Raw genomic sequence first — 72,089 nt, 5'->3', positions numbered from 1 at the left:
TAATTATCTTTGCAACAATGCAAACAATAGTAAACGGTTGTTAATGGCTGGTCATTTTAACCTTCCGCATGTTAACTGGGAAACCTTGTCTACTGGTACTAGTGAAATTTCAAGCGGAGATAAATTATTAAAAATATTGTTGTCCCCCAATCTTACGCGAATCGTGAAGGAATCGTGAAGGAATCGTGAAGGAATGCTGGATTTGTGTTCTTATCAAGCCAGTTGGATGTCTACATGGTATCAGGGAAAGAGCGCATATCAGACCATGGGCTTTTTGTTGTCAACATTACCACAAAGAAAAATGCTCGTCCTAAGTTGCCGGTGTAAAAGTTAAACATTTTGCAGGAGCGGATTACACTTCTATTTGGGATTTCTTAGAAGTCGCCTTCAATAAGTATCAGTCCACTTCAGAATGCGAGTCTGTTGAGACATTGCGGAATCGATTAAGGCAATTGTGGACACCTGTGTACACATATTCATACCGTCTCGTCTTCAAAAGGTAAAACAACGCAGCCTACTGATAACCGGGGGTATAATTCACATGAAAATAATAATTAAAATACTATGGAAAAAAGGAAAGAACCGTACCGAATTATCTTATGCCGGTAAAAGTTTAAAAGACTCCTTGTCCAAATCGAAGAATAAGTTTTTTTAAACACACCCTTGCAGGATTTCTGAAGAGTGAGCCTCAAAAAATCTGGCTTCATATGAGCGGCCGAAAGGAAAAAATTGAAGAGATCTTTGCCGGATCAAGAACAGTGACGCAATTCATTGAGATAGTCGACGCGTTTAACAGGTTTTTTCAGTCAGGTTCGCAGTGCCGTCAGATGTGTGCTGTGGTAGGAGCTTGCATTATTCATGCTCATGTTTTATGGAAGCCCTATTATTTTATCATGAAGGTGTTTTTCGCGGTTGCTAAATCTAAATGCGAAGAAGGCTGCAATAACTCTGAATAACTTTAAAGTCGTGAAATAGGCTAGCGGCCCAGACAAAGTACGAAGTGCATTTCTGAAAAGATACGCAGAATGGGCATCGTTCTTTCTTCGGAAGAGTTGAAGCTTGAGCCGGTTTCATTACTTTCAGAGTAGAGGGCAGCGGAATGAACGGGACGAAGCAAAGACGTGACAAACACAAGCGCTTCTGCTTGTCTCATCTTCGCTTCGTCCCGTTCATTGCGCTGCCCTCTACTCTGAACGTTCATTCTTGCCAATAGGTTTGCAAAATCTTTAAAAACTCACTCTATCCCGGAGAACTAACTATGCACAATAGTCATACCTTAAGGCCGAAGGTCTCTTTCTAGTAGCTCGTGGACAGCAGTGCACAACAAAGAACATACCGGTTGACAAACACACCCTTTGATATAAACAAGGCGAGAGAGGAGGCTGCTAGAGAACAGATTGCAGAACAGCGTTATGCCACATTGGAATTTTTTTCAGCACAGGGTATCCTCTTTCTCGTAACAGTAATTATTTAAGAACTGACCATGTCCTCCTGGGGCCCAAATCTCGAGGAAAGGGCCGTCGTTTTGAAACGATGCGGTAGCGCTGTGCAAATGCATGTGTTCTCGGGTTGGGGCGCCGCTTTGAAGGCCGGTGACAGAGCAAACACCTTTGACGGGAGCCGTGTAACAAGGGTGCAAGCCGACCTGCGGCACTGTAAAAGCGACACGGGGTATTGTGTACCGCTTTGCGCCCTTGTGGGCGTGCCCCCCTGCCCCCCAAGGGATTTTGCTCTGCGTCCGGCCGTCAAAGCAGCGCCCCAACCCGAGAACACATGCATTTGCACAGCGCTACCGCATCGTTTCAAAACGACGGCCTCGCGTTTTAGGGAATCGGACCCCTCCATTATTGTCATGTGTCAGTCTTTGCGGCCAAAACCAAGTGTCTCTAATTCTTGCATATAGTCTGAATAGGTTTTACACACGTGAATGTGAGCACACCCTTACGTTTGGTGGCCTATGCTTCCCTCAGACATGACGGTCATCATTAAGGCCTAATTAGGTGCACGTTTTGAAGTAAAAAAGTGGTTGCTATGATATTGCCGGTAGCACTTCAAAACATGCACTGACACATCACATAGGCTTCAAGCAGTGCACATAAAGGCGATGTTAATGAAGTTAACCTGGTTGATGCCCCAATCGACTAAAAAAGCCTTCAGAATTTAAAGAGTCTTGCGGTTGAATTATATGCTCAGAAATTCACCACACAATCCACCAGCCTCCTGCAGCATACTCGTTAAGATAAAATGGTTATCACCATTTAGGTCGGTGCATTATCACAGGATAGGTGAAGAGGCGATATTTTGCCGTAGTAGTAATGAGCGAGCATGTCTTTGCACCTTTTTGTCTCCCACCCTTCTCACCCCAAATTGAACGGGTTAGACTTGATTGTTATGCCGAGGGGACATCGCATCGTAATGTTGTTTTACACGAAGTGAATACCACGTTTCTCCTGCATGCCGAGAAGTTTGTTCTTACCAGCAAGCAATTTGAAGTCATTTATTTAATGCAGACCTTCCTTTTCACAAAGTGGCTATTTGAACGTTGGCCATAACAGAAAGAAATCCGGTGCAGTTGGGACCAACGACGCGACACAATATGCGACTGGTGACATTGTCCTTCTATGCAGCAGCATAGATTTTTTTCTGCTCCTTTTTTAGTGTTTTAAACAACTTTTAAAATCTTGATTTTTGACATTGTCACCATGATGCGATAACTACATAGGACATGTTTGCGTCCAGGCTGATGCAGTATTTCACGCGTTGACATATTCTAGCTTTGAGTGTGCAAAACACCTTGCTGAACACCGTAATATGGCATGTAGGGTTTAGCAGGTTTATGGAACTTGCACCATAAACCTGGAACTTGGAATGGAACTTGGAACTTGTTTATGGAACTTGCAACATCCCACCGCTGGCAACCAGTTGATACATTCTGGAAGGCGTCCAAGGACCCGGCTCGGCCGCCTCCATCATGTGAGGTAGCGTGGGGAACAGCGGCAACGAAAAGTTGCTGCCTTGGTGACGGCAAAAAGCAGCTGAAGGCAAAATTAACTGGTATACTGCCTGGCGGGGGCTGAGCCGAAGCAAGACAGGAACAATGCCCATATGGGCGAGATTACAGTACAGCAATCGAGCAGACTGACAGAATTGATTCACTCTTGCCCTATAAGGTTTTTTTCTAAATTGGTGATGTCTAGGGGTGGATGAAGGGTTTCATTTGGGGGATCTGAACCGACGACCTAACCCTTAGGTCTGTCTTAATTAAACGAGCCCCTCATTTTCTATTCTGGTTTGCTATTATATATATATATATATATATATATATATATATATATATATATATATATATATATATATATATATATATATATATAAAGAAATAGGTCGGCAGTCTACAACGCCAAAGGAGGCATAGGGGTGTGGTTAGGCTCTTTTTTTACTGCGGTTAATGAAGTTAACATTTTTTTAAATATAAGGAAGAAAGAAAGAAGAAAAACACGCGCCTAGAGTGGGGACCGACCCCACGCCTTTCGAGTAGATCTCGAATGCCTTACCAATTATGGCTACCTGGGCGACTCTGTGTTCTCCTTCACTTTCTGGGCTATTTATATTTACTAGAAGTGTATCTGACGCTTGAGGGTGGTAGCCAGCGCCACTCTGACTACACGGGGAGAAGGGGACCTTCTTTTCAACCCCCCGGGGCGTGACTCGAACGTCTACAGCCTGTCATGAGAGGATAACTGGCGGTAAGCCCTTTTATGCTATCTAGGCATCAAGGCTGCCAGAACCGAGACCCTCGCTAGGCTTTCGCAGAATAATGTAGTAAGGAAATGAGGGGCTCGTTGAGGAAATACAGAAAGATAAGTCGGCAGTCTACAACGCCAAAGGAGGCATAGGGGGTGTGGTTAGGCTCTTTTTTTACTACGGTTAATGAAGTTAACATTTTTTTTAATATATGGAGGAAGAAAGAAAGAAATAAAAACACGCGCCCAGAGTGGGGACCGAACCTACGCCTTTCGATTAGATCTCGAATGCCTTACCAATTCGGCTATCTGGGCGACTGTGTTCTTAACTTTCTGGGCTATTTATATTTACTAGAAGTTCGTTAACATTTTTTTTAATATATGGAGGAAGAAAGAAAGAAATAAAAACACGCGCCCAGAGTGGGGACCGAACCCACACCTTTCGATTAGATCTCGAATGCCTTACCAATTCGGCTATCTGGGCGACTGTGTTCTTAACTTTCTGGGCTATTTATATTTACTAGAAGTGTATCTGACCCTTGAGGGTTGTAGCCAGCGCCACTCTGACTACACGTGGGGAAGGGGACCTTCTTTTCAACCGACCGGGGCGTGACTCGAACGTCTACAGCCTATCATGAGCGGGTAACTGGCGGTAAGCCCTCGAATGCTACCTTGGACTCAAGGCTACCAGAACCGAGACCCTCGCTAGGCTTTCGCTGAATAATATAGTAAGGAAATAAGGGGCTTGTTGAGGAAATACAGAAAGATAGGTCGGCAGTCTAAAACGCCAAAGGAGGCATAGGGGTGTGGTTAGGCTCTTTTTTTTACTACGGTTAATGAAGTTAACATTTTTTTAAATATATGGAATAAAGAAAGAAAGAAAAACACGCGCCCAGAGTGGGGACCGAACCCACGCCTTTCGATTAGAGCTCGAATGCCTTACCGATTCGGCTATCTGGGCGACTGTGTTCTCCTTCACTTTCTGGGCTATTTATATTTACTAGAAGTGTATCTGACGATTGAGGGTTGTAGCCAGTGCCGCTCTGATACACGGGGAGAAGGGAACCTTCGCCCCGGGGGGTTGAAAAGAAGGGCCCCTTCTCCCCGTGTAGTCCCTAATTTCCTTACTATATATATATATATATATATATATATATATATATATATAGTAAGGAAATTAGGAGCTCTCTCTCTATATACATATATATATATAAATATATATATATATATATATATATATATATATATATATATATATATATATATATATATATATATATATATATATATATATATATATATATATATATATATATATATATATATATATTCAGAGGACAAGGTTCACCGGAGAGGCCGATGTTCGGGGCGACCGTTTATACGGAGGCTCGAGCAGGGAACGCCCGAGTGCACACACCATGATGATGAGTATTCACAGAGATGAGGACGAAGTGCTAGATCACGTTCACTAATGATGATGATAATGTACAGATGAAGGGGAAGCACTGATGGCAGTCCGATGATCCCCCACCAAGACCGACTGTGCCAACCGGTGCTGGTAGATTGCTCAAGGATGCTCACATTATATATAACACAGAAATAAGAGTTGGCAGTCAAGAAAACCTCGGAAAGCAAAGGGGAGGATGTGGTAGGTCATTGAAACAGATAAAGAATTTGGAAAGAAAGAAAGAAAGTGGAGAAAAAATGCCCGCCAGGTGGGAAGCAAACCCACGACCTCCAGAATACCAGTCTGGTGCGATAAACACTACGCTAGCGGCGGGACGAGTTTCCCCTCCACCTTCTAGGGTATTTATGTTGTTGGGACGCGTTGCTCGGCAGAGCTTCGCAAGTGAACAACTCGCGTCCCAAACGACAACTGACTTTTATTATCATCCTTCGTCTCGAAGATAACTTTCTCGTGCGGGCGCATGCGCTCTCTGCACCGCACACAGAAGCGCCGCTTTGCGTCGCCACAGTACTCCCCCCCTAGTGAGTGCGCGCACAACGGCCGCACTCGGACGACCCACTGCGGTTCATAAGTTCATGCGCACCGGGGGTCTCGTCCACCGTCCACTCCGCGTGAACCGTTTGAGGATTTGTTGGGGCTGCGCTACGTGGTCTGCCGGGGGTGCCTGCGAAGATGGAGCTCGAGGTGGTGCAGGTGCTTCGCTGTCGGAGTCCACGTGTGCTGGTTTTACGCGGTCTAGAGAAACCACGTCGTGACGACCACCTCTGTCGATTGTAATGTGCTTGTCTGCCCGTCGCAGCACCTTGAAAGGCCCGTCGTACGGGGGCCGGAGTGGACGCTGTACGGCGTCGTGCCTCACAAACACGTGAGAGCAGGAGGAGAGTTCCCGGTCCACGTAGACTGGCCGGGCTGCGGGCGGACGCGGAGGAACAGCGCGTAGCTTGCTCATGATGTCTCGCAGTCGCACGGCGTAGTCCGCGTTCGCGTACACGTTCTCGTCCTTACTGGTAGCGAAAAACTCCCCTGGGAGGCGAAGCGTTGTTCCGTACACCAGTTCGGCAGAGCAGCATCCAATATCTGCTTTCAGAGCCGTCCTAACGCCCAACAGAACAAACGGCAGTGCCTCTACCCAACTGTGACTCGCAGTAGCCGTCAGGCTCGTCTTCAGATGACGATGGAACCTTTCCACTATACCGTTGCTTATCGGATGGTAGGCAGTTGTTCTGATGCGGGAAGTACCCAAGAGCCGGGTGACGCTTGCGAATAGGGCGGACTCAAACTGTGTTCCGCGATCCGTAGTCACGGTTGCCGGCACTCCGAAGCGGGCCACCCAGTGGAAGATAAATGCGCGAGCGACGGTATCAGCAGTCATGTCTGGAATGGGCACGACCTCCGGCCATCGCGTGAAGCGATCGATGCAGGTTAGCAAGTAGCTTTGCCCCTGACACAACGGCAGTGGTCCCACAATGTCAACATGCACATGGGCAAATCGACAGTCCGGCAGAGGGAAGGATCCCAAGGGGGTCACAGTATGTCGCTGAACTTTGGAGCGCTGGCATGCGAGGCACTCTCGTGTCCAGTGTCGGACATCCCGGTTTATTCCTGGCCACACGAACCTCGCTGTGCATAGCCGTTGCGTGGCTCGAATCCCGGGATGCGCCAGGCTGTGCAGCAAGTCAAAAATGCTGCGACGGAGGTTCGAGGGGACGAACGGTCGGGCCCTGCCTGTAGACATGTCGCAGCATACGGATCCTGTGGGTTCTGCCAACCATTGCAGCTTCAAGGCGCTGGTTGAAGACGTCAGTAGACGCTTCAATTCTCCATCACTGCGTTGAGCCGTCGTAAGTGTGGTGAAGTCCACGCCGCTCGGCAGGCTGATGGCATTCACTGGACCGCGCGAAAGAGCGTCGGCAGCAGCATTATCCGTGCCACTAACATGGCGTATATCTGTCGTGAATTCTGCGATGTACGACATTTGGCGGAGCTCCCGTGCCACGTGCGCACCAGAATCGGAGTTCGCGCGCAATGCGTAGGTGAGTGGCTTGTGATCCGTGAGCACAAAAAATTCTTGTCCTTCCACATAATGCCGGAAATGCCGGATAGCCGCGTATATGGCCAGGAGTTCCCTACCAAAGGTGCTGTACCTTCGTTCGGACGGGCTCAGTTTTCTGGAGAAGAAGGAAATTGGTCGCCACACTCCGCTCACCCTCTGCTGCAACACGGCTCCAATCGCTGCATCGGAGGCGTCCACCATGACGCATTGAGGAACACCAGGCTGCGGGTACGTGAGCATGGTAGCATTTGCGAGAGCTTCCTTAATCATCCGGAATGCTTGTGTGGATTGGTCGTTCCACTGAATGGCAGTTGCCTTAGATCCAGATGCCGCAAGTAGGCTGTGGAGAGGGTGAAGGATGTTGGCGCATTTCGGGATAAACCTACGGTAGAAATTCACGAGTCCCAGGAACTCTCGAAGCTGGCGGAGGTTTTTCGGCTGTGGAAACTGCCGTACTGCTTCCACCTTGTCCTTCTGGGGCTGTACTCCGGCACTTGAAATGCTGTGGCCCAAAAATGATAGTGTCGGTACCCCAAGCACGCACTTTGCCGTATTGATAACGATGCCGTTCTCTGTCAGTCGCTGAAGTACGTAGCGCAGATGCCGCTCGTGCTCTTCAGGAGTGCTGCTAGCAATCAGAAGATCATCGAGGTATACCTTGCAAAAGTCGAGGCTACGGACAACGCCATCCATGAACCGTTGAAAAGTTTGGCCGGCGTTGCGTAAGCCGAAAGGCATGCGTAGGAACTCGAACATTCCGAACGGCGTTGTTATTGCGGTCTTGGGAATATCCTCCGGTGCTACGGGTATCTGATGATATGCTCGCACTAGATCTATTTTAGAGAAAATGGTAGCACCATGCAGGAAGGAGGTCATGTCATGAATGTGCGGGACTGGGTAACGGTCTGGCACGGTTACCCGATTCAGCGCTCGATAGTCCCCGCAAGGGCGCCAATCACCGTCTGTTGATTTTGGGACCATGTGAAGAGGTGACGCATATGGGCTGGATGAAGGACGTACTATCCTGAGTTCCATCATGTGGGCAAACGCCTGTCGAGCCAACCGCAGCTTCTCGGGTGACAGGCGCCGTGGTCGCGCATAGACCGGTGGGCCTGTGGTTTCGATGTGATGCAGGACGCCGTGCTTTACTTCTGGAAATGCCTGTGGCTGTCGCGTCAGCTCTGGGAACTCTTGTAGTATTGCGGTGAAGTACGCTTCTCCAGCCGGACTAAGCAAGGCCGGGCTGATAGGGGGGTGCCAACACGGCGTGCCTTGTACCGCTCCCCGAGAAACAGGATCTTGAAGCCGTTTGTTGCGGACGTCGACCAACAGACCGAAGAACTGGAGAAAGTCTGCGCCTAGTATGGCGAATTTGACATCAGCAGCTATGAACACCCAGCTAAACGTTCTGCCGAAACCGAAGTTCAGCGACAGTGAACGATGGCCATATGTTGTTATCACCGTGTTATTGACAGCTTGCAAGGGCGATGCACTAGGTTTCTTTCTTTCAGCTTGTGACGCCGGTATAACGCTCACCTCGGCGCCTGTGTCAACTAAGAAACGTACTCCGTTGTTGCGGTCGGTAACGAAGAATACCGAGGGACGACTTGGAGGCAACGTAGTAGCACTGGTCGCCCTCAGTGCCTGCCGCGGCTGTTTCCCGAGTGCGCGCACGGTGGGACACATTTACGCGCACTACTTCCGAACCTCCGATGATACCAGCAGATATGCTCGTGCTGCTTTTGCGATAGCGGCGTGTTAGGCTCGGTTATCGTTTGCGCCCTCCTGCTTGCGTGCAAAGCTGATACTTTTTCGGCAAGTCGAGAAATCTCCTCACGCATCTCTTGAAGTTCGTTTAGAGGCTGTTGCGCTTGCACGGCAGCCATGGGTGTGGGCGGGGTCATCGCTACCAGTTTGTCAGCAAGTTCGGCGGCTGCGGTTAAATCCTTGTGCTCTGAGGCCGCGACGACCATGCGGACGCCTGAAGGCAACTTTTGCAAAAAAAGTTCTCGGAGCAATGCTCCATCTATCGTGGTTGATGTCTCGCCGAGCAATTGTTGCATGTGCCGCAAAAGCTGACTAGGAGTACGGTCGCCGAGTTCCGTGCCGCGAAGCAATTGCTGCAGTCGTTGTGGTTCGGAGGGCGTAACTCGGCGAACAAGGGTTTCTTTTAGCGTTGCATATGCGTTTTCGACAGGTGGTGCGAGCAACAGATCCCTGATTTCACTGGCTATGGCGGGCGGCAGACTGCTGACTACGTAGTGGTATTTCGTAAGGTCTGCGGTGATTCGTCTGGCTGCGAACTGAGATTCCACTTGTATGAACCAAAGTGCGGGGTCCGCAGTCCAAAAAGGGGGCAGCTTACCGTCGACTGAGGAGACTGTCGGAGGGGCGTCGGTCGTGGACGTTGAATCCATATTGCGGCTGGTTCGACACTCCGGTCGCTGTGTCTGTATTCCGGGTCACCAATGTTGGGACGCGTTGCTCGGCAGAGCTTCGCAAGTGAACAACTCGCGTCCCAAACGACAACTGACTTTTATTATCATCCTTCGTCTCGAAGATAACTTTCTCGTGCGGGCGCATGCGCTCTCTGCACCGCACACAGAAGCGCCGCTTTGCGTCGCCACAATGTTAAGGTATTTTTGTTTCCTGTGCTTGGGGGTGGTAGCCAGCGCCACTCGGACTACTCGGGGTGAAAGAGACCTTCTTTTTAACCCCCGGGCCGTGACTCGAGTGTCTACGACATGTCAAGAGTGGTCGACCAGCGTTGAACCCTCTTAAGCTTCCTATGGCACCAATACTGCCAGAACAGAGGCCGTCGTTATGCATGTAGCGAATCAGAATTGGAAATGAGGGGCTCGTTGAAAATAACACAGAAATAAGAGTTGGCAGTCAAGAAAACCTCGGAAAGCAAAGGGGAGAATGTGGTAGGTCATTGAAATAAATAAAGAGTTTGGAAAGAAAGAAAGTGGAGAAAAAATGCCCACCAGGTGGGAACCGAACCCACGACCTCCAGAATACCGGTCTGGTGCTATAACCACTACGCTACCGGCGGGGCGATTTTCCCCTCCACTTTCTAGGGTATTTTGTTAAGGTATTTTTGTTTCCTGTGCTTGGGGCTGGTAGCCAGCGCCACTCGGACTACTCGGGGTGAAGGGGACCTTCTTTTTAACCCCCGGCAGTGACTCCAGTGTCTACGACATGTCAAGAGTGGTCGACCAGCGTTGAACCCTCTTAAGCTTCCTATGGCACCAAGACTGCCAGAACAGAGGCCCTCGCTATGTATGTAGCGAATCAGAATGGGAAATGAGGGGCTCGTTGAAAATAACACAGAAATAAGAGTTGGCAGTCAAGAAAACCTCGGAAGCAAAGGGGAGGATGTGGTAGGTCATTGAAACAGATAAAAAATTTGGAAAGAAAGAAAGTGGAGAAAAAATGCCCGCCAGTTGGGAACCGAACCCACGACCTCCAGAATACCGGTCTGGTGCGATAACCACTACGCTACCGGCTGGGAGATTTTCCCCTCCACTTTCTAGGGTATTTCTGTTAAGGTGTTTTTGTTTCCTGTGCTTGGGGTGGTAGCCAGCGCCACTCCGACTACTCGGGGTTGCAGCGCTTGAAGCCCTGCAACCCTCCTAGGTGGCGCGAGGTCGCATGCACCGCCACCCAAGCTCCCGCAGTGGCCTCATACGACCATGACTTCCCACCGCTGCCTCTGCTCTCGTCCAGCCCAACGCCCTCCACGACGTCCGCGGACACACGGGCCAACCGACCAGCCCCGCATGCTGCCGTGACCACCGCGGCCACGGACCTTCAGCTGAGTCCCAGGGACCTACACCCAGAGTCCCCGAACGCCCGCCGCAGCCTGCAACCCGTACGTGCTCCTGCGACCACAGCCTCGGAGCACCGACACATCGCCTGCAGCCCGACCCCGAGAGTGCGCCGCGCCCAGAGCCTGCCGCGCCCGCCGTCGGGAACTACAACGGCCACCGGAGCCTCAACCACAACCGAGCCACTGGAAAACGCCATCAGAATATCCGCACTGCCTTCGGACGCCCCAAAGCCAGCCCATGCCCCCTACAACCTCAGCAAGAAAGTGTCTTCTGCGCCGACAAAGTGACTAGGCTCCAAAAAACCCGGTAATGCAGCCTCCTACCCAGTGTCAAAACAGTTTTTAAAATTAAGAAAGATTACCGAAAAACGCATAGGTTCCAAATTGCACGTTTCCGCACTTTCATAGTACTTGTCTGTCGAGGTAGCTCCAATGGGTTTGAGGGTTAGGTTGAGACCTGCAACTGCCGAACTCTCCCCATCCAACATGAAGAAGTGGCAACAGGTACTAGACAACGCATCCTTGCAATTAACGCAGATAATTCTAAATCACTACGAGACTATGTCCCATTCCCTCTGCCAGGAAGAAGAAATTCTTAGTAAGGAGCTAAGCGAAAGAGAATCAGGCCTTCTTCGCAGCTACGAATCCAAAAAGGCATCCGCCATATCCAAAAAAAAAGTCGGTAAATTTTCGCGAGATAATATTCCTAGTGATGACTACATCGTAAGAATAAAATTAGCCCCTCCACTAAAGTAGGTCCATTATCTGGAAATGCACATGAAAATCGCCCCTTTAACGTGATTAATTCGCCAAATACTGAACATTCACCAACTCACATTAGCACCGGTACTCGTCAGTCTGCCAACGCAAACCCAAATTTTTATCCCCCTTCTGTCAGCTCTCCCCAGGCTATCAACGCTAACAAAAATCTTACTGGAAATGTGATGAACCTCTCTAGTATTACCCTGTCACCAGATCAGATGAGCGCCCTGTCAAAAGGTCTGAATTTTTGCCCGGCAAGTGGCGGTTTCGACGAATTTTAACTTTTTAAAGACTTAGATAACTTCGCGAGGAATAGATGACTTCCATAATAGATAACTTAGATAACTGCGAGAGTACTTCCATGACCGTCCCCCAAGCGACGAAGCCCGAACTGCATTACCTAGCCATAAGCCCTGGACCCCTCCCACGCAGCGCGATAAATGCCTCGACATGTATATTAAAGCCGTTCATCGTGATGAACGAGCAGCATACCAAAAGCAAATCTCTTTCCGCCGTAACATCACAAGCAAGGAAAAGAAAGCCCTGGAAGAACTGGCAGGTTGCCCCGAAATAGTAATCAAACCGGCCGATAAAGAAGGCGCCATTGTGATTCTCGACAAAGCTATGTCAACGAGGCTAATAGACAACTATCAGAATCCACGTTCTACAGAGTACTCCCTAGTGATCCCACTAATGATTATAAGTTAATTCTCAAAGATAAACTCAATGAGCTTGTTCAAAATCAGGAAATAATTGAAACAACTGCTCGTTCTCTTATCCCCTTAAGCCCAGTAGCAGGTAGATTCTACCTTCCCCCTAAGATTCATTAAAATAACAACCCAGGTCGCCCCATTGTTTGTGGCATTGGTACTGTCCCCGAGAACCTTTCGCGCTATGTGGACTCTCTCATTCGCGACATTCCCCCCAGCTTTCCATCCTTCATTAAGGATACAAATGATTTTCTCTCGGATATTCTGAAGATAGAAATTCCTAACAACTGTTTACCAGTTACCCTGGATGTCGTGTCGCTATACACTTGCATTCCGCATGCAGATGGATCACCGCTGTATCATGTGCGTATGAGCAGTCGGCGGGTGACAAACCTACCGATTCTCTCACCCTTGAAACTTTCCTTCACCTTATCCTTGAACTTAACAATTTTGAGTTTGATGGTGTCAATTACGTGCAAGTCAGCGGAACATCAATGGGCACCAAAATCGGGCTCAACTACGCGAATATCTTTTTGGGATGTCTAGAGTCAAACTTCCTCGAAACCCAAACTTTGAAGTCACTGTACTACAAAAGGTATATAGATTATATATTCATGATATGGCCGCATGGTGAAATGAAACTTCTTGCGTTTATTGAGGCTTTTAAGCTTGCGCAGTTTACTATCTCCCTCTCTCATTCCTACTCTACGCACAGCATAAATTTCCTGGATGTTACTGTCACAGTTTCTTAGGGCAGGCTGCAGACTAATCTCTATAGGAAACCTACGGACATGCGCCAGTATTTGCACTTCCACAGCAGCCATGTCAGGCACTGCAAGACTGCAATAGCTTATAGCCAATCTCACCGTTTTAGGCGAATCTGCACAAGCCAGGCGGATTTCGATTCCAACTGCAGAGAACTTAAAACCGCGCTCTTGAATCAAAAATACCCAGAGCAGGTGATCGATGACGCGATTACACGAGCTAACCAGTTGAACCGCACCGACATTCCCCGCAAAAAAGCTCCAAAACCCAATCAACAAACAAACCTCGTTTTGACACATTCGGCCTCTTCTCCGAAAGTTAAATCTATATTAAGCAAACATCACAATATCCTTGCTCAAAGTGAACGCCTAAAGAGAATATTTCCCTAGCCGCCACGCATTGTTTATAGACGCAGCAAAAATTTCGGCGACGTTCTCACTAAATCCAGCATCAGCCGACCACAGACTACTGGTTGCATGCCCTGTAACAAACCACGGTGTAAGGGATGCCCACAAATGACCACCACACAGCGTGCCGCCAGCACAGCTTCAAACTATTATGTTAATGTAAAAGGGAACTTTAACTGGGATTCCGCCAACGTCGTATACGTGCTGGAATGCACCCTCTGCGGCCAGACTGAAACACCCTTTCGTTTGAGGTTTAACAATAACCGTTCTCATGCAAAAACCTGCCCTTCTTTGCCTCTATAAAACATGTTAACACACCTGGTCATTCGTTTGAACTGAAGGCCACAATTCTTGAATCTAGTTTTAAAACTCATCACGATCGCGAGGTTCGCCAGTCCTAGCTCATCTATAAGTTTAAGTGAAAGTTATGAAAGTTATGAAAGTTATGAGAAAGTTATCAATGAAAGTTATGAGAAATTAACGTGTCTTTCCTCCGATTAAAATTTCGGCTGCATTTCTGAGGCTTGTGTTACGCCTGTTCATTTCTTTCCCTCTATAATATTCTCCTATCAGTTGGCGAGCTCCCGTAGATGGGTATAGTTTCGTGCTAACACCGCGTTTTTCAGCACAATGGCTTCACCAAACCAAATCTTACAAACGCGTCTGGACATTGTGATCTGAGTAGAAGGCTACAGTTAGCCTTGATGTTCTCACCTTGTAATCAATTTGTGTACGCGAGCGTCTGTGATTGCGTTCGTGTCCTCTTTCTTTGTAGTGTTGTTTTCTAATATTCGTTGCTGACCGCCTCGGCATTCCCTGAACTGGTACCATGCGCCGGCCAGATGCATACAACCTGCTGCCGCGTCATACGCGTGCACCTGCCTATTTTCTTTCTTTTCATGACTTGTTTGACCTTGTCCTTTTTTTCTTTTTTCCCCGCTCTTTGTATACCAACGTATACTCATTTCCTGTCGAAACTGCCTGTCCTACTGCTTTTGGGCGCGACGCTTGCCCTGCACCAACAGAAGCCAAGTGTCTCATGTTTCAATGACCTTACCGTGATTCTTAGAACGGGTGTGCATGGGCAGATGTTCGCCCTTTGTGTGCATGGGCATATCTTCTTTGGACCTTCTTCGTTCCGCGGGACTAATTTTTTTGGCCTTGTCAAACACGTGCATGGGCATATCTTGTTTTGACCCCTCTTTCACCCGTGTTGCACGGGGGAGGGGGGTTTTACCTTGTTAATTTTTTCTGTTTGGTTCTTCTCTCTTTCTTCTCTCTTTCTCTCTTTCTTTCTTTCCCATGTGCGTACCGCGTGACTGTGTGTTCTTATTATCCTTTTTATAATTTTTTTCCGCTCTCTCTTCATTCCTTTACTACCCACCAACCATGATCCATTTATACAAACTCTCCCTTCTCTCACCATGCCCTCGCCCTTGCTACATTTTCTGTATATATATAACTCTGAAACGAACTTATTCTTTTGGAGGGCTGTTGGAGGGCTGCCGGGGAACAGAGGGGAAAGGGGCCTAATGAAGGCAGGCGAAGCTATAGGATGAGAGGAAAGCATTGCAAGGTACTGAAGTCACGACAGGAAAGCAAGAAGGTGAGAACTAAGGAGGGGCTCGTTTTAGCTCGTTTGTTGACCTGTTTCTGGCGGCAGGTGCCAGGTAGGGCAGCCTGCAGGGTGTGAGAGTTTCAAAAATACAGAAAATATGCAAAGAACCAGAGGAAATTGACTGGTGAGGAGAAAAGGGTGGGAGAGCCCAGAGGTAATTACGGATGCCTAGTGCAAGCGTGAACGCACATAAACAAAGGGAAAAAAGAAAAAAAGAGAAAACGAGGGAAGGAAGAGGGGGATTGGGATTAGTGGGAGGGACGCGGAAACCGCAGAGGGAGGGGGGTGCGGGGATGAAAGAGGTTCAAAGAAAAGACCAAGCGACCAGGCGGGGATGAAAGAGGTTCGAAGAAAAGATTAAGCGACACGTGGTTTCACATGGCGTGAAATCGCGGAAACGTTTTCTTGCGAAAAACGTGGCAGCCGGCCACGAGGCGTCCACGAGGTCATGCAATGCAAGGACAATACAATGCAAAGTAACGCTAATTTAAGCTTGATCACATAAATACTGAAAATAAATGGACATAAGGCAAAAAACACATAGAAAAAAAGGAGATATACAGTGCCACATGACGTTTTTGAAGAGCATTCACGCAAGATCATATTTCTTTACATACCCGCATACAGACACACAGAAAAAACTATAAACAGAATATCACCACAGAAAAGACAAGCGGTTTTATCTACCCGATAGCAATTGTTCAGTGCAAAAGGACACAAAATAATAATCATAAAGAAAAAAATATAAAGCAAGGGGTACTATGGTGAAATCTATGTACATGTGGTATGGCAGGCAACTACACACAAGCAATACACTGACACAGTACAAAGTACAATATGTACACAAATTAAAAAAAAAAAAAGCAAGAACGTTTCTCTTTCAGAACAAAGTTTCTCAGTTGCTCGCTGCATCGGCCTTCTCCGGTGCCTGATTGGGCAGGCAAGACAATCGGCCTGTGTTTTCATTTATGCCGCTCAAGACAGTGTTGAACTTGTAAATAAGGTACGATTCACGGGCTTCACGATCATAATGCGTTTTGAAATTGGACTGAAGCACTGTGGCTGTGAATGCGTGGAAAGGGTGGCCTAGATTATTTACATGTTTTAGATAGGGGAAGGTGTGGTAGGGACTTTATGTGTGCTCGGTGGTTGTTGATTCTCATTCTAAACGGATTCTCAGTTTGACCAACGTACTGGGCGTGGCATATGGTGCATTCAAGAAGGTAGACAATGTTTGCGCTGTCACAGTCAAAGTTTCCTCTTATCTGGAAAGAGAATGAAGACGTGGTGCTGGTGGCGACAGAGGCTTTAGTCATCATGGGGCATAGTTTGCACCTAGGCTTATTGCAGGGTCCGCTGCCTGTGAAGCTGGGGGTGTTGACCTTAGATGACGTTACAATATCCCTGATGTTTCTCGCACGTCGGTACACGACGCGGGGAGGCTCAGGGAAAACACTTCGCAACTTTTCGCTTTGAAGTAGAATGTTGTGGTGCTTTCTGAGTATGCAGTTTACGCTGGAGGACGAAGCGGCATATGTTAGAATAAGGTTGGGGGTCGTATTCAAAGATTTGGATTTTGAGTTAGTTATCAGGTGGCGGCGGTCCTGTTTCTCAGACTTCCTAATAGCATCACTGATGACAGACGGTGGGTATTGTTGTCGTGTTAGGTCATTAGTTAGTTGTTGACAGTTAGAGGCAAAATCAGCTGGGTCAGAGCATATCCTTCTGAAACGCAGAGACTGACTGTATGGTATGCCGAGTTTACAGTGTTTGACGTGGTTGCTTTTGAAATGCAAGTACTGGTGTCGGTCCGTTGGCTTCCTGTACACTGAGGTCACAAGCTTGTTGTCCGATATCCTCACTGATACATCGAGAAAGTTGATGGTAGATGCGGAATACGAGTGGGAGAATGAAATGCTCTCGTGGGCGTTGTTGAAAGCGGTGATAAATGTTAGAAGTTTCTCTTCCCCATGGCACCAAATGAGAAAAATATCGTCAATGAACCTTCGATAGAAAAGAGGGTGAAGCTGTGCCTTGCTTAGAAATTCCGACTCCAATGTGCCCATGAAAATGTTAGCATAGTTGGGTCCTATTTTGGTTCCCATCGAGGTCCCGTCGATTTGCACGTAGTGCTTATTGTCGAACTCAAAGTTGTTCAGCTCCAAGACAAGCTTTAGAAGTACGCCGAGAGTTTCACCATCAATTGAATTGTCTTGGGTGGCATCATTGTATGCCTGGATGACAGATCGGATGCCGTCCGAGTGTGGAATATTTGTATATAGCGAGGCGACGTCGAGAGTGACTAGCAGGCTGTCTTCCGGTATAACTAGATCCATAATATCAGCCAGAAAATGGTTTGTATCCTTTACATATGAAGCTAGTGTGGGAGGAATGTCTTTGATTAAGCTATCGATAAAACTAGAGATGATTTCTGTTACTGTCCCTATTCCGGAGATGATTGGCCTGCCTGGATTTCCTGCTTTATGTATTTTAGGCAACATATAAAATCGTCCTGGAACTGGGCTTAAAACTTGAAGTGAGGCTGCAGTTTTTTCCGGAAGTTTTTTGTCTTTGACGAGCGCAATCAGTGTCTGGCTTACCTTGTTCTTAAATTGCGGAGTCTGATCGGTGACAGTTGGTTTATAGAAAGAAGTATCGCTGAGCTGTCTTTCCGCCTAAGTGATGTAGTCCTGCTTATTCATAATAACAATTGCGCCACCTTTGTCGGCGGGTTTGATTGTTATGTCGGAGCGCTCGCTTAAACCTTTTAATGCCTTTTCCTCTTTCTGTGAGATATTTTTGTGATGCGGTGATCGATTTTTACATTGAGCTAGAATGTCGCGTTGTACCGCCTTGATGTAGATGTCTAAGCATTTGTCTCTTTGTGGGGGAGGAGTCCAATGGCGTAGTGATGGCAGCCTAGTGTCCATATTAGGGTCTTGTGATTTGCCATAGTAATATTCGCTGAGCCTAAGCGTTCGGGAGAAGTTCTCTAGATCCTTATAGAGTTGGAATTCGTCTAGTCTGCCGGTTGCAGGGCAAAAACTCAAGCCTCTTGATAGCACGCGTTCTTCGTCATCAGTGAGGGGGGTGTGGGAAAGATTTACTATGTGGCACTCTTTGAGCTGGGAAGGGTTCAGGTCAGGAATATTTTCGGGGCTTGCATGGGAAGGAAAAAAAGACGTGTCTACTTTTTCAGGAAGGGAAGTTATGCCGTCCCGAAGCAGCTTTTTCTGTTTTGTTGAATTAGTTGGCGCTCTTTGTTTTCTGCAAACACTTTTAAAAGGTTAATTTCATGGGGCGTCAAGTCTACCTGGTCAGTGAGTTTTCGTTCCTCACTGAGGATGTGCTCTAGTTGTGAGTTATCGTGGTCAATAACAATATTCAAAAGTTCCTTGGATGCTTCATGTATGCATAGCGCCCACCTAGCCTGAAGCTCTTGAGACATGTCGGAGGTGGCGGCTTTAACGTAAATGCGGAGCCCTTTCGGAACAACATCACATCTGCGATAGAGAATGAGGGTACTGGGATGGCACTGATATCGTACTCGCTTTTCAACAATTTTCCTAGCCTTTAAAAAAATTTTTGACACGGTTGGTCTGTTCTGACCACAAGAGTCACCTGATTCTAGTCAGTTCCTTCGGTATTGGTTCACGACGGCCGAGAAGGTCTTTCGCAAGTTGTAGCGAGGCTCCGATGGAGCCTGGGATGAGGCCGCTGGGTCTGATGGAGCCTTGCCTGAGCTTTGGGCTGGAGATCGGGATGCTGCCGCTGGGTCCGATGGAGCCTGGGCTGAAGCCCGGGATTCTGCCGTTGGAGAGGCCGGTGCTGGTGGAGGAGAGGTAGGGGCCGGTTCAGCCGCTGTGTGGCCCACAGAGTGCTGCTGCCACGTGTCGTCTGCGCTTCCGTATCCTCGACGTAGGGTCTGGTGCAGGTGGCTCGCCAGGATAGCCACACCCTCGAAACTTGGATGGAGCCCGTCAGCGGCTAGCACCCGAGCCGGCGGGAGCCACTGGAAGCCGTGGTCGAGGAAAAAGAGGCCCCTTGTCTGCCGGCAATTCCGGCGAAGTAGGCCGTTGAAGCATATTTTGTGTATTTTCTGTATTTTTCTGTATATTTTTCTGTATTTTTCTGTATATTCTCTATATTTCTGCATATTTTCTGTATTTTTGAAACTCTCACACCCTGCAGGCTGCCCTACCTGGCACCTGCCGCCAGAAACAGGTCAACAAACGAGCTAAAACGAGCCCCTCCTTAGTTCTCACCTTCTTGCTTTACTGTCGTGACTTCAGTACCTTGCAATGCTTTCCTCTCATCCTATAGCTTCGCCTGCCTTCATTAGGCCCCTTTCCCCTCTGTTCCCCGGCAGCACTCCAACAGCCCTCTATCCCCCCCCCTTTTTTTCTTTCTTTTTTTTTTCAATATTTTACGTTCTGCGGCTTTTTTGTGTCGCGTAGAGCCTACGTTTTTCTTGCCCCGCCCACAACTGAAATGTATTTAAACCCAACTGATCTGCACTATTTGTATCTTTGAAAAAGACCGGCCCCCGGTCGAAACGTTAGAATAAATGTTGTTATGTTTTGCAGTTTGACTTCTCTATCGTATATATATATATATATATATATATATATATATATATATATATATATATATATATATATATATATATATATATATATATATATATATATATATATATATATATATATATATATATATATATATATATGCGACTTGAGTTTGAGGATTGTAGTTTCGGTTTTACACGTCACGCCGTGACGTAGTGGACGTAACTTCCGCTACGTCCCAGCAACCATAATCATCTACCCCAAACGCAGTGCATTCCGGGACGCGCGCGGGAAATTCGAAACCGTAGTGACGCGCGTGTTCTAAGCCGGAACGAGTGAGGAAAAGTTTAAGCCGCAATAGCGCGCGCGGCGCATGCCTGGACGCGGGAAAGAAATTTGAAACCGGGGCGCGGGCAGTCATAATTATCCGCTTCCGGTTGGGCCATCTATGAACGAGCTCTCATGCTCGTTCTCATGCTTCGGCTCACGCACTGAAGCGTGGCCTCCGCGATTTCCTGCCGGCGGCGCGCCGTTGCTCCGGCCGTCCCATTCGGCACGGAAGCAAGGGAAGCGGTGTAATTTTGCTAACTCCGACACACGCCGCGAGGCGGCGCCGTTAGCCTAAGGTTGAAGCGCGGCTCGTCTGGCCGACGCCGCCTGCGCTTTGAGTTGTGAATCAGCCTTCGTTGTCGCGTCTTCTTGATAGAACAATAGAATATATGCTGTATGTGTTTTGAGTCGATCCTACAAGTACAAAGTTGTTTAACGTACGTTGTTTAACACCCACGATTGCCTTTGCACGCAGCTTTAGTGGTCGCTTGCTTGAAAAGCGAATGCCGAGAAGGTTTCTGTCATCTCGGGCAGAGTAAATGCCAGCGTACTGAATTCTTTTTTCGCTGTTACATAATCCGCCTTTTTCATTGCGGTGTGCTGCCACCTAGCGTGCCTAGCGGAAGTTGAAGCTGTAGGGTTTGCCGGCGTTTCCTCCGGCTGCGTTCTCGTTGTATGCACGGCAATCCCACATTACGGCGAGGAGCAGCCGAAGTTTTTCTTCTGTGTTGGTGTTATAACGCCTTAAGATGACAGCCCCTGGTCAACACATAATACCAGGCGGCTTCTTATCACTGAATGAGGGCTGGCAGAGAAATCTCGGACAGATCCGTGTGCCGTCCGAGCAGCAGAGCGAGCAGTACTTGGAGTCGTCTGGCATGAAGTGCGATCGCCTGCTCAACAAAGGCCGGCAGTTCGCAAAATGTCTTTAAGCGCTGGACACATGTACGATTGGTACACGCGATTCGCATGCGACTGATCGTTACGACTGTCGCCACGACTAGTCGTACGTGTGAATTTGAGACGGCCCGATGCGCGCATGAGATGCGTCGTCGGCGTCGCTCCGCCCACTGTTTTTGCCCCATGGTCAACTACGATGATCGCTGAGCTGAGTTTGTAGATTCTGCGCGTTTGTTCGCAAGAAATGGATAAAGCAAGCAATCGTGAAGCGTTTTCTGCCTTCGGAAACAGTCCGCGCACACGCCGGCCGCGCCTGCCAGCTCGGCACACTCAGCGGCTCGAACCGGCGCAGACCACGGTAGCAACCGCGCTTGTCGCTGCTCTTCTGAATCAATCTGATCGCTAAAAAGTTCCACATGCGAGAAAGTAGGTGTTAGTGTGGTGAAAAATTGTGCTAGGGATTGTTGTCAGGGCTTATTTTAAAAGCGGCGACCAGATATATCTGCCGCGATGCAAGCCTACGCTGACCGGTCGCCGCGGCGCGCGGTGCGCCGAGCGGCCGAGAGATGGCGATACATGCGCGGAAGCATCGAAACAGGCTACGCAGATGTCTTGATCACCGATCGCTCAAACGGCAGTTATAACTTAATTTGAGTTCCACATGCGAGAAAGGGGATGATAGTGTAGTGAAAAGTTGTGTTGCGGATTGTCATTCGCAGTTGCACAGATAGCAGCGATCAAATATCCGCCAGGATGCTAAGCTTAAAGCTCCCATCACCCGAGCCGACGCGAGCGACGCAAACCGCCGTAGCCGATCGCGTGCGGCCGACGGGAAGCGATAGAAGCCGACACCGTTCCCTTTTCGGCACTCCGAGTTACAGCTGAAGGCAGCACAAGTTGTGGGCATTGTTCCGCGCACAACGAGCACACACAAAAAATCAAACGATGTAAATACAACCACCACCCCTTCCCGCTTGTGCGGGAGCTGGGGGGAATGTCGTCTGCTGCCCCTACTGGACTGCTTAGGGACTTGGCCGCTAGGGGATTGCGCATGCGCAGTGGAGTTGTGAAAGAGGCGGATTCTCGCGCGATATCGCTGCGGGGAAACGTACCCAGCTTTCTCGCTCAAAATTACAACTCTCGGGAACCTAGAAAAACCATTTTAGGAAAATGATATTTGGCACAAAGCTAGAAGACAACGTGACGATTAAAACGCTAAACGAACATTTAAGGTTTCTGAATATTTTTTTGTGTAATTCGCTGTCAAATCTAACTCCCCAGGAACCCAGGGTTTCAGGAACCTTCAGGAACTAACTCTCAGGAACCCAGTCGCGCAACGTGCGCAACTTGAAACTGTGCACAAAGCAAATATTCACCCCAAATATTAGCTGTCCAAAAGAACTTTTCATTTCGCTAAAAAATTGCAGAGTAATCACTGTTGAAAGGACTGCCATGAGCGGGAAAGCTGCACATGTATGCTTTTTTTGCCTTTTAAGTTGTTTCGAACGCTCTGGGTTTCCGTTGTGCGTGCGTGCGTGCGTGCGTGTGTGTGTGTGTGTGTGCGTGCGTGCGTGCGTGCGTGCGTGCGTGCGTGCGTGCGTGTGCGTGTGCGTGTGCGTGCGTGTGCGTGTGCGTGTGCGTGTGCGTGCGTGCGTGCGTGCGCGTGCGCGTGCGCGTGCGCGTGTGTGTGTGTGTGTGTGTGTGTGTGTGTGTGTGTGTGTGTGCGTGCGTGCGTGCGTGCGTGCGTGCGTGCGTGCGTGCGTGCGTGCGTGCGTGCGCGAAAACAGCGTAATACCGATAAGCTCTCGTGTATTGTTTATAGGCAGGCGACTACGATAGTAAAATAATCTGTTAGGCTTCCACGGGTACGAATCCATCATATTTTTGCGTTTTATTTATTATGCTTAGGGGTTTCAAGTACCCACTGCAATCACGCTACCAAATTATTTGCCGTGAGTGAAAAAGTCATGATATTCCGCGATGCCTTTCATATCGCTATCGACTCTGCTGCAACCATGCGCTGCTCACGAATGCTCTTCTTCCAGGCCACACTGCTATGGACCGTCCATTCCTGGCTGACTGGCTTTTTCCCGCTGCACTTCGATGACCCACCACCGCTTATTCCGGTTCTGCTCGGATCCCCGCTGTGTCTGGAAGCAACCGCTTCCAACGCCTGGCAACCCGGATTGGGCACGTTTACCGGTGACGCAAGCGGAGCGAAGCACAAATTGGAGCCAGCCGTCAACACCATCGGGCACGACACTGCTGCAACCATGCGCTGCTCACGAATGCTCTTCTTCCAGGCCACACTGCTATGTACCGTCCATTCCTGTCTGACTGGCTTTTTCCCGCTGCACTTCGATGACCCACCACCGCTTATTCCGGTTCTGCTCGGATCCCCGCTGTGTCTGGAAGCAACCGCTTCCAACGCCTGGCAACCCGGATTGGGCACGTTTACCGGTGACGCAAGCGGAGCGAAGCACAAATTGGAGCCAGCCGTCAACACCATCGGGCACGACACTGCTGCAACCATGCGCTGCTCACGAATGCTCTTCTTCCAGGTTAGTTACTTGAACCATGCCGTGTGTTACAAAACTAGCAATTACTGCCTTATAGCGGTGTCGTGCCCATTGGAGTTGTCCTGCGTTAAAAAACATGTTTTGAATTGTTCATTGTGCTTATCTTCTTCCCTTGTCAACTTGCTGCTCATGCTGGCGGGCGATGTAGAATTGAACCCCGGCCCGATGAGCAAGGCTGAGGGCGTTGCCTTCGATTCGGCTTTGGAGGCAATTGAGAAACTGCAAACTGAACTGAAGTCTGTTTTGCTTGAACTTCAAGGTATTAAGGCAGAACAAGCTACTACTAATGGTGAAATCAAGAAACTTATAGCGCAAGTCACTGCTCTTGAAGCCGGCGTAACCGATTCCCCTTCCCCTGAAGCTGTTCCTTCTCAAAATGCCTTGCATGATATCTCAAGTCAGCTGAAACAAATAACTTACAGATGCGACGATGCAGAGAACAGGTTAAGGCGTTCCAACGTGATATTTTTCGGTTTAGAGGACGACGAAAAAGAGGATTGGGCCACGTCTGAAGAAAAGGTCATCAAATTTTGCACAGAAAAACTCGAACTTGCCACTACCGGTGTGCAGTATGAACGTGTACACCGCCTTGGCAAATTTTCCAGTGAAAAGAACCGGCCCATTATAGCAAAATTATCTTCATTCAAGGACAAACAGAGCATCTTGTCCGCAGCCAAGAAACTTAAGGGGACAACGTTTTCGATTGGGGAAGACTTTGCGCCATCAACACGTGTGGCTAGAAGAAAGCTGGTCGCTTTTGCCAAAACATTTGACAAACCGTTCAAGTTGTTCCATGACAAGCTTCACTTAGATAAGAAGGTATATGTGTATGATGCCGTTAATGACAACGTTGCACAATCTACCAGATAGCTTGATGTAAGCTTAAACTCGCAAGCGCCGCCTCTTGCGTCCCACGCAGCCTTTTCGCTCTCAGTCGCATACACAAACATTCGAAGCCTGTTACCCAAACGTGACACGTTTTGTTCATTTCTTGATGATAGCGATTCGGACATAGTTGTGCTAACGGAGACATCGTTGAATCGAGATATTGGCGATAACGAAATACTACCACAAAATGACATCTACAAAATTTATAGGAACGACCGCATAAATAGGCGCGGTGGCGGCGTACTTCTTGCCATTAAGAAAACGCTCCATTCGCATTTCATTGATTCGAAATCTTCCATTGAAATTGTTTGGGCAGGTTTGTCTATGTCATCCAGTGTGGTATTGATTGGGGCTTGTTACCGTGCACCAGATTCTGATCATTCCTTTTTGAAAGACTTGCGTGATAGCATCTCTCATGCCATTCAGTTGTGTCCATCTAACCATGTTTATCTTCTTGGTGACTTTAATTTTCCTTTTATCGACTGGGAACACATGTCATCTTCATGTCACGCGTCTCTAGAACTAATAAATCTAACGTTGGATTTCAACCTCTTCCAAGTAGTCAAACAACCCACCCGTGCTTCCAATATCCTTGACTTGGTATTCACTAACGCTCCTGACACAATACTTTCAATTTCAAATGTGAGCGGTTTTAGTGACCATAACCTCCTTCAACTAACTTTAAGCATTCCGAAGCCCGTGTCTGGTAAAACAACAAAGCGAATTCGTGATTACAATAGAGGAAATTACGCTGCCATTAACACAGAACTAGAACAATTTTTTTTGAAAGTGTTACTACCTACATTCAGTTGTCGATCCGTAAATGAAAACTGGGTACTTTATAGAGATAAATTAACTGCGCTTGTCGATCAGCATGTTCCCTTACTGTCCATAACCAACGATAAATTAAGCCCCTGGTTCAACAAGTCCCTTGGCAAATTACGAAATATAAAGAAACGTTTGTACAATAGGGCTAAACGCCTGGGCACGGATGACGCCTGGCAGGCATACAAACACTGTTTGAAAACCTACTGGTCAGCAATAAACTCAGCTAAAGATAAATATTATTCGCAAGACCTACCATCCCTGCTTCAGTGTAATCCCAAAAAATTTTGGCAAACTATATCACCAGCCAGAGATACTAACACTATCACTTTACATGGAACTGACAACAAACCCATTCCTAGCGCTTATTGCCCCTCTGTTTTTAACAGGTTCTTCTCATCTGTTTTCACCCAGTAGGATTATTCCAATGTGCCTACTTTTCCTGAACTTGACGCTGCCTATATGGAACCCATTACTATCACAGTTGGAGGCATTGAATCACTCATTATAACCTAAAATTATCCACATCAGCCGGTATCGATAACATTAATTCCAAGATACTTAAGAACACCCTCCCCATATCAAGCAAAATATTATGCCAAATTTTTGAACATTCTCTAACATCTGGCATGCTACCCGACGACTGGTTAACAGGAAAGATAAAACCAATTCACAAAACTGGAGATATTCACTCGCCCGGCAACTATCGACCCATATCTTTAACTTGCACATGCTGCAAAATGCTTGAGCACATAATCAGTTCACACGTGTACAATCACCTCGAGTCGAACAATTTCTTTTTTCTTAATCAGCATGGTTTCAGAAAGGGATTTTCGTGTGACACACAATTGTTTGAATTAACCACCGATTTACACTTTAACATGAACAGCAACCTTCAAACGGACTGTATCTTTCTAGATTTTTCAAAAGCCTTCGATCGCGTGCCCCACTGCCGACTAATCTCTAAGTTATCTGCTGTACGACTTGACTCTTTAACATTATCCTGGATTCGTAACTTCATTTCCTTTCGACAACAGTTCACTGTTGTTAACAATTTCGCGTCTCTTCTTTCTTCTGTCAGTTCGGGCGTACCGCAAGGCAGCGTCCTTGGGCCCTTACTCTTTTTAATCTACATTAATGACTTACCCTCCGAGATTACTTCTTGCATGCGTCTTTTTGCCGACGATTGTATAATATACCATTCTATAAACTCCAGTAATGACCACTTAACCATTCAAGCAGATCTTAATCATATTTGTAACTGGTGTGACAAATGGCTGATGAAATTGAACTTTACAAAATGCGAGGTAATGTCCTTCAGCCGTAAACACGTAAACTCTGAATTTTCCTATTACTTGAACAACACTATGCTTTCCCACACTTCTTCGTACAAATACCTTGGTGTTCTTCTCACAGAGAATCTTTCATGGGCCTCACACATCGTGTCTACCTGTGCCAAAGCATCACGTTCACTGGGCTACCTACGCCGCAACATGCGAAATTCTCCTACTAACATTCGAAAACTAGCCTTCCTTACCTTTATTCTGCCAATACTGGAATTCGCCTCAGCAATTTGGTCCCCTCATCAAAACTACTTAATCATAATGGCAGAAAAGATTCAAAATAGAGGTGCCCGCTTCATATCACGTAACTACGACATCAGCTCAAGCACAACACAAATTAAATTAGACCTTCAACTGCCGCCATTAGATAACCGCCACGATATTGCTCTTCTCTGTCTGTTCCAGAAATATATTACCTCTAATAAACGATCGCGGCTTCAGCTTCAAACACCTCACTCCTTTTCGCGCAGATTGTATAATCAGTTCAGCTTCATGCGCATATACGGTACAACTAATGCATTCAATTCATCACCACTGCCTCGGGCCGTTCGTCTTTGGAATGATCTCCCTGATTGCGTAGCCTCCATATCTAATCCCAATACATTTCGCCATCAGCTCCTCACTCTCTTCACCGTGTGACCATGTTCCTGAATTCTGAGTGCATTGCGTATTACGGCGATTTAGATTTTCCTTGTTTCTTATTTGTTGAAAATGTATCCCTCTTTCGCCATGTTCAAGTCAGCAAATGGTGTATCTTCAGATTTACCTCACCCTGTACCACGATATATGTGATTTCATTTATATTTTTTGTTGTTGCGCACTTACCCTGCCTGTAAACTGTATGTTATCTGTCCTGTACTTTCCCGATTTCCCCCCTTACCCAATGCCCTGTTCTGGGGCCTGTAAGGTTTTTTTTGAATAAAGAATAAAGAATATGTATTTTTTCGAAAGGCTGTTTCTGAATTTCTAGATTTGCTAATTTGTTGTCATGACATATTAAGGGCATTATTTTTTTTCGGTGAGCAGTTAAGCTGATCACTAATATCTGTATGCACAACATCGGCTGTAAGTAAGTTGTTCGGGATATTAGTGAATAAACACATCAAGTGGAGAACTATACCAATCGTAACTCGGGTAAAGATTTTTATTACATTACTTAGACCAAGTCCATTTATGGTAGACTGGAAGTCTCTCTGTACGTTTGTATATGCAAGCATGCATGCCAATAAACGGCACCACCACGTTTACCCTGCTTATTGCGGAAAAAATGCCGACAGCCATTTGGACAGTATACACTCCAGATGCTGAAGTATACGACGTCTCTGTTAATACTATCGCTGTAAAAGTTACGCCAAACGTTTCAAGTAGTGTTGCCATGTCATCTACTTTATCGGTCTAACACCGCACGATTAAAGGAGAAAAAAGGAAACGACATAGGGGGTATTTTCGTGTTTATTAATGGTTGGATTTCGGTCGGTTGAATTCCCATAATTTGGTTATTGCTTGGAACGCACGGAATATGCGTTCCGTGCGTTCTAAACAACATGTACGAGATTTTCAGAAATAAAACCGGAAAACGTGTTGTGTTTTGGAACCATGCGTGACTACAAAAAAGAATACTGCTGTGCAATGAATTGACTTATGCATCACCCCGGGCATAGCCTACGTCAAAAATTCAAAGCACCGGTAACTACCCTAATGGAACCAGTAACTTTCACCTGCATTGGTGTGCGGTAACTTTTTTATTAAACGTCGCACACAGGCTGCGAAGGCCGAGTTTTCGCCCTCTGCACCCACCCGCGCCAGGGAAAACGACCTTAGGCTACGTGCGCCGCGGTGCGGCGGAAAACGGCGAAACGGCCTCTTCGGAATTACGTTCTCTCCGGGCGATTGGAACGACCGGAGCAACGGCGCGCCGCCGGTAGCCGATCGCGGAGGCCACGACCGAAGCGCCCCCTTTCGATGGAAGGGGAGCCATCTCTCCAAGTGTCGCCGAGCTTCAGTTTTTGATTAACACTGTCTCAACTAATTCATTACTTACCCCTTCATGTGACCGATTACGTAAGCGGTCAGCACAGCACGAGAAGAGGCTATGAAAAGGAAATCGCTTCTCCGCTGGCCAGAGATCAAGCCAGGGAGTCTTCGGTTACGAGTCAGGAGTCTAAGCCATTGCACAGAGGCAGGCTATTGTTAGGCTATTATTATTATTATTATTAGTGCGTGCTATTATTGGGCCGCCCACTATTATTATTAGCGTGCAAGAGTTCGAGGTGAGGTTTGGCTGCGCTTTCGCAACGGACGCTGCCGTGGTTAGGCCGTGCTTCATGCTGGGATATGAGCGGCTAATTCGAAAGTTTCTGGGCGGCGTTTCAGACACGCTGTGCCGGACGCTGACGTTGTTAAGCCAGCGTTGGTTCTTGCATGCTGGAAGATGAGCCATTAATTCGAAAGTTGCAAACACGTCACTGTTTACAGTAGCGCCACATGCTGGAATATAAGCGGGTAATTTTAATATGCATAGCTTGGGTTTTGCAACACGTGTTTTTACCCATCATTGCCATCGGCCGCACTGCATGCCAGGGAATGAGCGGCTAATTTGAAATGGGCGGAGCTTGGGTTTCGAAACACATGTCACTCTTTACAGCAGCGCTACATGCCGGGAGATGAGTGCGCAATTGGAAATTGCTGAGGTTGGGTTTTGACAACACACTTTCTTGTTTAAAGAAGGAACTTTGCCATGAGGCCTTGTATTTTACACGTTCAGAAACAGAAAACGGAATCAACGGCACGGCGTCAGCACAAGGATGCGGTTCACGAATCCTTTTGTGTTCCTTATCCAGGTTCGAGAAATGTTTTAAAAGTGACGATGTGTTTTTGCTCCTGCTGCCGTGCCCCTGGCCTGTTCATGACGTGTCAACTCTCTGCATCACTCCGTTTTCTATTGCTTTTGAGTGGCGACATTGAAGAAAACCCAGGACCTGATGAAGTGTCTATCTCAGTTCAGCTGAAGGCTATTGCGGAGGATATCGCAGAAATAAAGAAGTCAAAGGATTCAACTAACGAGAATCTCAAAGCTATTAATAAGAAGCTTGAGAATATCACCTTCCTAGAAAAACAAGTGTCTGAATGCATGTCCGAAATTTCTCAGCTTGAGATAAACCTTGCCACGAGGACGAAAAAAATAGACGAGTTGGAAAACCATAGCCGTCGATTGAATTTGATTATCTATGGTGTCCAGGAACAACCTGAAGAAACCACAGAATTGTTGCAGGAAATAGTTACAAAGAAAATATTTAACGACATTCTAGATGTACGAACGTCAGGATTCGAAAGAATTCACCGTTTGGGCCGCCCTAAACCAGGAGAGGAAGCAAATAGCCGGCCGATAATAATAAAGTTGGTGGATTACCGGGACAAGGCCATGATTTTCAAAGAATGTACAAAACTAAAAGGCTCTGACTTTTCCATTAGCGGAGACTTCTCGCGCTCCGTGCGTGACATACGTAAAAAACGGTGGGCTAAAAATAAAGAAAATCGTGATCGCAATGAAAAAGTGTCCTTGATCCGAGACAAAGTTCGCATAAATAACCGTCTATTCGCTTGGAATGACGAGACAGGCGACCTTATTTCACTTGAAAAAAACGAAAGCCAACCCACAGTCGTCGAACTGCGGCGCAGCCAGCGACGACGCCCTTAGCGCTCCTGAATCTTAACGCTCGCAGCTTGGTCAATAAAGTGCACCAGCTGGAAGCACTGCTTTTGGCATTCAAACCTGATGTAGTAACAATTACCGAAACCTGGCTCTATCCGAGCGTATCTGATCAAGAAGTCGTACCACCCAACTACAGGATTGTGCGCAAAGACAGGGGCTCTAGGGGAGGGGGCGTGGTAATCCTTTTTAAGCAAGGCATCGATTACTCTTTTATGGGCGACGTGCCAAATGTTGAGACCGTATGGTGTAAGATACACTTGAACGATAGTGCTCTCTTTGTTGATGCCATCTACAGACCCCCTAACGCTGATACTGATTATCTGGCTCCATTATACGACTACATGCACACGCACATGCTAGGTAGCAAAATAGTCATGTCAGGGGACTTCAACTTTCCCGGAATAAACTGGAACTCTGTCACTGCGTCGCATGCCGCAGAAAACGTGTTATTTGACATAATGTTTTCGTTTAATCTCGAGCAAGTTGTTGAAGAACCCACTTGTATTCACGGGGCGTCCAGTTGAATTCTGGACCTTGTCTTTATTAGCGACCATTTCCTATCCAATAAAATAGACGTGGAAATTTTCGATGGTGTATCTGATCATAAGGCTGTTCTTTGTATATTGCCGACTGCATTTGTTGTTCACCCACGAGCCCATGAACGTCACGCACTTGCATTCCAAAAAGCAGATGACAATGCTATAATGACTTATCTGGTGCACGAATTTCCCGATTACTACGAACTCTGTGAGGATGAACGGTCCAGCATTGACGACGTGTGGCTATCATTTAAGAATCACGTTGTTCACTGCATTAAAAACTTTGTCCCCACAGTAGTAAAAAAACACAAGAAAAAAGAGACCATGGATTAATCGAGAAATAATTCATATCAAACGCAGAATCAAGCCACTAAGAAAATCCAAGAAGTCTCGTTTCAGTTCTCATTACCGGGCGCAATTACATTCCATGACGTTGTCTTTAAAACACAAAATTCGCGACGCTAAGAAACACTTTTCAAACGTCACATTGCATAGTTTTATCAAGACAGCTCCCGAAAAGTTTTACCAGTACATGCGCAGTTCGCAAAATCGTAATTCCCAGCCGTCGGGCTTAGACGCAAAGCAAAAAGCAAACGAATTTAACGATTACTTCCGAAGTGTTTTCACCCTCGTGCGTGATTATTACTTGTTGGGGACGCTATCAATTGTTGAATCTGGTGTTCTATCCTTATTACTCAATTTGGATGAGAAGAAAAGTACTGGTCCAGACGAAATTCCTAATAGTTTTCTAAAACGGTACGCAGAGCCGATTAGTATATATCTTCACCTTCTGTATGCAAAATCACTCCGGGAAGGTTCCATCCCTAAGGAATGGAAAATAGCTAAAATAATCGCAATACACAAAACAGGGGATGCCTCATGCCAATCAAATTACAGGCCTATCTCACTTACTTCATCCTGTTCGAAAATGCTTGAGCATATCATACTAAAATTCCTCACTGAAGCCGTTGAAACAAATAGCCTGCTTAATCCACCCAGCATGGTTTTATAAGGGGATTATCGACTACCACTCAGCTAATAGAAACTATACATGATCTTGCGAGAGCCGTAAATGAACAAACACAAACTTATGTTATTTTTCTAGACTTGTCTAAGGCGTTTGATCGCGTGTCACATGTAAACGTATCTCTAAACTAACCAGTGCTTTCGGTGATGGTCCCCTCATTCGCTGGATCCATATTTACCTATCTGATCGGTACCAATATGCCCAGTATGGCGACTATGCGTCTGAAATGGTAAAAGTTAGTTCTGGCGTGCCTCAGGGCAGTGTTCTGGCTCCGTTATTGTTTTTAATGTTTATTAATGTAATAACAGATAATATTGATGTAAAGATCCGGTTATTCGCAGACGACTTCATTCTTTACCAGGAAATTAGAAACAGAAATGATCAGCTGAACCTCAACAACGCCACCATTAATAAAGTAGCTCGATGGTGCAGCGACTGGCAAATGCAAATAAACACTGAAAAAACCGTTTATATGAACGTGACGCGCAAGAGAGTAAAATTAAAATTTTGGTATCAAATTAACGATTTGGTTCTTAAATCAGTTGACAAATATAAATACTTAGGTGTAATAATTTCGTCTAATCTTACTTGGAATGCACATGTGAAGCATGTTACATCTAAAGCCTACAACAAGCTTCTCTTTTTGAAGCGTACTTTGAAAGAAGCCACGTACGAAACAAAGCTTCTCGCGTATACTACTTTCATACGCGCAGTTCTGGAATTCGCTAGTGCTGCCTGGTTCCCGGCCTCAAAGGCGAGCATTGCCTTATTGGAAAACGTTCAACGTAAGGCTGTGCGCTTTATCTTTAACCGGTACAGGCGTGGTGACTCTCCAACTGAAATGTTACAGCAAGCGCGCCTTGGTGAACTGGAAATTTACTCTTTCACAATTCGTTAAAGACAAACTCCGATACCTACATTCGAACCAATAAAACCCGTCCTACGCGATACAAACATTCCCACACACTCGAAGAATACGATTGCAATAACGACACGTTCTACTTTTCTTTCTTTCCCTGCGCCATCAGAGAGTGGAATTTATTAGATCGCTCCATCACTCAACAAACAACAGTAGACAAGTTCACTTCTCTTGCTGAAATTGCTCTCCTTTCTCGATAACAGGTTTTCCATGCTACGTGCGCCAATGTGTGTGATTTCGATACTTTTTTGAGCAAGTGCTCTCTTTTTTCGGCGTTTACCTTTCTTGCTTGTATTGTATTGTATAATTTCTGCGTTGGTTTCGATACCTTATCAGCATGCGCTATCTTTTCTTTTCTTCGCCGTTTATCTTTGTTGCTGTATTGTATTGAATAATTTCTGTGCTACTGCAAGCTCTGTACTTCGAGTGAACCGTCGTTATACTTCTTCGTTAACTATTGTAAAAAAACAACTGTTCGTCATGTGTTCTTTGACTATGCCTGCTTTCTGTAAAAATCCCAGAAGGGATTGACAGTATCACTAAATAAATAAATAAATAAATATCCTTGCGATTAGCTCAAGTGGATGCCGACGGTAAACGCAAGGTGACTCAGGGGTAGGAATGCTTGTAATGTCTGCGGATGTAAAGAAATTCCAAGATTGAGGTACAGACTCAAACTAGCTTTATATTGCCGCGGAATGCTACAAGTTTGGCCATCGCCTCCGGAGATAAGCTCATGCCATGCAAGAGCTTATAGTTTCTAAGTTTTAATTACTTCCTCGGGCTGTTTCTTAGGTAGCGGCATCACCCCGAGTAAACGACTGAAGCAATTAATGTAGAACATGAGAAACTGGCGCGACCTATTGTATGAAGACAATTCACTGACATCCGCCTGGTCTGCCTGATACTGCGGATGCAATGAGAACGCTTTTTATTTTCACAGTGCGTGTCTGGCGCGCCTCATGATACAGGGAGCAGCTGTCAACTACTCTAACAATCTTATTGGCTTGCCTTCGCGGTACACGGATGCCGGTCGCGAATCGCCATACTCCACCCAGACTCGGATCTGGTGTACTGACTCGTCGCAGTCTTCTTTGACGGCGGCAAACCAAATTCACGTTGGCTTTGATGACTGCGGACAGCTTGCCTCGATACCAATAAGGTGCCTTGTTCCAAAGTGCGTAGCGAATTAGCAGCACAATATTGGACCCGCACATTTTCTCTCCGTACATAATTAGGGTTGCACCGGACTCGTACGCGATAACGTCACGCAGAAGCCGTAGTATCGATGTCGCTTTGTGTCAACGTCTTCTGAAAAAGTGAATCAGGATATAATGATCATCAAAGTAATGTACCACAGCGTCCATTTCGCGGGTTCTCCTTTGGTGCGGTCAGATTGACGCTCGGCCTCCGGCTCGCCGAGTCTGCTTGTGTTTACCACCGCTGCCATCAGTTGAGCTGTAGCAAGTGAGACAGAATTTGACCAAATTCAGCCTCTGGTGTTAGAGATTTCGCGTTACTCGGCAAATAGTGAATCAGGTCTATCGCATTTTTGTGTGGCAGAACTTTTTGCTTGAGCTTAATTTAGTGCGTGTTTTGATCCCCACTGCATGGCGGGGTCCAGTAGTTTGATTAGCATTTTCGCTCTCTGCCCAAATTATGAAGTACTGAAAGTGATCAGATCTTCAACAGGCTCCCCATCATTTCGCGTCATTCGATGCGTCAGCTCGGGTAACGCTGCATGCGTTGACATGTCGTGAGCGGGTCTTCCGTTTGAATAAAACACCGAAAATGGGGCCTCGACGATTCTCTTTGTCTTTATACTGTCCGGCAGTGAAGCGGTGCGCAAAGTGTCGTCGTCTGTGAGGTAAAACTTGCAACTCCTTTTTACACACCAATTGCTTTAGAGATGGCGCGGCCACCAATTGTCGAGAGATGTGCGATGATCGCCGGCGCTATCAAGGGAAGGAAGCCAGCGCTCTGCACCAGCTGTACCCTTACTCCACAATTTTTTACGTGTTTATCGCCTCGTCTTTGAATGATGGGGGCGTAGCGTTTCAAGTGCGCCTTTACAGCTTTTGAACGTGTCTGGGATCCTGCGCACACGTTCTTGCAAATTTCCCCCGGAAAAAGCAACTCGGCTTTTCTGGTAGTCTTGAGAATTTTTTTCTCTCTGCTTGGGTCCTTGCGTTCTAGAGGGGCTGAATTAAATGTGCGTGCAGGGCGACGCGAGAAGCCGCTGCGGGATAGCATAATTGGTCAGTGCACCGCACGCGTTATGCGGAGATGTGGGTTCGACTTCCGCTCCCGGAAAAAACGGCGGATTTTTTCTCGACTTATATTTTCGCATATTTATCACTGTATCAAAGAAACCTGACAAACACACGTCATTCGGCACTATTAAATATTTCGGAAACATCCGAATAGTACTGGCAATGGCGACTGTCCCCTTGATATATATATATATATATATATATATATATATATATATATATATATATATATATATATATATATATATATATATATATATATATATATATATATATATAACGAGGGGGCTTTGAAGATGGTCACCAGATAGAAATAATACTTTGGAAAAAGTAGTGGCCTCAGACCTCTGCCAACGTTTCGACAAAGGGACTTGTCTTTTTCAAGGCATCAGGGTTCATCATCTCTGGCACACTGTTTTATAGATAAAGATTGAGTTGGAGAGAGAGGGGGGAGGTTGTTAATAGCGGGGCCGGAAGGAGGACAGCCGAGTGGGTGAACGGTGTTGCGAATGACTATCCCACCGCTGCCACCACTGTTGGGACTGACTATCCCGGGGCGGTCGCCAAGGTTGTGACTCGCCTTCAGCTCGTCACCGATGTTGGGACTGGGCCCTCTCACCGCAGTCTCCGCTGTTGCGACTGGCCACCCGAGCGCAGTCACCGGTGGAGCGACGTTGCCTTGCTCCGTCCGCTATCGACGCGGCGCAGAGCCGAGCGAAGAAGTTCTCGAGCCGACGAAAACTTGAAGTAACATTTATATACAGTATATACAGGGTAAGCAAACGTTACATGATTCGCACAAAGGCGACAGCACCCTTTTCACTCGGTGCTTCCGAAGAGACTGGTGCCGGAGAGAAGCCGCCGAGGAAAGCCGACGGCGAGAGCCTCCGGGCTTCTTTTATACCCCGGGAAGTTCGTTGGGGCCCCGAGAAGTTCGAATAGCTCCAATCAGAGCTCTCGCTGCCTGAAGTTTCAATTCCGACGAATGGTAGCGAAGCGGTGAGTCAGCTGCGCCGCCGATGGGGAAAGGGAGGGCGACGCCACCGCCGTCTGCGTGACCTCGCCTCCCGGCGTAGCGACATGCCCTTGTTTGGTCGTTCTCCGATGCGGGATTCGGCCGCGCCGCAGCGTTCTGGGATGCGGGATTCGGCCGCGCCGCAGCGTTCCGAGATGCAGGATTCGGCCGCGCCGCAGCGACGAAAGGGAGAGGCGTGACTCAGCCTCGCTGTCGGCGCGTCGCCTCGTGCAACGCCTTTGGGCCAGGCGCTCTGGCACAACAGCACCCCCGCCGCCAGACAATGCGCCGTGAAGACGAGCTGCCTCCACGTGGCTCGGATGCTAGGCGCGCTCGTTCGCCAGGCTCATCCAGGTACACCTCCAGTGCCCCAGGAAAACGGCGGCTCCACCAAGTTCCTCTCCATGAACGGGTACCGCCCGCCAGGTCCGGATCACAGGTACCTCGCCGTGCTGCCAGGTGTCTCGAACAGCTTCCTCCGGCTCTTCTGTTCTGTCCTCGGCCCCGGTGCTCATCGTTCTGGAGCTTGCAAATAACCGACCGACAACAGGCAACACCAAGCGCACGCAAGCACCCTCTGTCCTCTGTCAGAACACCAGACTCTAAAACGTGACAAACTGTCCTAGCTAAGTGTCTATCCCCAAATTTGGACCCTATACACCAAGAGACCCACGCGGGACGTAAAACTCTTAAAAGAAGAACTCACACTAAGTGTCAAACGTAACACGCGAACTTAAAGGATAACTAAGGTTGATTACTCGAAATCACGCGGTGCGGAAATAATCAACTGAGGCAGCAAATGAGGGCAATAATTTTGCTCCCATCTACCTGCTACACTAAAATCTGCTCACGAGGAAACGAAACGAAAGACACGGGGAGGACGAAGGTAGTACTACTTATAACGCTCGGCTTAGGGCGTCTGCGTTAGCGTTACCGACTACATAGCACGCAAACGTTTGCACTGCCGACACGATGCAGCCACATTCCTTTCCGGAATTACCGTAAGCCTCTTCCCGGCAAGTTAACTTGGGACTTAAGTACAAACTAGTCATTCGCATCCTCTTGGCATAGTAAAGCTTCCATGCCACGATCGCTCGATCGCACTGAATAACGAACCTTTCGAAAAGTCGGGACGTTAGAACTGGCTCCTCGCTCAAGGGTCGTTTCAGCGCTTAAAGCGCGTCCTCCTACTTTGTGCCCCATTCTACCCTTTACTGGCTCACTCTTTCTGAGAGCGTCAGTTAAAAGACTAGCCAGTGTGGAGCACGGTGTAGGAATATTTAGGTGTTGACACTGACCGGGCGCCGCGGCGGAGAACGCGGCCAGATCTTGTTCGCCCTTTTTAGTACATGCGCTGACCGCAGCGGCGCGGGGCGCTGCGAATAAGGGGCGGCAGTCGCTTGCGGAGTGGCGTGCGCTGCTACGGTGGCTACGCGCCGTGCTTGCCTTTCCGTGCCGTTAAAGCTGTTTTTCGGTGTTTTCTGCTGCAGTGTGCACAACAAGGAGTAGACGTTTATGTTTCAGCTGGGCGGCCGGCGCCGTGCGTAGCCTTTTGTGTCGTGGTTTGGGACCAGCGCAATGATCGTTATGCAAGCTCACGTGGTGGAGCGGGCCGACGCAGTGCGCGGATGTCGCGGCCTATGTGCTTGGTGGCTGTGATGTGTTTGTTGTTGCAGTGAACGGTGTTGAAGTGGCACGCTTGCGAAATCTAGCCTTGCCCAGAGGTCGACTAGGACGCAGTAATGGGTAAGAAGTGCTTCGTACCCAACTGCAGATCGGGCTACCAAAGGTGCGTTGATCATGTGCCGCTTTTCAAAGCTCCATCGGAGCCTGCTCGCCTTGAACTTTGGCGCCGGGCCATACCCAGAGCAGATAGGATATTGCAACCGAGCGACTGCGTCTGTGCGAAGCATTTTCCTGAGCAGGAGATATCGAAATCGTACTACGCCGAGTTCGATGGCCAGGTGCTTTTAAATGTACCCAAGAAGAGACCGGTGCTATCGGCGAATGCTGTACCTAGCATTTTTCCGGGATGCCCCAAATATCTAACAAAGCAGACAGCTTCAAGAAAGCCCCCTAGAAAACGAAAGTCTGCAGACCCGTGTGCCCAGCAGCCAAGCAAGCGGCCCGCACCAACCGCTGTCGCACTGCCCACGGGGAGGGCCGGTGAAAACCAAAAAGACGCCGTTCCAACATCGAGCCGCAACAAGAAACTGCGAACAGACAACTGGAGTACGTCATGCAAGTCAGGTGATCAAGGAACGTGCCCTTCTGCCACCATAAATCCTGGAGGCACCCCCTCAAGTACCAGCTCAATCTTCCGTGACATCCTGAACGTTAAGGTTGGTTCTCTTCCACACACTGGTCCTGGTATTAATATGCTAGGAGATCAGAGTTCTCTATACATAATTTCTGCTGAATTTGCATGTCATCCCGGCATGCAATATTCATAGGGGTGCCTGGACAGTGTGATGCAGTTGCTCTGCAATGCCGGTTCTAAGCAACTTCCCACTCGAGGGCACTGAATAATGTAGCTGTTGTTAACGCAACCCACTGCATGCTAAAGCCATTTATGTTTCAAGCTGCCTACCAAGCCTGTGACTGTAGCTTTTACGGCTGGTTGCTTTTGGTAGATACCATATTTTCATGACACATTACCTTAATTATATTTCAAGTGACATCATTTTTCTCATTTTTTGCCAGGACAACATCACGAGTTCAGATCAAGGTGGTCCAGACCTGGACGAATCGAGTCGCATGCCGACAGGAGCACCATTGGGAGTGCCCAGCAGCTACGGGGTAGTCGAGGAAAGCCACGGGGGAGTGCCTGTCAACAGCCAAAATGAAGAAGAGCAGCTCACGTTTTCACGCCTCTCAAGTTATGCGAACAGCATCCAACTTCCAGGGACTGCGTGGGCAACACAGGTCATTGATGGCTTTGGAATGGAGGCGGTAATCTTCTCGGAAGTGACATTGGCGAAGAAACGAGACCAGGCACCTTTCCTGAGGAAGACGCTAGATGTAACTGTTTCATCCAGTGGAGGGCTGTCACTGCGTGCCTTCATTTATGGTCACCCTATAACTATCAACGCCATAAGTGGTGACGTGGCTTCATGCGGCTTGAGCGACTTGGAAATTGTGATTCGCAAGTTTCACAACCTGCACGTGTGTACGGGTGGCCCCGGTTCTGAAACGTACCACAACATCAAACCCGAGTGTGCGTATATTGATGCATGTGGTGTTTGGGGCCACCGGAGTTGCTTGTTGTTCACTGAAGTAGGAAGTTGTGTCCGCTGTGGAAGGTTGAAAGACACATTGCGGATACATCACTCTCGCATGCAAAAGAAGGGAAAAATGAAGCGCATTCGTCTTGTAAGCAGCCCTTCCAAAAAATGCCGCATTGACCTTTTGCGGAAGGCTAGGATTGCCTGCTACAAGTCCAAAGTTCGACTTCTAAAAGGAAAAAAAAAGCTGGAGGCAGAACTGGGCAAATGCAAGGCGAAGCTCAAACAAATAGGTGACGAAACAGTTGACCGCATTGCTCATGATGCGAACCTAACTGAGGCGCAGCAGCTAGTGTTAAGGGAATGTGTTGCTGCTGGCAAGACTGGCTCTAAAAAAGGACGGCGGTACTCAGACAACTGGATCCTTCTTTGCTTGCTCCTTCACATTAGGTCACCAACAGGGTACAGATTTCTTATGGAAAATGAAGTACTTTCACTGCCATCAGTCCGAACGATACGTCGCTATGTCTCCATGGTGGGGTTGAAGTCTGGATTTGACAGCAAATTTTTTGCTGTTCTGAAAAAGAAACTGGCAAAAATGGACGATTTCAAGCGACATGGAATCATCATGTTTGATGAAATGCAGGTGCGTAAAAGTAAGCAGGTCAATTCTCGTACGATGACTTATGTAGGGCTGGAAACAGGCACTACAGAAAGTGAGGAGCTCGCTGATCATGCCCTTGTTTTCATGTTCTGCCCCTTTGGTGATAGCTACGCGCAACCTATAGGGGTGTTTGCAGCAAAAAATGCAACGAAAGGTTCCATTCTTGCCCAGTTACTTGTCCAAGCTATTGTTCTGCTTGAAGAAGCTGGTGCAAAGATTCATGGCTTCGTGTGTGATGGCGCCTCAACCAACAGGAGCATGTGGAATAGTCTCGGTGTAAGTGGGAGACTCGAGGGCAGCTGCAACTCCTTCACACATCCAGTTGACCCTGAAAGAAAAGTTTTTGCTTTTTCTGACACGCCACACTTGTTTAAGTGTGTCAGAAACAGGCTCACACAACAGCGGTATTTGAAGAAAGGAGGCGAGTGGATAAAGTGGGAGTACTATGCTGAAGTCTACAAAGAAGACATTGCCAACATGGGGGGCCTAAAAGTCTGCCCGAAAGTAACACGCGCTCACATATACCCCAGCAACTCTGAAAAGATGCGTGTGAAGTTAGCCACCCAAGTGTTCAGCCGCTCCATGGCAGCAGGTATTCAGTTTTATAGGGAACAAGGTCTTCGCAGTTTTGTAGGCAGCGAGAAAACCCAGGAGTTCACGTTGTTTTTAAACGATTTGTTCGATGCCCTAAACCGCCGATTTCCCGCAGAAGGGATCACAAGAAACAGCCGAGACCTCACGATTCTCAAGCATGGCCTTCACTGGCTGGACAGCTGGGAGAGAGAGTTGGAAAGCGGCACAATAACAAAGGACCAGTTTTTGACAAAGAACACCTGTGAGGGACTTCGAGTCACATTGCAGTCCACGATAGATCTTTGTGACAATCTGCTTGGCTGCCACAATTTCAAATATGTCTTGACAAGCAAAATGAATCAAGACCCAGTTGAACGGTTCTTTGGTAAAGTACGGTTGGCGGGAAGCCAAAATGACCATCCTTCTATGCCAACCTTTCTGCAGCTGTACCAGACCTTGTCGATCTACAGCATCCTTAAACCTCCGAAGTATGGCAATTGTAAAGTTGTCGATGGTGAGCAACCATTGTTAGGTGCTTCGTGTTTCAGAGCCCTTGTTAAAACAAACGACACAGCAGCATCGGGCCCTGACTTCGTCAGTCAAATTAAGGAAAAGCTGGATGATCTTGTTTCATTGGAAAGTTGGGAATGCGAAGACATAATTCCCAAACACAAATCGGATGGAGGGCACGTTACGGACTGCATAATTTACTATGTGACCGGTTTCTTGTGCAGAAAAATGCGAAGAGTAAGTAGCTGCCCTACGTGCTTGTCGGCCTTCAGCGTAGAGAGTAACTCTTCTGCTGAAGCAGACCTCACAAATGTGAAGACCAGAGGAGGTCTCACTCACCCTAACGCTCACATATTCCATCTTCTCAAGCACACGGAGCGTTTTTTTGTCGACTATGCAGACTGCCACACTGTCTATTGGGACACCATAGACGCAGTTGTCGACACGTATACGATGACATTTCCATGCGCTGACCACAAAGAAGAAGTAATTGCCCAGCTTCTGCACTATTACGTCAGCATGCGTATGAGGCAGCACTGCAAACATGTGAATGCAATGATGACGAAGCGATCCCAAGAAAAGAAGAAGCAGGCCAAGCTGTGCGCATCCTAGCTAGTTGAATTACTCAGTGAATTGTTTTGTTTTCTCCAGTTTCTTAGAGGGTGACTTGTGCGTTGTGTTTTCTCTAGTCGCTCAGAAAGGTGACTTGTACATTTTGTTAAGACTTGCGGGGCATTGTGTGTACTCTAGTCTCTTGAACTTGCATTACATTGTGTGTTATGTTTTCTCTAGTCTCTGAGGAAGGTGACTTATAGTGATAAATGTGTCTGTTACACCAACTGGCTATTTTGGCTTCCGTGGAACAAAAATACAATTTCTTGTTTTTTGCCTTGAATGTTGTTGTTTCATTATCTAAAAATTTTGTTTCACACCCTGAAGGACCACATGAGATCCTGCACATTACACGGGACATGGGCAGCTTTTGCATTCTTTCGCTGATGCCGCGGTCGGTGTTACGCTTGTGTGCCCCAGTTCAGCTCCTGATCAGTAAAACATCTTGGGATCAAGAGTCTGATAGTCACCAAATCCACAAACGAAATAATTGAGACCCCTGCACATTTTGATGAAAAACTGCTCATAGACAAGGACGAAGAAAGAAAAACACAAAAACAACTTGTAGTGTTTTCCTTCCATTGTCCTCGTCTACGCGTTGTTTTCCCTCAAAATGTGCAGAAGAACCAACTAGCCTAAGTTCAAAATTTATTCAGAAATAATTTAGGCGACCGATGCGGTCTAAAGAAGCAATTACACAAACACACCATTTGCCGTATGTCAAGGCAGCAGCGCGATTAGTTTTAGTCTGACATCTCAGAAACAGTTTCCACCCGCTGTACGTTTCGTTCCACATAATATGTTGGTAAAGTTGTATAATTTTCCCCACCCTATAATGTTCAGTGGGGAATTTTGTGGCCCACCAAGCTGCTTTACCAGGCCGACTTCAATTATTCTCAACCGACATCCGCCAATCCCAATGTACAGTCGCGTAAGTATATGATATCTGCGCGAGCATATCTGTGTTTTCGTGAGATAGGCAACCGCTCAGCAGCGCCGATATCAGCGCAAACGACGAGCTTGACAGGAGGAACGCCAGGGACATTTTCATTGACCATTTTCTTGCCGAGTAGCTATCAATGCACTGCGCTAGCCATGTAAACGTCATAAAAGTAGCCTTAATTTCGTTCTGGACCGGGCAATCGCGCGTAGAGCGGTGGAGGGGGTATTTCTGATGCATTCGAAATACGAAACGTAGCTGAAGAGCCCCAGTAAGTCGGGCTGATATTACCATATTCTATACAGGGCGGGCATTACACTGCTCAGGCAACATTTCATGATACGCGTAGGCTCTCTGCCAGAATTGGCGAGCATGCGCGTTTAGGACATTTTATTTTACGATGCGGTAAAGTAGCTATGCTATGCTCTCGGGAGTCGTGCGCATGAACGAAGAGAGGGAGAGATAATAAACATTATTTAGTTGCCAAGTGGAGTTCCTAGCTGTCGACCAGAAGCCCGTGGGATCTTGCCGCGCTTTTGGACACCAAAATTATTTGCAATAGACTCATTTCTACGACGAACTCGGAAGGGTCGCCGGCCGCGTACTCGCTGCTCTTCCGCGCACTCCCGCAGTTTCAGCAAGTAAAAATGGCAGTAACCGAAAATGATTTGGTGTCGACAGCAGTTTCAATCGTCGTGTGCCTTGCTGCAATTAAAAAAAACTTAACTTACACGGCGCAACATCGAACGATCCAGCAACATCTGCACTTCGGCAGCCGCAACGTTCCGACCAGAAAGGCCCCCGTGGCGCGGCGCCGTCTGCCGGCGTTCGAGCGAAGCGCATGGAGTGCCGAACAAGGTCTGGCCGCGCCGCCGCGCGCAGTGTCAACACCTAAATATTCCTACACCGTGGTGTGGAGTAATCTTTCCGCTAAGTCTAGCCATATCCAGTCAAACCCGAAAAGTCCTTATCTCTGACTTCTGACTTGTTCGTTGGTGGGCGATAGCTTACGTCTGCGGCCATTACGATTTCCGACGGTCTGCGTCGGCCGCGCTACCACAACCACATGCGCTAGATGCGTCACTTCGGCGTATCCTATGTGACACTTATGACTGTTTGATTAGTAGGCCTGCTTCTTTGAGCCTGCTCAGCACGACTCGTAAGTGATCTACATGCTCCTTACCATGTGCTAGAAAAGCTGGCGCCATCGTCGAGGTAATGGAGCGCGCACTACGACAGGCCACAAAACAACCGATCCGTTAGTTTTGAGAAGCAATACTGCTCGTGTTGGAGTCCGAAGCTGAACATGACGGGACGGACTGTCCGAACGGGGAAACAAAGAACTCAGCGTTACAACTAGCTCTTCCCCACAGGCTAGTTTCGTTATTCGAAACGCGTTCTCTTTCCGCGGTCATATACAAGCCTCGCAAAGCTGACGCCCGTAATCTCGCGCGGAGCTGACTTCAAGGCCAACATAGCGGCAGGCACGCATGCCTCGCAATCGCGTTTCCGCTCATAGCAGAAAGCTCTCAACTTTCGCTTTCGCACTGTGCGTCTTCGCTCCACTGGCTTGAAATGCGGGTGAAAGTGCCCCACCTTGCTTTCAAGCAGGCCATCACGAACTGGGGACAACATCGAGTTCGCCTTGCAACGCTCGGCCACCTGGGTTTCCCTGCCGATGGGGATGACGCAACCCGCTTCGGCCGTCGGCGGCTCCACTAAGCTACTGCCCGACCTTTCGGTCCGCTCACCGCTCGGCCTTCGTTGCTCGCTCGTCTCTCGTGTCCCGTTCGCAGGCTTAGCCACCACATCGCCCGCGTTAGAGCTCGCACCCGAAGGAACACCTTCTGTTTCCGAGGGCTCTAGCGGCTTCGTCCGGCTAGCCTCGCTGTCCAAACTTTCACCCGAAACCTCGCTATCTCGCGCACACTGCGCGATCCTGTTGGAAGCCGTCTCTGAGGCCTCCGCTGATTCTGAGCGTTCTGCCGAGATAGTTGAACCCGAGACCGACACCTGAACTCGATCAGTGGACTCGTACGGCCCTCTATCGGACGTCTTAGCAAGTGCGTTATCTACTTTAGGTATGCCATTGCTCTCCGAGACGGCGGTACAGTCTCTGTCAACTTCACTCGCTACCAGTTGACTGAATATCTCTCTCGGCAGCGCTTCGACCTTGAGCTCGTCTTCGCGTAACGGCTGATCGGAAAACGGTGACAACGTACTCTCCTTGTCGCCCGGCTCCGTTTCTCCACCGAAGGGTTTCACGCAACCCGCCTCAGCCGCTGGCGGTTCGACTAACCTACCGCGAGAGTTTTCGGTCGGATCGCAGTTCGAGCTACGTTGCTCGGCGTCCTTTCGCGTCTCGCTCGCTGGGGAAGAGTCAACATTCTCCGAGAGCTTCCCCGCTTGCGAACTCGTAAGTGCCATGCACTGGCCACTGCTCGCGGACTGTGCGCGCGTTTCGAAATCTTTATTTCGAAGCGGCCTCTCTGCCTCCGCGCCGTTCTCGCTTTCCTGGCTCGCTTCTCTGTCCAAGAATACGTGTGCGGTCGCTTCGCGTTTGCCCTGGCACGCTCCGTCTTGCGGCCCTGACCTCTCAACAACGAACGGCGGCCGTTGGTCCTGACTTCTCGGACCGCTCGCCTGAACCGTTAGACAAGTCACGCTAGGCGCCGGCGAACCCTGCCGGAACTTCGACTCTAGCCTCATCAACTCGAGCTGCCTTTTGGCTTCCCGTTCCTGTCTTTCAGCTTCCTCCCTCCGTTCCTGCCTTTCCGCTTCCTCTCTCCATTTCTGCCATTCCGCTTCCTCGCGCTCGCGGCGCTCTTTTTCTTCGGCCTCCTCGCGCTCGCGGCGCTCTTTCTCTTCGGCCTTCTCGCGCTCACGGCGCTCTTTGATATCAGCCCTGGCCTCATTTACTTCCTCAGCCGTTACGTTCTCCTTCCGCATGATCTCAAGGATCGCATGCTTCCGTTTCGCACGGCCTAAGTCAAGGCCCAGCTCCTCGCAAATTTCGATGAGTTCCTTCACTCTAAGGTCCTCCATCGTTTGCACAGGCCTCTTGCTGCTTACCCACGCTAGAATTCCCTTGCCGTACCTGTACTATCGAGCTACTAGTAAGGCACGCGCAAGTAATTCTCTACGCTCCTTTGTTTACCTCTCAGCACTAGGTTTGGTTTCAAAACACTTGCTCTAGGCTTGAAACACTCAAAGCTATACACAGTGCTCCACCCAGCCCTTCTCTAAACTACCATACCCTCTGCTAGAGAAGTCTGGTGAACTGAGAGAAAACGTCGAGCGCTTACCACAACAGGTAGTAGCCGTTGCCGGTCGATCCCGCAGCTGCCATCCACTGTTGGGAATGACTATCCCACCGCTGCCACCACTGTTGGGACTGACTATCCCGGGGCGGTCGCCAAGGTTGTGACTCGCCTTCAGCTCGTCACCGATGTTGGGACTGGGCCCTCTCACCGCAGTCTCCGCTGTTGCGACTGGCCACCCGAGCGCAGCCACCGGTGTAGCGATGTTGCCTTGCTCCGTCGGCTATCGACGCGGCGCAGAGCCGAGCGAAGAAGTTCTCGAGCCGACGAAAACTTGAAGTAACATTTGTATACAGTATATACAGGGTAAGCAAACGTTACATGATTCGCACAAAGGCGACAGCACCCTTTTCACTCGGTGCTTCCGAAGAGACTGGTGCCGGAGAGAAGCCGCCGAGGAAAGCCGACGACGAGAGCCTTCGGGCTTCTTTTATACCCCGGGAAGTTCGTTGGGACCCCGAGAAGTTCGAATAGCTCCAATCAGAGCTCTCGCTGCCTGAAGTTTCAATTCCGACGAATGGTAGCGAAGCGGTGAGTCAGCTGCGCCGCCGATGGGGAAAGGGAGGGCGACAAGGAAAAAACATAGGGATCAGTACGCCGTCGGCAAGCGCGCCAACAGCCACGTACAAGCACTAAAGCTAAGCTTTCGTGTTCTGTAATTTATACTAACATCCGTAGTTTTCTTCCTAAGCGCGTGCCCCTGTCTAATCTGTTAAAATCATCTAGCAGTAGTATACTTATATTGACCGAAACGTGGCTTACTGACGACATTTCAGATACAGAGGTTCTGGCTGACTTGCCGCACTTTAACCTTTTTCGTCATGACCGTAAAAACGCACGTGGTGGGGGCGTACTCATCGCGACTAGCAAAAAGCTATCTTGCTCCCTTATCAAAATTGCCTCACAACTTGAAATATTGTGGGTAATGTGCCGTGCACCACCCGAAACAGTAATACTTGGCGTATGCTACAGGCCCCCTCGTACTGATCCAAATTTCGCCCGCGAATTAAATGAAATGCTATCTACGCTTACTAATAAACACCCTACCGCACATATCCTCCTTTATGGCGACTTTAATTTCCCGAATATTGACTGGCTGAACCAAACACAACTAATTACAGGAAATACCGAAGCAAGAGAATTTGTCGATGTTTGTCTGAACTTTAACCTTACGCAACTGGTATCCGAACCAACATGGGTAACTAGTGAATCTTCGAATATTTTAGATCTGATACTAACAAACAGCCCCGAAAGCTTAGAATCTATCTTGTACTTACGTGAAATCAGTGATCACAAAGTTATTCATACTACACTAAACTTCATCCCTAAAACACGCCACATTTCCAGCAAAACAATTCATATGTACAATAAGGGTGATTACGAAGCAATTAATAACGAACTGCGAGATTTCCTGCCTGCGTTTGAATCCAATTTCGATTCCCGATCTCTTAACAGTAACTGGTTAGTCTTTAGGGACAAAGTAATCGAGTTAGCTAATAAATATATCCCCAAGATGAACTTCCCCGCCAATGAAAATAAACCATGGTTTTCAAAACGTTTAAAAAGGCAAGAAAACAAAAAGAAACGTCTCTTTCGTACTGCGAAACTTAATGGTACTGCGTGCGCATGGGACAAGTACTATGCTGCAGAAGACGCATATTATGCTGCAATTCGAAGTGCAAAACAGACGTTTTATCGCATTGACTTGCCTAAAATTCTAACAAATAACCCTAGAAAGTTCTGGGAAGTTATAAACCCGGAACCGACACGCGAAATAACGCTTACTAACCATAACGGAGAGGAAGTTAGCGACGCTGATTGTTCCGACGTATTTAACATCGCGTTCTGCTCTGTGTTCACTAAAGAAGCAGATTCGCCACTTCCCTCGCCACCTACTACGACTTTACCGATAATGGCTCCAGTGGAATTTTCTGTTGCTGGAATTTCGTCCCTTATCGACAGACTTAAACTTTCATCATCGGCTGGCGTAGACAACATTAACTCCAAACTGTTAAAAAACACTAAACAAATTATTGCAGTGTATTTTTCGATGCTGTTCTCATTATCGCTTGAAACAGGAATGTTACCAGACGACTGGAAAGTGGGAAAGGTCATTCCGGTCCACAAATCAGGTAACAAACAGTCACCCCTAAATTACCGTCCCATTTCACTAACCAGCGTCTCATGCAAAGTCATGGAACACGTCATATACACTCACATAATGCACTTCCTGGACGCTAACAATTTCTTTCATTCTGCCCAACATGGCTTCCGTAAATCTTTATCTTGTGAAACACAACTAGCGATATTTACTCATGATTTGCATGCTAATCTTGACCGTAACCTCCAGACTGATGCAATCTTTCTAGACTTCGCTAAAGCTTTTGACAAAGTACCACACAAACGCCTCTTACTAAAACTTGCCCAGTTGAATCTGCACTCAAAAATTCTAGCATGGATTTCAGAATTTCTTGCTAACCGTTCCCAGTTTGTCGATATTAAAAATAACCATTCTAGCTCCCTCTCGGTAACATCGGGCGTCCCCCAAGGGTCTGTCCTCGGATCCCTTCTGTTTCTAATATATATTAACGATCTACCCATGCATGTATCTTCTCACATCCGCATGCTTGCCGACGATTGTGTTCTATACCGCAAAATTACTAACCCTTCTGATCAAACTGCGCTCCAAAATGACCTTAACCGTGTACAGCAATGGTGCGACCTGTGGTTAATGGAGCTTAATCCCACTAAATGCAAACTCGTTTCTTTTCAACGCCAGCGTAATCCCTTGTATTTTTCTTACGTAATAGCTAACTCGTCTCTTGAACAAGTTCAATCCTATAAATACCTAGGCGTCACCTTAACCAATGATCTTTCATGGCGCACGCATATCACGAACGTCATATCATCAGCAAACCGATCTTTGGGTTTCTTAAAGCGCCATCTGCGTCATGCCCCACTGGACGTCAAACTTCTCGCCTATAAATCTTTAATCCGAACTAAACTAGAATATGCGGCTCCCATATGGAGTCCGCACCAGGTATACTTGATCAATGAATTAGAATCTGTGCAAAACCGCGCCACTAGGTTCATTCATTCCTCATATTCATATGACATAAGCATATCATCCCTTAAACGCAAAACTGGTCTTTCAAATCTTTCAGTGCGCCGCCGCATCACCAGCCTTTGTTTGCTACACAAGTTTTTCTACAGTTCTCTTAATCAAGCACCCTACATCGTACCACTGACGCGCATATCTCACCGCACTGCCCACCCGCATCAAATTGCGCGTCCACATGCTCGCACTACCACTTTTTCTGCCTCTTTTTTCCCCCGTGTAGCAGTGGACTGGAATGGCCTTCCCTGTGACGTTCCGGCCATCACGTGTTCATCAACATTTAAAGAGAAGGTCACCACGCACATTTCCATTTGACGATCTGTGAACATTTATCTGTTACCCACCCCTTATGTAATACCCCCTACAGGGGGTCTTTAAGGTATTAAAGTGATGTGATGTGATGATGACGCCACCGCCGTCTGCGTGACCTCGCCTCCGGGCGTAGCGACATGCCCTTGTTTGGTCGTTCTCCGATGCGGGATTCGGCCGCGCCGCAGCGTTCTGGGATGCGGGATTCGGCCGCGCCGCAGCGTTCCGAGATGCAGGATTCGGCCGCGCCGCAGCGACGAAAGGGAGAGGCGTGACTCAGCCTCGCTGTCGGCGCGTCGCCTCGTGCAACGCCTTTGGGCCAGGCGCTCTGGCACAACAACGGTCGGTTGAAAGGAGCGAAGCAGTGAGAGAGAAACGGAGGTGTGGTTTTTGCTAAGTTTTCTCGCCCGGACCGTGTGGAAGTTTCGACGCATTCGTTGCTACTACCCCATGAGAGAATAAGATCTCTACAATGGAGTTATTTGCCACGAATAAGACTACGAGAGGGTTGGGGGAAACAGGGGGGAATGGTTTAAGATGGGCTGAGGTGGTGCCGGGTGACCTCAAAGAAGGCTTCCGGGAAGTTTGAGGCCCAGCGTGGCGTCTTGGGGGTTCAATTGCAAGGTTACTGAACTGTGTGTAGGAGAGGAAACTCGTAAACAACAACCCGTATAGTCCGAAGAATTCCGGCTGGGGAGGCCAGTGTTCGCAGAAGAATAGAAGGGGTATGCGCAGGTACAATCCACGGGGAGCTGTTCGGTAGATTCGAGGACTTCTTTTCTGTTTTCTTTTTTTTTTTACTTTTTCCTTTTTGTATATGTGGTAGTAAGACGAAATGCCGAAGGTCGAGGGAGGCGGGTGCGCGTGGTATGTAGAAATCGGCTAGAAGCAAGACAGGGTGTTGTTTATGTTAGGGAGCGTGTTTGAGAATTTGCTTACTAAGGCTGGTGGTCGGGCGCCTTCATTTCGACGTTGTTGTTAGAGCACTTCGTCTCTTTCCAGCTGGGATGCTCTTTCGTAAGCCATATCCAGCGAGCTGACCGGGTGATCCCTGCTCTGCAGGGTGGATTTTAGTTCATTAAGGTGTTTTATATAGTCTCTGTTATCACTGCATACTCTTCTTACTCTGGTAGCCTGTCCTTACAAAGATACCTTGTTTGCAGTGTCGTGGGTGATGACTAGTGTAGTCTAGGTAGTGTTGTCTCTCCGTTGGTTTCCTATAAAGCGTGTTTTTCAGTTTACCATTGTCAAGAACAACAGTGGTGTCTAGGAAGCTCACTTGTTTATCCGAGTACTGGCATGGAAACTTAATGGTCGGATGCCAGGAATTAGGATGCGAAATGAAACTTTCTAGGGCTGTGCGGCCGTGCTCCCAAATTATGAAGATGTCATGCATGTATCGAAGGTAAACCTTCGGTTTGAGGGTGAAAGACTCTGAAAGGGAAACTTCAAGTAGTCACATAAAAATGTTGGCGTAGGTGAGTGCGAAAGGACTGCCCATGCTGGTTCCAAAAACTTGAAAGTAGTAAGATCAGTCGAACTCCAAATAGTTGAGAGTTAGAACTAATGTTGACTGCCAACGCATGCTGGTGCTGGTTTTCTGCTAAGGCCTTTGATGTAGCTTCTATTCCTTCGGTGATAGAAATGTTCGTATAGAGAGCCGAGATGTGGAGCGTGACCAGAAGGACCTCAATGGGTATTTTCCCAACATCGTATATTGCTTCTATTATGCGGAGGACGTGTGGGGTGTCCTGAACAAATGAAGGAAGAGAAGTCGGAATGTCTGCCTAATGGTGATTCAGAAACACAGACAATGCTTCCGTAGGGGTGTTGTTGTAAAAATCTATGGGTCTGCCTTGAATGTCAGCTGAGAACAATGCTTCTGTGGGGACTTGATGGATTTTGGGGAGCAGGTAGAAACGTCCTGCTGGCTTGTTCATCGGTCTCTGTTGTGGTGATTAATTCTCTGGCCAGCAGATATGTGAGGGTGCGAAAGATCGTTTGACTGCATTTGTTGCTGGGATCATGGTCCAAAGGCTGGTAGTGACCATGGTTGTTAAGATGCCTATAGACCTCATCTTTATATTTTTCCATTGGTAAGATGACAACGCCACCTCCTTTGTCTGCAGGTTTAATGATTATGTCCGTTCTGGCTGCTAGGTTATTTAGAGTTACTTCTTCTGAGGGGGTCAAGTTTTGCGTTTATTTGATTTCTCCGTTGTCAATAATATTTCTTTTGATACTGGTTTTATACACAAATCGAGTACTGGAGATTCCTCGGCAGCTGGCGTACAAGTGCGTGGTGCACGGAGTGCGTGGTCATTAATTTCACTATTGTCTTGCTTATCGGAAAAGAATTCCTTCAGTCTCATTCTGCGGGATAATTCGGTAAGATCCTTGTGTAACTCGTATTCATTCACATGGTTGTTGGTAGGGCAGAAAGTGAGGCCTCGTTCTAGGATAATTTTTTCGGTTGTCGATAATGTTTCTGAAATATCTATAACGTTGCTGTTACACGTGACGGGGGAGGTGAATACAACATTCTGTTCAGGAACAGGTGTCATGTTGCTGTTACTCGTACTGTGGGAGCTAGATTTTACATTTTGATTATTAGCGGGAGGGAAAAATTCCACCGTAGGAGATTCTGATGTCTGTGCGGGGGATGTCAGATGATTTAGTGCCACGTATTCAGGCTTAGCGAGAACAGGAGGTTGAATGGTGCAATGTGTGTCAGGCAAAAGGAGCTGGTCACGTTCAAATTTAACTCTATGTTTCTTGCACAGCTCGTGTCCTTTACAGTTTCTAAAGGCATCAAGATCAATTTTCTCTTGCTCAGTGAGTGGAATGATTACAATCTGCTCATTTAAAACACTAAGTTGTTTGTCGCAGTGGGCAGACTGAAATCATTCCAGGAGTGAAATTCAAAATAATTGAGAGTTAAAACTAGTTTTAACAAAGTTATGTACCCTTCTCGCGCATGTTGGTGCGGGTTCTCTGATAAAGCTTTTCAAATAGCTTCGATTCCTTCGAAGAAAGGGATGTTTGTATACAATGCGGCAACGTCAAGAGTAACAAGGAGGATTCCACTGGGTGGGCGCCCTGCCTTATTTATCTCTTCAATTAGGCGGGGGAAGTGGGGAAATCCTCCATTGCTGTAGCGGAGCATTTCAACCAACCAGGCCACAATTTTGATGACCTTAAGCTATATATACTTCAGTCAAACTTTAGGTTTCCTAGGGACAGGAAATACCAAGAATCTTATTTAAATCACAAATTCAACTCCATGGAATCTGCTGGAATTAATGCGTCTAGAGGCAACTTGGAATTCTTGCGATATTAGGCATTGTACTGCATATACCTTATCCAAATACTATGACCCCTTCCTCTGCTCCTTACTTGGTCACCTAATTCTTTTTGTTTAAATTTCTTTGCTTCCAGTTTAGTACGCGCCCGCATCCCTCCAACCTTTTCTGGGGAATTCCATTTCATTTCTATTTTTTTGCTCCGCTTTGTCTTGTGCCCCGTACGTCACTCTAACTTTATCTTTTCGTTTTTGAGTTTCAGGACAGGCCTGTTCCAGGAATGTTGCCATGGGCGACACGTGCCATTTCAGTTGTGGGTTTATTGCTTTTTCTTATGTGTGTTTGTGTTGTTGTCCTCCCTGTTTTTTCTTCTTTTTTCCTTGACCTAGTTATTCTCCCCATTCTCTACCTTTTCTTTTGACCTGAGGCTTGCAGATAGTTTCTGATAAGGACCCCTCTCACCGCCTGTTCTGCTTCCGGCTTTTCTGAGAACATAATGAAACAATAGCGCTGAACTTAACACGACGACAACAGCGTAAATAAACAAAGGACACACGAAACGAAACGAAAAGGACACACGCAATGTGTGTCCTTTTTTTCTTTACGCTATTGTTGTGTTAAGTTCAGCGCTGTTGTTCCATTATGTATAGATACCCATATATAGATAGATAGGGGAGCCCAACACCAAGCTTTATTGAGGTTCTGACAACCTTTCGGTATGCCGCGCGGAGGGTCAACAAACACCCTCTCATCCTTTCTCTCCCAAAACTTCTCGGAATATCAACCCCCGGCTGACCTCCGTCTGACCTACTTCGCGGCTCAAACTATACATTCTTTCCCCATCAATATCTCCCCCGACATACTCCCAAACCAATCCGCTTTCTCAATTCCACTCCCTTCTTTCCTTCTCTCCTCTCACCTGGGGACCTACGCCTATATAAACCGTGCCAGCCAGGCGACAGGTTGCCCTGACGAAGGCAAGTCTCTTTGCTGAAACGTTGGCAACAATCGTGGTTTTCACCTTGTTCGAAGTTTTCTTTTCTTGTGTGCTCTACCATCTTCAATGTTGTATTGCTCCCTATATATATATATATATAAGGCATTCGACATGTAATCGAAAGGCGTGGGTTCGGTCCCCACTCTGGGCGCGTGTTTTTCTTTCTTTCTTTCTTCTGTATATTAAAAAAAATGTTTACTTCATTAACTGTAGTGAAAAAGAAAAGAACCTAACCACACCCCTATGCCTCCTTTGGCGTTGTAGACTGCTGCCCTATCTTTCGGTATTTCCTCAACGAGCCCCTAATTTCCTTACTATATTATTCTGCGAAAGCCTAGCGAGGGTCTCGGCTCTGGCAGCCTTGATGCCTAGGTAGCATAAGAGGGCTTCCCGCCAGTTACCCGCTCATGACAGGCTGTAGACGCTCGAGTCACGCCCCGGGGGTTGAAAAGAAAGGCCCCTTCTCCTCGTGTAGTCAGAGTGGCGCTGGCTACCACCCTCAAGCGTCAGATACACTTCTAGTAAATATAAATAGCCTAGAAAGTGAAGGAGAACACAGTCGCCCAGATAGCCGAATTGGTAAGGCATTCGACATGTAATCGAAAGGCGTGGGTTCGGTCCCCACTCTGGGCGCGTGTTTTTCTTTCTTTCATTCTTCTGTATATTAAAAAAAAATGTTTACTTCATTAACCGTAGTGAAAAAGAAAAGAACCTAACCACACCCCTATGCCTCCTATGGCGTTGTAGACTGCTGCCCTATCTTTCGGTATTTCCTCAACGAGCCCCTCATTTCCTTACTATATTATTCTGCGAAAGCCTAGCGAGGGTCTCGGCTCTGGCAGCCTTGATGCCTAGGTAGCATAAGAGGGCTTCCCGCCAGTTACCCGCTCATGACAGGCTGTAGACGCTCGAGTCACGCCCCGGGGGTTGAAAAGAAGGTCCCCTTCTCCACGTGTAGTCAGAGTGGCGCTGGTTACCACCCTCAAGCGTCAGATACACTTCTAGTAACTATAAATAGCCTAGAAAGTGAAGGAAAACACAGTCGCCCAGATAGCCGAATTGGTAAGGCATTCGACATGTAATCGAAAGGCGTGGGTTCGGTCCCCACTCTGGGCGCGTTTTTCTTTCTTTCTTTCTTCTGTATATTAAAAAAAATGTTTACTTCATTAACCGTAGTGAAAAATTTTAAAAAGTGGAGTATCGCCGCAGACCCAGTTGCTATCGGGCCAGACGACACCAATTGGCCTCCGTTGTCCTCTTCCCATACAACCATCTGCATTCGGCGTGACGGTTCGCCGTCGCAAAGTGATGCATTACCGCGTATGCTCACCACCGAGAAATCAAAACTTCCCCCTCGCGAGGGGTACCATCAAATGCAGAGCATTTCCGCGGGGGGCGTGCCTGCAAGTCTTATGGATTACGTATTGGTTGTTGTTGTTGTAATTGTTGTCTTCCAGCGTAGACATTGTCGATGAAGTCGATGGTGAAACGTGAAACGTGCCGTAAACCCCCTGCCACGGCTATTACGCAACGTGGAGAGGCTACGACGCAACGTGGCGCGGCTATGACGCAACACAATCCACTTTAATCCAACCCAATCAAAATCCAATCCAAGCCAAGCCAAGCCAAGCCAATCCAATCAAATCCAATCCAATGCCCTTTGCGAGAGAGTGTTATAGCGCCGAAATCGCGCCACCACATGAACGCGAACCGAACGCGGCGAGAAAGGGTGTTGCGAGCGGAGAGAAGGTGAGGAGGACGCGGGGGAGAGGGCGCACCTGTGGCCGACGGTTGAATGAGTCAAGGATATAAGGCGCGTGCGTAACCTTCCATTCTGTGTCGGCTCCGTGGAGCAGTCGGTAAAGTGCCGTGTACCTTGCGTTCCGCCCGCAGAGTCGTGGGATGGAAACCTGGCGCCGGAAGGTATTATAATTTCTTTATATAGTGTAGGGTGCGGACTACGTAGTGATGCGGACTACGGACGCCAACGCGGGTGACATCGTGAGATACTAAAATGCTCTGCATTTAAAAGAAAAGAACCCAACCCCACCCCTATGCCTCCTTTGGCGTTGTAGACTGCTTCCCTATCTTTCGGTATATATATATATATATATATATATATATAGTAAAGAACGGACGTCCAATTCTCACGACGCCATGTTTATTCTCTACCAGAACGCGCTCCCCGCTTCTTCCTCCTCTTCCAGTCGGCCGCCATTCTCTTCGCTGTGTCGGTGGATTGGCCACTGACCGCGCTTGCAGCTTTTCCTTGGCGAAGCTTCGCGCCTTTACATTCGGCCACACAGCAAAGAGGCGCACCAACAACCTGTTCGTGTGGTCCGCTGGCTCTGGTCTGATGAACAGACCCACGAACAGATGAAAAGCCTGTTGTATGTTTCCTTCCAGTGAATGCTTCTCACGGCTCGTTTCAGGTCTTCCTTTCCGGTTAGTGGCGGGGCTAAGATTTCTTCCATTGACGGGGAATCCACGATGACTTCCGGAACAATGTATTGTACGTTGAAGGGGCGCATCATACGGTCCTTGCAGTAGGTGTCCGTTAGGCTTATCCTGCCGCTATTTTCTTGGTCAGATTTTTTTTGCCTAAAGGATTCCAAGATTTCTTCTGCGTCCTTGTGATCTCCAAGTTTGTCGACTGCTTCGACCAATGTCACTGGACCATGCTCGTCTAAGACAGGTGGGATCTCGTTTGCCGCACGCTTTGCGCTATCCGTTTGGAGGCTTGACACAACCCCGCCACTGTCTTCCGCCGTCATATCTTTACGTTCCGTCCCATCGAGCGGCTCTGAACCGATTGCTTGTTCTTTGCCGACAATATTGTCACGAAGACAAGGACGAAGCAGTTGTCTTGAATGAGAAACACGTTTATTGGAGCGAACTTGTGCTCCCCTAACAACTCAAAAGAATACAGAGGCGGCGAAGCAGCGGTCAACAAAGTGACTTGCACAGGCGAGTGTCGTCGAATCGAATGCCCCGGCGTCCGCACTGGAGGCTTTTTATCTTTTGGCGCGCGTGGTTCTCGAAACGTCAATTCGCATCGAGAACATAGTAGATCCAAGAAGATTATTCTGGGCTGTTCACGTTAAATGGGAATGCTCTCCCTATCACAACAGATAACACATGCGGCACAGAAAGAAAGACTGGAACACGCGCTTCCCTTGGCGCAGAGATAACACAGACCGGCGCAGCCGGGCGGTAAAAGCAAAACACAAATAAACAAACCCAATGTATGGTTCGCGGCATTACCCCCCCTCTAAGAGTGCATCGACCCGATGCTAACATAAGCGACAGTCCGAACAAATGAAAATAAAAGTTCGTCATCGTCCGTAGAAAGGTTTTAAGCGAACCACGTGGACTTCAGGCCGCGTGCGTTGTCGTGATGTGCCGGAGGCACCATCGGGGATCACTTCGTAGGTGAGTTGGCCAACACGTCCTAGAATCTTGTAGGGTCCGAAATACCGTCGCAGGAGGTTCTCACTGAGTCCGCGTCGTCGGATGGGAGTCCAAACCCACACACGGTCCCCTGGGCGGTACTCGGCGTCTCGGCGTCGGAGGTTGTAGCGGCCCGCATCCACCAGCTGCTGGTCCGTTATACGAACTCGAGCGAGCTGGCGGGCCTCCTCCGCACGTTGAAGATATCCGTGGACGTCGGCGTTGAGGTCGTCGTCTTCTACGTGCGGAAGCATGGCGTCGAGCATCGTAGTCGGCCTTCTACCGTAGACAAGTTCGAACGGCGTCAGCTGCGTCATCTCCTGGATAGCCGTGTTGTACGCAAACGTGACATACGGGAGCACTTCGTCCCAAGTCTTATGTTCAACGTCAACGTACATTGACAGCATATCTGCGATTGTCTTGTTCAGACGTTCTGTCAGTCCGTTCGTTTGGGGGTGGTACGCCGTCGTTCTTCGGTGATCCGTGTTGCTGTAGCGTAATACTCCTTGCATCAGCTCCGCAGTAAACGCCGTTCCGCGGTCTGTGATTAGGACTTCCGGGGCTCCATGTCGCAGCACAACTTGGCTTATAAAGAACTTCGCCACTTGTGCAGTCCCCCTCGGAAGAGCGGCGGTCTCTGCGTAGCGCGTCATGTAGTCTGTCGCTACGACAATCCACTTGTTCTGTGATCGTGACGTAGGGAACGGGCTTAAAAGGTCCATTCCAATCTGTTGAAATGGTCTCGATGGGACGGAGATCGGTTGCAGAAGTCCGGCGGGTCTTGCCGGCGGCGTTTTTCGTCGTTGGCAGTTACGGCAGCTCCGGACGTAGTGGGTGACGTCAGAGGTAAGGCCGGGCCAGTAGTACCTCGCCTTGATTTTTCCAATAGTGCGGGCTGTGCCCAGATGTCCGGAAGACGGGTCGTCGTGGCATGCTTTCAAAATTTCGTCACGAAGGTCCGCGGGGATGACGAGAAGGTAATTCACTCTTGTTCCGGGGCTGAAATTCTTCTTCACAAGGACGGAGTTTCTCAGGCTGAATGCTGGTAAGCTGCGTTTGAAGGTCCTAGGAACGGCAACGTTGCATCCCTCGAGGTACTCGATTATGACGCGTAAGTCAGGGTCGGCACGCTGCTGGGCGGCTAGGTCGCTCTCCGTCACGATCCCGAAGAACGCGCTGTCTTCATCAGAGTCTTGTGGTGGTGGGTCGACGGGGGCGCGGGACAGGCAGTCGGCGTCGGAGTGTTTCCTGCCGGATTTATAAACGACTGTAACGTCGAACTCCTGCAGGCGCAAGCTCCACCGCCCAAGACGGCCAGAGGGGTCCTTCAAATTGGCGAGCCAACACAGCGCATGGTGGTCTGTTACAACCTTTAATGGCCTTCCATACACGTATGGGCGAAATTTTGAAATCGCCCATATAATAGCCAGGCACTCTTTCTCAGAGGCAGAATAGTTTTTCTCCTCCTTCGACAGACCACGGCTAGCATAGGTGATTACCCTTTCGCAGCCGCTTTGCTTTTGGACAAGGACGGCACCCAAGCCTATATCACTGGCGTCCGTGTGCATTTCCGTTTCGGCATTTTCGTCGAAATGAGCGAGCACGGGCGGACTTTGCAGGTGTTTTTGCAGCTCGCAGAATGCTTTTTCTTGGTCATTTTCCCAGCTGAAAGGGGTGCTATCTTTCGTCAAGCGCGTGAGTGGCTCTGCAATGCGTGCGAAGTTTGCGACGAAGCGCCGGTAGTATGCGCACAGCCCGAGAAATCTTCGCACGCCCTTCTTGTCTTTCGGCCTAGGGAAGTTCGCGATAGCTGAAGTTTTTGCCGGGTCAGGTAGGACTCCCGCGGCGTTGACGACGTGGCCTAAAAACTTGAGTTCCTCGTATGCGAAACGGCACTTTTCAGGCTTCAGCGTCAACCCCGACGTACGAATGGCCTCGAGTACAGACTCCAACCTTGCAAGGTGTTCGTCGAAAGTCCGGGTGAATACCACTACGTCGTCGAGGTATAGAGGCAGGTGTGCCACTTAAGGCCAGCTAGCACAGTGTCCATGACTCTTTGAAACATCGCTGTACCTTGAACTCGTATAGGCCGTCTGGGGTTATAAACGCAGTCTTCTCTCGGTCTCTCTCGTCCACTTCAATTTGCCAGTAGCCGGTCTTCAGGTCCATCGATGAGAAGTACTTCGCGTGGCAGAGGTGGTCGAGGGCGTCGTCGATTCGGGGGAGGGGGTACACGTCCTTTTTCGTGGTTTTGTTCAGTCGCCGGTAGTCAACCCAAAACCTTAATGTGCCATCTTTTTTCTTTACGAGTACGACGGGCGCAGCCCAGGGGCTTTTCGATGGCTGTATAATGTCGTCGCTGAGCATGTCGTCGACTTGAGTCCGGATAGCTTCCCGTTCGTGTGAAGAGACGCGGTACGGTGACTGTCGGGCAGGTCGGGCTCCATCTTCGGTTATAATTCGGTGCTTCGCTAGAGGGGTCTGACGTAGTTTTGCGCTCGACGAAAAACATTCGCTATAGCGACGCAGCAAAGCCAATAATTTGTTCCGTTGTTCTTGCGGTAGCGCCGGATTCACGTCGAAGGGCTGCGGGAGCTTGAAGGTTTCTACGGGGGTGCGTTCAAAGTCGGCGACCGCGATCACATCACTTGCTTGCGTTTCTTCGAGGAATGCAATTGCCGCGCCCTTGTTTAAATGCTGGTACTCCTCGGTGAAATTAGTAACCAAAATGTGGGATTGGTGTTCCTTGAAGCGCGCAATGCCTCTTGCGACAGACACACCGCGGTCGAGAAGCAACCTTTGGTCACTCTCCACGATAGCGTCAACGTCCGGAGCAGCACCTTCACAGTAGACGGTGATCATCAAACTTGCGCGGGGTGGCAGGGTGACATGATCATCGGCTATCCTTACAGCTGCACGGTGTTCGGGGTTCGGTTCCGGCGTCATGTAGTGATGGGAGGAAAAAGTTATCGACTTGGTCTGCAGATCAATTATTGCGCCGTTGTCCGTCAAAAAGTCCATTCCGAGAATTACGTCGCGGGAGCAGTTAGGCAAGATGACGAACGCGGCAGGGTACGTCGTGCCGTCTATGGTGACGCGCGATGTGCACGTTCCACTTGGCGTCACGAGGTGGCCCCTGCTGTGCGTATATGCGGACCGTCCCATCTGGTCATAACTTTCTTCAGTTTAGACGCAAATGGTCCGCTCATTACCGAATAGTCAGCTCCCGTGTCTACGAGGGCGACCACGTCAAAGCCGTCGATGGACACCTTGACGTCAGATGCAGTCTTCCTCGAGTTCCGGGTTCGTCGGGGCGTCGTATCTCTGCTTGTACGTGTTGACGGTCGGGCACTGTGCATCGTCGTTGTCGTCGTCTTCTCGACGGACGTCTCGGTCAGGTCGGGTACGCGTCGCGCCGTGTAGCTGTCGTCGTGTTCAGGAGTCTCGTCAGGGCTGGGTCGGGTCGTCGGGATGAGGGCATGTCGTGAATCACTGTCTTCGGCGCGTCCTTGCGTCGTTGGAGGGTTTCGAGTATTTCGCCGTAGAGCAACTTCACCTCCAGAAGTTGCTGCTTTTAGTTTCCCCCGCGTGGGCTGGAGGACCTTCCACGTGCGAAATCAGCATTGCTACGGCGGTTAGGCGACTGGTATGGGTAGGGCGATGGCGATCGGTGTGAGCGGGCTGGTCCTCGGTTGGTGTTGGACAGGTATTCGTCGATCTCAGTAGGGCGCTGGCCGGGTCGGGGGCGTGGGGCGTCGACGGAGAAACCACGCAGTCCAAGTCTCCTGTACGGGCAGCGACGATAGATGTGATTGGCCTCCCCGCAATGGTAGCACAGCGGACGATGATCTGGCGTTCGCCAAACGTCAGTCTTCCTCAGCGTCTGGGTTTGGGCTGTGTACGGCGGTACGGTCGACGGCGGCGAGAGTGGGGATGGCGGCGAGAGTGGACGGCGGTACGGTGGAGCTTCTTGTAGACGGGTTGGAACAGGGCGGGGTCGACGAACAGCCGCGGAATAGGTCATCGCCTGTGGCTCGCGGGGTGCCTCGGATGGCCTAGAAGTGCCCAAAGCGTGTTGAACCTCTTCGCGGATGACGTCAGTCAGGGAAGCCACTTGAGGTTGCGGTGTCGTCGGAAAAAGCTTCCGAAGCTCCTCCCTGACCACTGCTCGGATGGTCTCACGCAGTGTGTCGGAGCTTGTAGCCCCGGCACCGATCGTCTCGGAAACCATCACGTTGACCGGGCGATCGTACTGCCTCGTTCGAACTTCCAGCGTCTTCTCCATCGCGGCCGCCTCAGACGCGAATTCGGCCACCGTCTTGGGAGGATTGCGGACAAGGCAAGCAAAAAGCTCCTGCTTTACCCCTCGCATGAGAAACCTTAGTTTCTTTTCTTCTGTCATCACCGGATCCGCACGTCGAAACAACCTCTTCATCTCCTCAACAAAGATCGCTACCCCTTCGTTGGGGTGCTGCGTTCGAGATTCGAGTAAAAGCGCTGCGCGTTCTTTTCTGACCACGGTAGTGAAGGTCTTAGTGAACTCGCTTTTGAACTGAGCCCAGTTTGTCAAGGAGCTCTCGTGGTTCTCGAACCAAGTGCGAGCCGAATCTTCCAAGTAAAAGAAAACGTGCCGGAACGTTTCTGCGTCGTCCCACCTGTTGAATTTCCGGACGCGCTCCAGTTTTTCCAACCATTCTTCTGGGTCTTCTGCGGGGGCTCCTCGAAATGATGGCGGTTCCCGTGGCTGCTGCAGAACGACAGGAGGATTGGCTTGGTTGAGCATGGTGCTGGTTGCGACGTCTTTCTTCTTCGTCTTCTCCGGTAGTAGACCGAACTCGGGCGGTAAATCTTGCACGCGGAGGCTGGCTCTTGTTGGACTGGCTTGGCGGCTTCCAGAGGTTGTAGTGGGCATGAAGGGTGCGTACCCAGCACCTCCACCAGATGTCACGAAGACAAGGACGAAGCAGTTGTCTTGAATGAGAAACACGTTTATTGGAGCGAACTTGTGCTTCCCTAACAACTCAAAAGAATACAGAGGCGGCGAAGCAGCGGTCAACAAAGTGACTTGCACAGGCGAGTGTCGTCGAATCGAATGCCCCGGCTTCCGCACTGCAGGCTTTTTATCTTTTGGCGCGCGTGGTTCTCGAAACGTCAATTCGCATCGAGAACATAGTAGATCCAAGAAGATTATTCTGGGCTGTTCACGTTAAATGGGAATGCTCTCCCTATCACAACAGATAACACATGCGGCACAGAAAGAAAGACTGGAACACGCGCTTCCCTTGGCGCAGAGATAACACAGACCGGCGCAGCCGGGCGGTAAAAGCAAAACACAAATAAACAAACCCAATGTATGGTTCGCGGCATTATCACAGACGTTAGCCCGTGGGCGGCTCGGGGTGTGGATCTCGTTCTCGTTTTTATTCGGAGTGATGGACTTGAGAGACAACACTTCCGGGTGCTGTTACGGTGCACCGCTGGAGGCCGACTGCGAAAACTCGGAGCCGATAGTCTTCTGCGTTCCTTTCTTGCGGTCGAGCTGCGCACAGGGGTCTTCGCGACATCCCCAATGGATGTCTTGGTTGGCCAAGCTTTTCGGTGTTTCCAGCTCGTTTGCCTCCATCGGTGCTTGTTGGCCTTCCAGGAGGCAGATGCGTAACGGTGGTGGCTGGCACTCCGTCGGCGACAACCTTTCCGACCCTTTACGAGTCGACGGGGGCTGATCTTCAATGGAAGACTGCCCTAGCACAGAGGAAGCCGTCGGTTGGTTCTGGGCTTGGTGTGGAGACTGAGGACGCGGGGCTCCGTCATCAGTGATAATGGGAGTCATCTTGCTGGCTGCCTCCTCCTCTTTCAAGAAAACATGGCTCGATTTAGGACGACGGCCAGGGGACTCCACCAGGGTCTGCGCCGATGTCTGTAGGTGAGACTCCTGTGCCTGCCGGGTTGCACTGTGCTGCAATTATGCAGCGAGGCGAATGATGTCATGCAGGCTTAAATGTGGTGACTGCGCCGCCAAGATTGCAGCATGGAAGGAGTCAGCCAGGCCATTGACGACATACTTTCTCGCGACAGGAGACGGCCAGTCAAGGTTGCAGCATTTGAGCAGGTAGAGCTTTTCGTAGACGTAGGTGACGACGTTTTCGGCAGGGCTCTGGCTTCGGTCACACTTCTGCACGAAGCGGTCACCATAAGTTCCCGTCAAGTCACCAAATGCCGCAATTAATGACCCACTCCAGCTTGCCCACGTCGAATGCGAGTGGCCTTCGCACAGGTGCCACGATCGGGCTGCACCACGTAGGCGTTCTTGTGCAAGTAACCGCTTGCTGTGGTTGGGCCACGCGTGGTGGGTGGCAAGGGCATCGATTAGCTTTACCCAAGACACAACATCGTCCTGGAAACCTCGGAAGATCGGGACGACCATGTCGGCGGGCGATGGAAATGGGCTGGGAATGGCGTCGTGAAGCCGCTGACACGCCGCTGTGAGGGCCTGGGCAGTCCAAAAAGGGTGGCTGGCGTTCACAGCAGTGGTCGTCATTATGAGAGCTTGGTCACTGTAGGAGAAGAGTCCAAAATCCGCAGAAATCACGGCACGAACCGCGGACGCAGCGCCGAGTCGAGAAGACGTCGGCCGCTGGGGAGGGTCACGCCCAAGGCTGGCTCTCCTGGGGCTGGGCTGTCCTTGAGTTCGGCGCTCGTGCCGGGACCGCGGCCCCACCGATGAACTCGGGCAGCAGAGGTGGAAGACGCGCAAGGCTTTGGCCTCTGCTGAGGGCCGTCCCGCGGCTGGATCGCCGCGAGGAAGAGTAAGTGCGGACGCTGGGTCGCCTCGGGGCTTGAAGACTGGTCGGCTGCGCCACTTGTAAAGAACGGACGTCCGATTCTCACGACGCCAAGTTTATTCTGTACCAGGACGCGCTCCCCGCTTCTTATTCCTCCTCTTCCAGTCGGCCGCCGTTCTTTTCGCTCTGTAGGTGGATTGGCCACTGACCGCACTTGCAGCTTTTCCTTGGCGAAGCTTCGCGCCTTTACAATATATATATATATATATATATATATATATATATAAATCTAGCGAAAGATAAACTCACAAAGCGCGCAGAAATAGTATAAGTAAAGAGTCGGATACACAGCAAGAACAATAACAAACAATGTTTACTTACGTAGCGGCAATGGGACTTGCCTTCATCAGAGTAAAGTTACATGATTATGGTGTCGCAAACATTGAACACATTTCTTATATAGGTTTGCATAAAACTGTAAGAAGGAATGGAAAATGTTTCGCAAATGGAGAGTGTGCATACAGTCAGGCTACGCCTACGTTACAACATCAACCAACAACAAAAAAAAAAAAAAAAAGGGGGGGGGGGGAGCAAGAGAGAGAAAAAGGGGTCGTGTTAACAATGCAGCGTTCAAGGTTGCACCATGACGGGTCAACGTATGCCGCGCGGGTTGCAAGTTCAGACAATGGGGGAAAATGGTCAACCGCGGTTTGTAAAGAAAGGGAAGAGTATACAGCAAGGTATTCAGTGGCTGGGGAGACTGGTTCTAGGGAAAGCGAAGATGGGTGTGCCCCCCGCGGATGAAGAGAATAGATAGGGTGCACAAAAGAGCATTTCACAGAAGCTAGCAATCGAACAGGAAATAGGTAGGGTCACAAAAGGTTAAACATGAATAGATCACAAAGAGTTAAACATTCTTAAGTGGTGGTGGGAACGAGGCCTCCTTCTCCCGGACAAATGGCATTGTTGAGCCGCATTAAGCTAACAAAGCTGCTGTATTAGGAGAGTTTCTGCGAATTCTGATGGCAAACTCGAGGGTAGGAATAATGAACATAGTTATAAAAATTATGAAGCCGCTAAGTTTATTCGAGGGATAAGCACGTTAATTTTCCGTAACTTTCATTAATTCCAAGTGTGGCTGACCCAAACTTATAAATGAGATAAGATTCCCGAACCTCGCGGTCGTGGTGCGTTTTGAAGGCGGATTCTAAAATCGTTGCTTTAAGATGATCAAATGCATGCCCGGGACTGTTCACATGTCTTGACAGGGGCAAATAAGGGCAGCTTTTTGCATGAGAGCGGTGATTATTGAACCGTATTCGGAAGGGCGTTTCAGTTTGGCCGATATATTGTTGCCTACAAACAGTGCACTCTAGAAGATATACGACATTAGCGGAGTCACAGTTAAAGTTACCTTTTATATTTACGTAGTAGTCTGAAGCCGTGCTAGTGGCGCGCTGTGTAGTGGTCATGTGTGGGCATACTTTACATCGGGGTTTATTGCAGGGCATGCAGCCAGTAGTTGCCGGTCGGTTGATACGAGAGTTAGTAAGAAAGTCCCCTAAATTCTTATTACGCCGGTAGACAACGCGTGGTGGTTCGGGGAATATGCTTTTTAAGCGGTCACTTTGCATTAGGATATTGTGATGTTTTTTAGCACGGTTGACACTCTTGGAGCGGAGGATGAGTGGGTTAAAACTAAGTTAGTTTGCGGGTTCCCGTTCGGGGCTTTTTTCTTACAGATTTCGTTACGGTCTAATTGGTTGGCTCGCACAATAGCGTCGTCGATAACTTTTTCCGGGTATTTTTTATTCAGGAGGGAGGTCTTGAGTTCTCGACAGTTTGAGTCAAAGTCGGCTTGGTTTGAGCAAATTCTCCTAAATCGGTGGGCTTGGCTGTAAGGTATTGCTGTCTTGCAGTGTCTGACATGGCTACTTCGGAAGTGCAAATACTGCCGCGTGTCTGTCGGTTTTCAATACAGTTTAGTTTGAAGCCGACCTTGGAAGGTAGTAACGGTGACGTCCAGAAAGTTTACACTGTGTTCCGAATAGGAATGAGCAAGGGAAATACTAGGATGGGCTAGATTAAATGCCTCAATGAAGGTGAGGAGTTCCGCCTCACCGTGTTGCCAGATCATGAATATGTCATCAATATACCTTTTATAGTACATTGGCTTTAAATTTTGGGTGTCAAGAAAGTTTGATTCGAGGTGAGCCATAAAGATATTAGCGTAGTTAGGTCCGATTCGAGTTCCCATTGACGTTCCGCTGACTTGCACGTAATGAACTCCGTCGAACTCAAAATTGTTAAGTTCAAGAATAAGCCTAAGGAATGTTTGGAGAGCAGAAGAATCGATAGGTTTGTCGCACGATGACTGCTCACACGCAAGGGATACAGCGGCGATGCCATCTTCATGGGGGATGTTAGTATACAGTTAGTCAGTGAGCGGTAGTCAGAGTGGTAGTCAGTGAGCGGTAGTCAGTGAGCGGTAGTCACTGACTGACCTCATTCTGGAATCTCGACCGAACATTTCCACTATTAACGCCAGTCTCATTCTTCCCCGCTCCGCTAACCGCCGCCGCGACTACCGCATCTCTCGCTTCGCTCGCTGCTGCAACGAAAAGGCACGCCGTTTCAACTCACTTCTCCGCGAATTTTGCCGCCACTCACGCTTTGTCCGCTTCCACGCTTCCACCCACGCTTTGTCCAGCCTGCCGAGTACTCGCTGCGGACGGCTTACACCCGAGCTTCGAGGGTGTGGCCTTGCTGGCCGGCCACATTCGTGCACTCTGCTTCATGCAACAGCGCTGCAATCCTCTGGGCTGGCGCGACTTCGCATGCACCGCCGACCCAGTTGCAGCCCCGGCTATATTGCCAAATGACAGCGACTTCCCACCACTGCCTCCAATTCTATCCAGTGTAAGGACCCCGGAGCAGTGTCGTGCCAGCAGCCCACCGCCACCGCCCCCCAGATCCACCACAACCACGGCGCCCCGGGCGAGCGCCAGCGCCCCAACCCCGAAGTCCACGGACGAGCGTCGCGCCAGCGACATGCCAACCCCTACTGGCAAACCTGCAGCGGCCACAACGCCCCGAGGAAACGCTCGCGGCGACACTAAGAAGCTCCCTGACCGGCGCCGCACCAACAGCATGCCACGCCCAACCTCCGCATCTTCAGCGACCGCCGAGCCCACGAAAACCAACAGCAGCGCGTCCGCCGGACCTTCCGGGGTCCAAAATCCAGCCCTCCGTGCCACATGCCCTTACAACCTTCGAAAGAATCGGCATAGCAGCAACTGACTACAACACGAAAAAACAGGTAACGCGGCCTCCTTCCCCGTTTCAAGACAGTTTTTAAAGCTAAGAAAAATCACCGAAAAGCGCGTACGTTCCGAATTGCACGTTTCCGCTCTTGCACAGTACTTGACTGCCGCGGTCGCTCCCAGGGGTCTTAGGATTAGAATAAAACCTGCTACTACCGAACTCTCCCCGTCCAACATGAATAAGTGGAAACAGGTACTCGATAAAGCATCTTTACAATTAACTGAAATAATCCTCAATCACTACGAAACTACGGCCCATTCTCTCCGAAAAAAAGAGGGACTACTTAGTCAGGGACTAAGCAAAAGAGAGTTGAACCTTTTAAGCAACTACGAGTCTAAGACGGCCTCCGCCATATCCCGAACAAAAGCCCGAAAGTTTAACCGAGATAAGATTTCTAACACTGGCCACATGCGTAAGAACCTAACAAGCTCCGGCACTAGTAACTGCCCCAACTCTGACAATACGGCCGATAATGTCACTACGACTGTAATAAATGCTTCGACTACTGCACCCCAAACAGTTCAGTTAAACCACTGTACTAATATTTTTCCCTCGCCTGCCGTCACAAAAGAAAACCTTACCGGGAATGTAATGAACCTTTCAAGCATAACCCTCTCCCCAGCTCAGATGAACGTCTTGTCAAAGGGCCTAAACTTTTGCCCGGCTACTGGTGGTTTTGATGAATTTCAACTTTTTAAGGACTTAGATAACTTCGCCAGAAACATGAGGCTACGAGAATACTTCTACGATCACCCCGCGACGGAAGAAGCCCGCAGAACCCTACCTAGCTATAAGCACTGGACCCCTCCCACACAGCGTGATAGTTGCCTCGACATGTACATCAAAGCTGTCCAACGCGATGTGCGAAAAGCATACCAAACACAAAATTCTTTCCGCCACAACATGACTACCAACGAAAAGAAAGCCCTAGAGGAACTCGCAAGCTGTCCCGACATAATTATTAAACCTGCCGACAAGGGAGGCGCAATCGTAATCCTTGACAAAACCGACTATGTTAACGAGGCCAATAAGCAACTATCAGTATCGACGTTCTATAAAGCACTACCCAATGATCCCACTCAAGATTATAAGCAAATTGTCAAAGATAAACTTGCTGAGCTTGTTAAAAATAAAACAATAAATGAAACCACGGCTCGTTCCCTGATCCCCTTAAGCCCAGTAGCCGGTAAATTCTATCTTCTCCCAAAGATTCACAAGGTGAACAACCCAGGGCGCCCCATTGTTTCTGGCATTGGCACTGTTACCGAAAACCTCTCGCGCTATGTGGATAATCTCATTTGCGACATTCCGCCCAGCTTTCCCTCCTTCATTAAGGATACCAATGACTTTCTCTCAGACATCTCAAAAATTGAAATTCCTGATAACTGCCTTCTAGTCACCCTTGATGTTGCGTCACTGTATACTAACATCCCCCATGAAGATGGCATCGCCGCTGTATCCCTTGCGTGTGAGCAGTCATCGTGCGACAAACCGATCGATTCTTCTGCTCTCCAAACATTCCTTAGGCTTATTCTTGAACTTAACAATTTTGAGTTCGACGGAGTTCATTACGTGCAAGTCAGCGGAACGTCAATGGGAACTCGAATCGGACCTAACTACGCTAATATCTTTATGGCTCACCTCGAATCAAACTTTCTTGACACCCAAAATTTAAAGCCAATGTACTATAAAAGGTATATTGATGACATATTCATGATCTGGCAACACGGTGAGGCGGAACTCCTCACCTTCATTGAGGCATTTAATCTAGCCCATCCTAGTATTTCCCTTGCTCATTCCTATTCGGAACACAGTGTAAACTTTCTGGACGTCACCGTTACTACCTTCCAAGGTCGGCTTCAAACTAAACTGTATAGAAAACCGACAGACACGCGGCAGTATTTGCACTTCCGAAGTAGCCATGTCAGACACTGCAAGACAGCAATACCTTACAGCCAAGCCCACCGATTTAAGAGAATTTGCTCAAACCAAGCCGACTTTGACTCAAACTGTCGAGAACTCAAGACCTCCCTCCTGAATAAAAAATACCCGGAAAAAGTTATCGACGACGCTATTGTGCGAGCCAACCAATTAGACCGTAACGAAATCTGTAAGAAAAAAGCCCCGAACGGGAACCCGCAAACTAACTTAGTTTTAACCCACTCATCCTCCGCTCCAAGAGTGTCAACCGTGCTAAAAAAACATCACAATATCCTAATGCAAAGTGACCGCTTAAAAAGCATATTCCCCGAACCACCACGCGTTGTCTACCGGCGTAATAAGAATTTAGGGGACTTTCTTACTAACTCTCGTATCAACCGACCGGCAACTACTGGCTGCATGCCCTGCAATAAACCCCGATGTAAAGTATGCCCACACATGACCACTACACAGCGCGCCACCAGCACGGCTTCAGACTACTACGTAAATATAAAAGGTAACTTTAACTGTGACTCCGCTAATGTCGTATATCTTCTAGAGTGCACTGTTTGTAGGCAACAATATATCGGCCAAACTGAAACGCCCTTCCGAATACGGTTCAATAATCACCGCTCTCATGCAAAAAGCTGCCCTTATTTGCCCCTGTCAAGACATGTGAACAGTCCCGGGCATGCATTTGATCATCTTAAAGCAACGATTTTAGAATCCGCCTTCAAAACGCACCACGACCGCGAGGTTCGGGAATCTTATCTCATTTATAAGTTTGGGTCAGCCACACTTGGAATTAATGAAAGTTACGGAAAATTAACGTGCTTATCCCTCGAATAAACTTAGCGGCTTCATAATTTTTATAACTATGTTCATTATTCCTACCCTCGAGTTTGCCATCAGAATTCGCAGAAACTCTCCTAATACAGCAGCTTTGTTAGCTTAATGCGGCTCAACAATGCCATTTGTCCGGGAGAAGGAGGCCTCGTTCCCACCACCACTTAAGAATGTTTAACTCTTTGTGATCTATTCATGTTTAACCTTTTGTGACCCTACCTATTTCCTGTTCGATTGCTAGCTTCTGTGAAATGCTCTTTTGTGCACCCTATCTATTCTCTTCATCCGCGGGGGGCACACCCATCTTCGCTTTCCCTAGAACCAGTCTCCCCAGCCACTGAATACCTTGCTGTATACTCTTCCCTTTCTTTACAAACCGCGGTTGACCATTTTCCCCCATTGTCTGAACTTGCAACCCGCGCGGCATACGTTGACCCGTCATGGTGCAACCTTGAACGCTGCATTGTTAACACGACCCCTTTTTCTCTCTCTTGCTGCCCCCCCCCCTTTTTTTTTTTTTTTGTTGTTGGTTGATGTTGTAACGTAGGCGTAGCCTGACTGTATGCACACTCTCCATTTGCGAAACATTTTCCATTCCTTCTTACAGTTTTATGCAAACCTATATAAGAAATGTGTTCAATGTTTGCGACACCATAATCATGTAACTTTACTCTGATGAAGGCAAGTCCCATTGCCGCTACGTAAGTAAACATTGTTTGTTATTGTTCTTGCTGTGTATCCGACTCTTTACTTATACTATATATATATATATATATATATATGTATATATATATATATTAAATTAGGGTCACCACGAAAAACATAACAAAATTTAATACGACGTTTCGGAAACCAGCCGAAACGTCGTATTAAACTTTGTTATGTTTTTCTTGGTGACTCTAATTTAATATACTATTCAGCCGCCAAGCCCTGCACGGTTATATATATATATATATATATATATATATATATATATATATATATATACAGGGTGTCCCAACTATCATGCACCAAGATTTAAAAAAAGAGAAATTGCGCAACTCGAAGAAAACCTAGTGCATAATGTTTGCAGTACTGTGAAGAAGGGGAGAGTATTTTTTTCGTTAATGAGACTTAATTAATTATTTGCAATTAATTATCTAACTTGAGACATACTGTCCTAATCACTAAAGTGTCAATGAGGCACTTGTAGGTAACCATGAGGGGCATCTAACTGCGTTATTTTCAGCGACGAACTAATTGTGTACTTATTTATTCTGACTGATAAAGGAAACCCGCGAAATATGAAAAATACCACGTGACGACGCTTACGCGCGCATTGTAAAGCAGCGTCCCCAAACAAAGCTGATTGAAAGAAACTGCTTCGCGTGTTACCCGCCCGAAGAGACAGCGCATCACCTTGATAATAGCATGCATGGAAGGAGCAGCAACAGCAAGATTCGCGGGACGCGCGTGCAGATAGGGAACAAACTCGGTCGCGATTTCTTCTTTCTTTCTTTTGTCTATTTCATTCTGGCTAACTCAGAGGCAGCCTGTTTGAGGGCGTTGCTTTACGGTGCGCGCGGAGGTGCCGTCACGTGGTATTTTTCATATTTCGCGGGTTTCCTTTATCAGTCAGAATAAATGTGTACGCAATTAGTTCATCGCTGAAAATACCGCAGTTAGATGCCCCTCGTGGTTACCTACAAATGCCTCATTGACACTTTAGTGATTAGGACAGTATTTCTCGAGTTAGATAATTAATTACAATTAGTTAATTAAGTCTCATTAAAGAAAAAAATACTGTCCGCTTCTTCACAGTACTGCAAACATTATGCAGCTGGTTTCTTTCGAGTTACGCCTTTACTCTTTTTTTAAATCTTGGTGCATGATAGCTGGGACACCCTGTATATATTGGCGTTGTAGACTGCCGACCTATCTTT

General features: G+C 48.3%; 1 protein-coding gene and 1 non-coding gene across 2 annotated transcripts; one reads left to right on the top strand and one right to left on the bottom strand.

Annotated features, from left to right (window-relative positions):
• Positions 1–4,632: 4,632 nt before the first annotated feature.
• On the bottom strand, positions 4,633–4,704 carry Trnar-ucu (transfer RNA arginine (anticodon UCU)). Its single transcript has one exon. It is a non-coding gene; the product is annotated as a tRNA-Arg (tRNA).
• A 32,939-nt stretch (positions 4,705–37,643) lies between these two features.
• On the top strand, positions 37,644–40,288 carry LOC144141689 (uncharacterized). The gene is made up of 3 exons (XM_077673235.1): positions 37,644–38,618; positions 38,980–39,493; positions 40,272–40,288. The coding sequence occupies exons 1-3, from the start codon at positions 38,019–38,021 to the stop codon at positions 40,286–40,288; spliced, it is 1,131 nt and encodes a 376-aa protein (XP_077529361.1). The 5' UTR covers positions 37,644–38,018.
• Positions 40,289–72,089: the final 31,801 nt, after the last annotated feature.

This window comes from Haemaphysalis longicornis, unplaced genomic scaffold, assembly GCF_048455015.1.
Source record: "Haemaphysalis longicornis isolate Haplotype H1 unplaced genomic scaffold, Haemaphysalis longicornis Haplotype H1 scaffold_1, whole genome shotgun sequence".
In the NCBI taxonomy this organism is placed as follows: domain Eukaryota; kingdom Metazoa; phylum Arthropoda; class Arachnida; order Ixodida; family Ixodidae; genus Haemaphysalis; species Haemaphysalis longicornis.
This window is presented reverse-complemented; position numbering and strand designations above follow the sequence as displayed.

Coding starts and splice junctions, on each gene's coding strand:
- LOC144141689 (XM_077673235.1), top strand. CDS start 38,019: ATGGGTAAGAAGTGCTTCGTACCCAACTGCAGATCGGGCTACCAAAGG. Junction 38,619..38,979: donor GTGACATCCTGAACGTTAAG/GTTGGTTCTCTT, acceptor ATTTTTTGCCAG/GACAACATCACGAGTTCAGA.